At 38.8% G+C, this 72,089-nt stretch overlaps 2 protein-coding genes across 3 annotated transcripts; one reads left to right on the forward strand and one right to left on the reverse strand.

Moving 5' to 3' along the window:
- Positions 1-8,420: 8,420 nt before the first annotated feature.
- On the reverse strand, positions 8,421-36,614 carry LOC308691505 (globoside alpha-1,3-N-acetylgalactosaminyltransferase 1-like). 2 transcript variants are annotated; one of them, XM_081366813.1, is made up of 7 exons: positions 36,503-36,614; positions 19,541-19,570; positions 19,334-19,369; positions 19,055-19,099; positions 18,954-18,986; positions 9,699-9,833; positions 8,421-9,550 (listed from the first exon to the last, which is right to left on the reverse strand). In XM_081366813.1, the coding sequence occupies exons 1-7, from the start codon at positions 36,562-36,564 to the stop codon at positions 8,860-8,862; spliced, it is 1,032 nt and encodes a 343-aa protein (XP_081222939.1). In that variant the 5' UTR covers positions 36,565-36,614; the 3' UTR covers positions 8,421-8,859. The 2 variants fall into 2 exon arrangements, with proteins under 2 accessions (XP_081222939.1, XP_081222940.1); XM_081366814.1 differs by lacking the exon at positions 36,503-36,614 and adding an exon at positions 21,803-21,900.
- Positions 36,615-56,015: 19,401 nt separating this feature from the next.
- Positions 56,016-56,960, forward strand: LOC308690330 (putative inhibitor of apoptosis; the record flags this gene model as incomplete). Its single annotated transcript, XM_081364735.1, has 1 exon — positions 56,016-56,960. One exon carries the CDS (start codon positions 56,016-56,018, stop codon positions 56,958-56,960), a length of 945 nt encoding a protein of 314 aa, XP_081220861.1.
- Positions 56,961-72,089: the final 15,129 nt, after the last annotated feature.

Genomic DNA, 72,089 nt, shown 5'->3' on the forward strand with positions numbered 1-72,089 from the left:
ATTTGAGAACCACTGCCTTAAACCAAGAAAGGGGCAAACAAGCACGGCTATCTATGAAATTACACTGACAACGACTAGGCACAGAAGTGGTACCCCATGCCAGCCCTACAATATAACTGATTTAAATTCACCCTACATGGTTTGACATTACGTCTAGTTCGCACAAAAATGATATTTAACCCATGATTTACTCACCCTTAAGCCGTTCGAGATGCATATGTCAATCTTTTTTCAGACGAACACATTTTCCGTTATTTTAGAAAATGTCTTAGATCTTTCAGTGGTTATAATGTGAAGCTATGGGGTCCACCTCCTTCAAGTCCCAAAATGTGCATGCATCCTTCACAAAAGTAATCCGTAGGACGTAGCGTAGAAAGCGTCGTGACGTAGAACGAACGTGACAGCGCAGCCAGAGAGCAGAGCAAAACAAAACTCTATGTTCATTCTACGTCAAGACGCTTTCTACACTACGTCCTACGTCATACACCAGCATCCATCTCCGTGAACGTGCGTCGACCGTTGCCGGAAGCAAGATATTTTCATTTATAAAGTTTTAAATATGTATATTTTTACGACAAAACCGCACGGATTACCCTCAGAAGGCCTTCGTTTATCCCCCTGGAGCCGGATGGATTACTTTTGTGAAGGATGCATGCACATTTTGGGACTTGAAGGAGGTGGACCCCATAGCTTCACATTATAACCACTGAAAGATCGAAGACATTTTCTAAAATAACTGAAAATGTGTTTGTCCGAAAAATTATTGACATATGCATCTCAAACGGCTTGAGGGTGAGTAAATCATGGGTTAAATATAATTTTTGGGCAAACTATCCCTTTAAGGGTTAGGGTTGGCACTGGATGCAACTGTGAAAAAAAGATTACCTACAAAGAAAGATAATTTGAAATACAAAATTGTTCATCACATATTTACCAGCAATTTTTCAATGAGGCACTCAAGACTCCAGTTGAGGAGATTTGTTGAACAAAAATGTCCATTGCTGTAAAAGAAAAGAAGGAAACATCTGATTAGTAATATCTTTACAAATTTAGCATGTATTACATGTACAATGTTTTTAAAATTTATTTTTATGCTGGCTCCAGTTAATTTAAAAAAAAAATATATAAATAATTTGAATGAATCATTACTTAATAAAAAAAAAATAAAAAGACTAAATAATTTTTAACAGCTTAATTAACTATTGTTAATTCACAAGACTGTAAACAGAAGAAATGTTAATTTTGTGGATAATTAAAAAATATTTTATAAAATTACCTGTAGATATTTCATAGAATATTTTTATTCATTCCAATGTATTAGTCTATCGTTATAATAATTGTCCATTGCGCCCATTGACTTATTTGATAATAATAAATAAATGTTGTTAATGTTTATTCTTCCTGGCAGTTTTTTTTTTAAATCATTCACGATTCAATGATCATCATAGTTATTTAATGACTGTGAACCAAATTGCATGACAAACCAAAATAATAAATTGTATTAGGCTATTTAATACATAAGCTTGGTTCCTCCTAAGGTTTTTTTCCCTCTCCATTCTGTCACCTGATGGAGTGTGGGTTCCTTGCCACTGTTGTCTCTGGCTTGCTTAGTTAGGGGCACTTAATTTTCAACAATATTATTGATTTAATTGCACTGACAATATCAGATGAGAACTGAACTGAACTGAACTGAATGACTCTTTTTTTCAGAGCCGGTTTAAGACCAAATTGTACTTCAGTAACTACTTTGATTATCTTTACATAGTTTCTGAACGTAACTGAAGCAACACTGAACTGACTTTAAATGAACAATGACAGTTTTTGATAAGAATTGTACTGAGCTGGACGATGACATCACTGTTTTCTGCAGAAATGCTTAGCCAAATTGAATTAAGGCGCACGCACCCAAACACAGAGAACATACTGCAGCATAATTCAATATTTTATGTAAAGCTACCTTTCGAAAATGACTAACAAACACAGTTAAATAATAGGTAACGTTAGACTTACAGCTTCTTTAACATATCCAGCCAGTGACGTTACACTGCATCCATCCAACACCGCCGAATCAAGTAACCCGCAACATTTCTGGAGATAAAACAGACACCAACAACTGTACTTAGACATTGTAACCGTGTTTTAAGTGGAATAATTGATTACAGACCGTGTAAAAATAATGAATGTTATGTGTAACGTAACGTTAACGTTTGCATAACGGTCGCTATAGTTCGACAGACGTCGACGTCGTCAATAATTCATAGTTCATTTCAACATAACTTCTTGTTGACTTTCTGACTTCTTTGACTAACGTTACTTGTAATAAAACAGGGTTGCTCACCTTTACGCTCGCTCTTGCTTGAACCTCTCGTCCTCCTGTTGACGTAGTGATTTGAACAGTGTGGACAAAAGCGCGCGAGTCGCGAGGAGGCGCTGGGTCAAAATTTCCAAAACCCAAATGCTGGGTCATTGCCAGCTGATTACGGAGAAAATAACCCAGCAACATAGTCAAAATGCTCAACCCAGCATTTGGGTTTAAAAAATAACCCAGCATTAGTGAGGAAAATAAGTATTTGAACACCCTGCTATTTTGCAAGTTCTCCCACTTGGAAATCATGGAGGGGTCTGAAATTGTCATCGTAGGTGCATGTCCACTGTGAGAGACATAATCTAAAAAAAAAAAATCCAGAAATCACAATATATGATTTTTTAACTATTTATTTGTATGATACAGCTGCAAATAAGTATTTGAACACCTGTCTATCAGCTAGAATTCTGACCCTCAAAGACCTGTTAGTCTGCCTTTAACCCTCTGGGCTTCTTCGCCCGAAAACGGGCGAAAACTTGAACGTTTTGAATTGTTTAATTTTTTTGCTTCATCGGATGGGGGTGAAACTTGGTGACTTTTGTTTTATTACCTATATGAACACACAGAAAAATCAAGGAGATGATTCTGATATGTTAAAGGGTCGTAAAAAAAAAAGTCACACTTAGCTTCCTCCCGCCCGAAAACAGGCGACATAGGAAATGAATGGGAAATATGAAAAAATAGGAAAACTCAGAGAAACTTTTGGTGGTACAAGCTACAGATCAGCCGCTGTGCTGAAAAAAAGTGTACAGCAATGAAGGGGTGACACTCTAAAACATCAAGAGTGCAAATAAGACACCCTCCCCCCCCACACACACACTCACACACACAAACACACACACACACACACACAGAGAAATGAACTGGTAAGACTGAAACAGCAAATTTTGCCCCAAACTATATAAAAATTATATAATCATAATAACTCCAAAACTATAGCAAGGGGAGTCAAAAGGTAGGTATCGTTTGAAAGAACTCTTTTTAAATTTTTTGAAAATATAAATTACATTACATTTGGACATTGTCCTGCCAAGAAACAGCGGATAAAAGACAATATATATATATATATATATATATATATATATATATATATATATATATATATATATATATATATATATACATATACATATATATATATATATATATATATATATACATATACATATACATATACATATATATATATATATATATATAATTTTTATTATGATTTTGCATATCTTTCTTATTTGTCATGGAATAACTCAGGAAGGAAATAAGGTAGGAAGAAAATTCTTTTTTAGTGAAGTCCCCCTAAATGTTAGCTGCATCTGGATAAAATAATAATAATTTTTGGATAAAGGAATCAAAAGTTACAGCATTTGGAATAGAGACAGCCTTTTTGTACAGTCTTTGACACCCCCTCATGGGCAATTTTTTCTCCATGAAGAATATCTTGTCATAAAAGCAATAGATTATGTTAATTTTGGGCTCATTTTAATTGTAATAATACTGTATGCTGTAAAAAATGAAGTGCCATTTTCAATTATCTGAGAATGTTTCATGAGTTTCAACAACATTCTATGATGTTTTTGACACATTGCAGTACATTATTTTATAGATTATGAAAAAAAAAGAAATTCTATTTATCAGCAAATAACTCAAAGAGTTTTTCAAAGTGGATACATTCACTGTAAAGTTCAGACTCTAAGCTTTCAAATGACATCAACTTTGTGTTAATCAAGGCAAGATTTTTAAAAAATATGGTAAAGAATATTTTCGCAGCTAGGTGGCGCCTTCTGGCGGTACACTCGGTTTTAGAGGGATTACTCAGCACTCGTTAGGAGTTAATAAATGTATGTTGTTCCATTCAGTGGTTGCTTAGTAATAAAATGTTTTCTTTCCGAATGGGAATAAATCAAATAAATAAATAAAAAAGCTATAGGCCGCCTATAGGCGGTTATAGGACATGACACAAATTAATACATTTTGAAGCCACTAGATGGCGCTCTTCTCACTTGAAAAAAAAATTTTTTAGGCCTGCACTCTGTTTTGATGTGAAATGTTGCATTTATTGAAAAATAAAATAAATAAAATAAAAATATATATATTAATTCTAATGGAAAAAAATAGCTCATAAAAAATTATATAATTAATGCAAAGTATCATAAAAAATTCAAAAAATTCTAAATAATAATCAGAAAACATTATAGAACAAAAATATATTTGATTGGTTATCCTGGGAAAAAGTAAAGTAAAATTTTAAGGCTTCGCCCGTTTTCGGGCGGGAGGAAGCTAAGTATGACTATTTTACGAAGAAGCCCAGAGGGTTAAAATGTCCACCTCCACTCCATTTATTATCCTAAATTAGATGCACATGTTTGAGGTCGTTAGCTGCATAAAGACACCTGTCCACCCCATACAATCAGTAAGAATCCAACTACTAACATGGCCAAGACCAAAGAGCTGTCCAAAGACACTAGAGACAAAATTGTACACCTCCACAAGGCTGGAAAGGGCTACGGGGAAATTGCCAAGCAGCTTGGTGAAAAAAGGTCCACTGTTGGAGCAATCATTAGAAAATGGAAGAAGCTAAACATGACTGTCAATCTCCTTCGGACTGGGGCTCCATGCAAGATCTCACCTCGTGGGGTCTCAATGATCTTAAGAAAGGTGAGAAATCAGCCCAGAACTACACGGGAGGAGCTGGTCAATGACCTGAAAAGAGCTGGGACCACCGTTTCCAAGGTTACTGTTGGTAGTACACTAAGACGTCATGGTTTGAAATCATGCATGGCACGGAAGGTTCCCCTGCTTAAACCAGCACATGTCAAGGCCCATCTTAAGTTTGCCAATGACCATTTGGATGATCCTGAGGAGTCATGGGAGAAAGTCATGTGGTCAGATGAGACCAAAATAGAACTTTTTGGTCATAATTCCACTAAACGTGTTTGGAGGAAGAAGAATGATGAGTACCATCCCAAGAACACCATCCCTACTGTGAAGCATGGGGGTGGTAGCATCATGCTTTGGGGGGGGTTTTCTGCACATGGGACAGGGCAACTGCACTGTATTAAGGAGAGGATGACCGGGGCCATGTATTGTGAGATTTTGGGGAACAACCTCAGTTAGAGCATTGAAGATGGGTCGAGGCTGGGTCTTCCAACATGACAATGACCCGAAGCACACAGCCAGGATAACCAAGGAGTGGCTCTATAAGAAGCATATCAAGGTTCTGGCGTGGCCTAGCCAGTCTCCAGACCTAAACCCAAAAGAGAATCTTTGGAGGGAGCTCAAACTCTGTGTTTCTCAGCGACAGCCCAGAAACCTGACTGATCTAGAGAAGATCTGTGTGGAGGAGTGGGCCAAAATCCCTCCTGCAGTGTGTGCAAACCTGGTGAAAAACTACAGGAAATGTTTGACCTCTGTAATTGCAAACAAAGGCTACTGTACCAAATATTAACATTGATTTTCTCAGGTGTTCAAATACTTATTTGCAGCTGTATCATACAAATAAATAGTTAAAAAATCATACATTGTGATTTCTGGAATTTTTTTTTTTAGATTATGTCTCTCACAGTGGACATGCACCTACGACGACAATTTCAGACCCCTCCATGATTTCTAAGTGGGAGAACTTGCAAAATAGCAGGGTGTTCAAATACTTATTTTCCTCACTGTATTTAGCCAATTGCCCCAGCTTCTGATCTTCGGGACTGACCACTTGTGTCGGAGACCTGGGTAAGGAATTCGAAGCAATATAGTTTTCCTGATCTAAGCGGGTAAAATATAAACAGAGTTTAATAGCCTAATCGGTAACACTTTATAATAACATTCAGTTGTAAGTCATTTATAAGTGATTAGTTAATGATTAACTAATCATTTAAAAAACATGACTAATCATTCATAAATTTTTAATAAATGATGTTACATTTTTTTTGTATGTTTTGCTCACATCAGGTGCACAGTGGTTAAAGACTCCATATGTTTCAGAGAAGACAGCTGTCTATACCCTCACCAGTCAGCACCTACACTGCAGTACACACTACAGTGTTCAACACCTGTTATAGATGTGTAAACGCATGAATAAATCATTTACAACACTTTCTGCATCCCCTAATCTAAAATGTAAACTATTCATCACTTGTAAATGTCTTACACTTCAGTTGTAGATTACCACTTCAAGAATCAAAAAGGCATAAGGTCTGCGAATGTTATCTACGAATGTATATGTAACACATTTACAAGTGATGAATAGTTTACACTTTAGATTAGGGGATGCAGAAAGTGTTGTAAATCATTTACAACACTTTCTGCATCCCCTAATCTAAAGTGTAAACTATTCATCACTTGTAAATGTGTTACATATACCTACAAATGATCTGTATGTGTATTCAAGGCATTTACAACACTTCTTGCACCCTCTAATTGCTACATATATACAAAAAAACAAACATTTATTAAACATTTATGAAACGCATATTCATGTTTTGTATATGACTAGTTAATCATTAACTAATCAATTGTAAATTACTTATAACTGAATCTACAAAACATACATACAGTAATTAACATATCACTTATTAATCATTTATGAATGCATAGTCATGTTTCGTAAATAATTAGTTAATCATTAACTAATCACATGTAAATGACTTGTAACGGAATTTACAAAACATACATAAAATGTTAGTATATCACTTGCTACTCATTTATGAATGTTCTGTAAATGACTAGTTCATCATTAACTAACCACTTATAAATAACTTACAACTGAACGTTAATATAAAGTGTTACCGAAACGAGCTATTGCATGTGAGAAAATATATTGTATTTAATCTTGTTGTGTTGCGTAAAAGGAAAGACAGTAACGCGCAGAGAAACCTTCCCCGTATTATTGGAGACCCCCATTGGACCAATAGACGGGCTTACAATGGCTTAAGTCAAACGGAGATCCACCCAGTGGTTTTACACCCACACCATAAGGTGACTAAATTTCTTATAAACCACTTTGATGAACGCCTTCTCCACCCAGGACCTGACAGGGTTTTCGCTGAACTCTGTCGCCACTACTGGATCCTGAAAGGCAGATAAGCAGTAAGGCAACATCAGAGATCAGGGGACCAATTTCCGAGGAGCTGAGACCGAGAGTAGGGAAGCCTTCAAAGAAATGGAACCTAAACTGCAAGAGTTGTTGGCTAGTCATCACCTTTAAAATGAATCCTCCTGCCGCACCACACTTCATGTTGGTTCTGTTCTGTTTACCCCAAGGGGGGGTTATTGCTGCTCTCTCTGCTCTTATCCATGCTAGGCTGCAGTTCTCACCCAGAACGGAACCATACCGCCAATCCAAACTGTATGGTAATTGTCAATTGTATTTGACGATAGTGGTCCTGAAAGAAATGAGAGTTATATACAGTGATTCATGTGTATATGGTCGCAGCTGTCAATTCTATGTGATGTTGGTTTATATATAAATAACGTGTCAGTTGTGAGTTGCTGTTTATGTTTGTGTAACTCAAAGTTATTACACTGATGTATCTTTTTATTCTGTTTATTCCAGAAAGACCACATTCAATACCTTATACATATAATAGAAAACTCAGTACAGCTGGATGATGCCAATGCATGTGAGCATTCAAATCTATAAAGAGTTTAACAATTCCCTGTCTCCTGTCACGCTTCGTACCGGAGCCTCGTAGTGGATGAGCATTCACCTACCCATATTTAACCCTACAGTCCCCAACAAGCACTCTTTAATGTGGCGCGAGAGATCACTGTAGCAGTTCAAGCGAAATGAAGCGCGAGTGAAAGTGATCATCCCTTCTTTAAGGCCCAATATATTGGTCCAATCTCGGTTCGCCAATACACGGGGAAGGTTATCATGTGTTCTGTCCTCACTCATGCAAAGTATTGGTTGGTTAAATTTGTAATACATTAATCATATGTATTTACTCGTTAATTCATCTGACTCCATAAATGAAAGGTTTTAATAACATCTGTGCCTCACTAAAAGTGAGCGAATGTATGACTATTCCTTTTAACCATTAAATGAACAATGTCAAAATCAGTTAGAATAATCACATGTAACAATTTATTATTTCAGATATCAGAGATCAATTCCACAATCAATTCAAATATCTAGAACATGGTTATACATTGGTTACACCAAATAATCTTACCCAGCTTGTACCTGAGATAGAGAGAGAGAAAGGGAAAGAAAGAGAGAGAGAGAGAGAGAGAGAGAGAGAGAGAGAGAGAGAGAGAGAGAGAGAAAGACCACCTATTCCATTCGTGTCCAGCAAATAAGAGACCAGAGAGAGGGAGAACACCTTCCTTTATCCTCTTGATACCAACATTATGCTCATAATTGTCTGTGCATGTCTGTGATTTTGGTGGCAGATGTCAACTTCCCTCATGTCACTATTGCTTGTGGAAAGACTTGAGATTCTCAATGTCTTTCGGTAAGACTTTGAGAACACAGCATGTCAGCTGAATGCTGGCATCAGCTGCTACACGTTTGGGCGAACTTCTGCATTGTTTTTAGCTACATGAGAGAAGCGAATTATTTTCACTTGGCCCACACCAGCATTGATGTCCCGCCACAGATATTCAGGAGAGAGAAGTTTACTGGGTTTGGTATAAAGGAAATACTTGTTCAAGTGAGACTCCTCGTGCCATATCGCCTCAATGGAGTTTGCAGCATCAATGTTCAGCTGCTCCCAGCAGGTTTTGGTGAGATGATGTACATCAGCCAATGAGCCACCAAATGCAGCAGCAGTGTAATAATAATCACCTTCCCCAGCTGGAATGAATGCTTTAGACTCTGGTCTACGCTCATATGAGAATTGATCTCTTGGATAATCAAAGAACCAAGGATGTATCACACCGACCAGACGCCCCAAAGACTCTGCCCCCCAGCGGCCATAGAACTTTGCATCCACGTCCAGGCAGAAAATATAGTCAGCTTCATTGGCCAATTCGTTCTTTATTAGTTTTTCTAGTATTTCCATCCTGCCCATACTTATGTCCTGCCATCTGTCCAAACTCGGAACCCTCCGAACTGTCAAATGATGATTTTCACCCATCTTTACTTCAGGAACTGCTCCTGGTTGATCCGTAAACAAGTAGTAATGCACTCGAAATCCAACAAAGTAATGCTCCTCCGCTGACTCCAGAAAATCTTTGAGGAAACGTGTGTATCTAACAAACAGACACAGTGAGATATATCATGGTTAGCTTATCACTTTATCCTTAACTCATTTCTATTTTCAAAAACAAAGAAAGAAATACAGAGGAGGGGATAGGAATGAGAAATATTGAAACATGAGAGGAATCATAAGGAGCTCACTTTCCCAAAGCGAAGACAGTGGTCGCTATGGTGAGATTATGTTGTTTGTAGACATAATCAATCAGTGTTGGGTCAAAGGTTCCTTCCCAAATGATTGGGGCTAACCATGGTGTCACAGAGACAACATCTGTCCGACTGTATTAAAAACACAAAACATACACAGCACTGTTAATGGAAAGCCATTTTAACATTTAATCTGTCATTCATATATCAACTATTCCAATTGTGACTGGTACGTATTTATTAGATACTAGTAGTTATTCATTAGGTACTAGTACTTATTTTTTAGATACTAGTACCTATTAAATAGATACTAGTACTTATTAATTAGATAATAGTACCTATTAAATAGATACTAGTTCCTATTAAATAGATACTAGTACTTATTAATTAGCTACTAGTATTTATTCAATAGATACTAGTACCAATATGGCAAGCCGTTTTAACATTAAGGGCCTCATTGTAATGATCTGAAACGCAAGTATCAAACGCGAAACGCAAGTAAATTTGTGGGCGGATCTCAGGCGCTGTTGCTATTATACCAGCGGGATAAATGACTCTTGCGCCCGGCGCAAATCTAAGACGGGTTGGTCTGAAGTAGCTACATTATTCATTGGTGTGGTTTGGGCGTAACATGCAATAAACCAATCAGAGCGTCATCTCACATTCCCTTTTAAAAGCAGGTGTGCTTGTTCCATGGCAGATTATAATGGCGGAATGCCTTGCCACTATTTGTCAAACAGGTTTCATCCGTCATAACTACAATTAGCCTGAATAATCTGGGTAAATGTGTAAGCTAGATTTATGCCTATTTTTTCACATCTTCATGGACAGCACAATGATTTGTTATGCATAACATAAGATGAGTAAAATAAAAACAGTTGTGACTAGTAAGATAAGAAATGTTACTAGTTACAATTAAAAAAGATACTAGTGTCTAATAAGTACTAGTACATAACGAATAACTACTAGTATCTATTAAAAAGTTACTAGTATTGAATGAATAGTAATTGTATACAATAAATAAGTACTAGCATCTAATGAAAACTTATTAGTAATATTTAAAAAGATACTAGTCAATATTGGAATAATTACTAGTCATAAATAATTAGATGATATCAAAACAGAATAGCTACTAGTACCTATTAATTTGCAGATATCTTCAACCTCATAAGGAACTAGTAAGAACATATTAAGAGATATCTTCTTTTAACAGATCATTACATAAACATGAGTATACTCTCAACCATCCAATCTGTTATGATGAGGCAGGAATGAAGCGGAGAGAGAATCCACATGCAAGCACTACTTTAATAAAGTAAACAGTTAATCCAGGGCAAACAATGGAACACAGAACTCAGGACAGGAACATGGAACATGGAACATGGAACATGGAACATGGAAACAGCTACAAGCAACAACAACCGACAAACAACAACTGAAGCACAGAGGTTTAAATACACAGGCAAACAAGCTAAACAAGATAGCAAGGGGGCGGGGCTAATAAAAAAAAACCTGGAGAGACTAATAAACAAGAAAAACTACAAAGGACTACAAAACATGGCACAGAACAGGAAATAACAAAAGTCCACACAAGACAAGGAGAACACAAGACAGGAATCATGACAATCAGAGTTCATATGGTAATGAAGGCTAAACTAAGGCTATAGAAGATGGATTTTTTGTATGTAACTGGCTTTGTTTGGTTTATCTAGCTAATTGGTTAGCATGAACACAAGGAAATATATTTGTTCAATATGACATTTATTGTTTTGAATGTACAGTAGGCTATAATAAAGACTTAACTGCCAATAATAAAATCCAAACAACAGTTAAGTAGATCCAAAAAAACGGTTCATACCCACCAGCCAAGCAACCACAATACCCAGAGATTGGGATTTTTGAAGAGCATTCATAATCAAAAATTTGAAATATTAATATGTGTCTGAGAATGAGAGTCAAGTCAAAATAAGAGTATATATGCAATATATTACATATGCCTATTCATTATATTTATTTCACTCTAATACCATTAAAAAGGTAGAATTATTATTAAATTGTTATTATAAAACGACCTTCTGCAATTCAGTTCGTTTCCTGTGTCATCTCTCTTATGTTGTTGGTTCATTAATATTCAACATATTATTTGCACACTGATTAAAATCTATTTTTTCTTAACAAGTTAGGTATAATTAAATACTAGTTATTACTGGAATAAGTACTAGCTTCTAATAAATAAGAACTAGTATCTGATGTATAAGTACTAGTATCTTTAAAAAGGTACTACCTAAAGAATAAACACTATCTAACGAATAGACACTAGTACCTAAAAAATAAGCACTAACTAATGAATAATTACTAGTACTTAATGGAATAGATATTCATACGTACCAAAAACTTTTAAGCTGGCTATTAAACCGCTTGTTAAAAAAACACAACTTGATCCTACAGAATTAGTCAATTACAGGCCGATCTCGAATCTACCTTTTCTGTCAAAGATACTAGAAAAGACATTGGGCCCTATTTTAACGATCTGAAACGCAAGTGTCAAGCGCAAAGCGCAAGTAACTTTGTGGGCGGGTCTTGGGCGCTGTTGCTATTTTCCCGGCGGGATAAATGACTCTTGCGCCCGACGCAAATCTAAAAGGGGTTGGTCTGAAGTAGCTTTATAATTCATAGGTGTGGTTTGGGCGTAACGTGAAATAAACCAATCAGAGAGTCATCTCACATTCCCTTTAAGAGCAGACGCGCTTTTTCCATAGCGGATTGCTATTGTAACGGCGGATTTGCCAGGCACGCGCCAGGAGCGGTTCACAGCCGAGGAGAGCAACGCTCTCATCACGGCCGTAAAAGAGAGAAGTTACATTGAAATGGAGAAACCCACCCAAATTAACTTCGGTTAAACAGGCGTATGATAATTTGGGTAAATATTTATGCTAGATGTATGCTTTTATAATAAATTGTCTATCTATCTATCTATCTATCTATTGTAATAATGTATGATTTGCAAAAATTAAAACTGCTGCTTCTGTGTAGATGAGAGAATCAAAGTGCGCGTTGTGCACACGCTACATTGATTATGGCCAAGCATGCACCCTTAAAATAGCATATGAATAACATGCCACTGACTTTAAACTATTTTTTCCTGGTTAGTGGCGCAATTGTTTTCTAAACCTGCAAAATAGCATGAGGGAACGTTTGGGCCGGAACACGCCCCCTCTTTGCGCTGAACCGCCCTGGGGAGCGCAAGTGTATTTCCTAACTTACCGACGTGCGTCTCTGGAGGGAAAAGTCCGCTCTGCGCGGGTAGAAAAATAGGAATGATACATGCGTCGGTGTACAAAGCCAATTGCGCTGGGTGCAAGATAGGGCCCAGTATCTTCACAACTATGTTCCTTTATAGAAAGAAATTATATCTGCGAGGATTTTCAATCAGGATTTAGACCATACCATAGTACTGAGACAGCTCTCATTAGAGTCACAAATGATTTGCTCTTATCATCCGATCGTGGTTGTATCTCTCTGTTAGTGTTACTCGATCTTAATGCTGCATTTGACACTATCGACCACAACATTCTTTTAAATAGACTCGAAAATTATGATGGCATTAGTGGAATTGCATTAGCATGGTTTAAATCATAGTTATCTTACCGTTATCAGTTTGTAGCAGTAAATGAAGAGATGTCTTATCGATCAAAAGTTCAGTATGGAGTACCACAAGGCTCAGTACTAGGACCGTTGCTGTTCACTCTGTACATGCTATACCCTTGGGAGATATCTTTAGGAAGCATGGCATTAGTTTTCACTGTTATGCTGATGATACGCTGCTCTATATTTCTTCACACTCTGACGAAACTTTCCAATTCACAAAATTAACTGAATTCATAGCTGATATTAAAAATTGGATGACTAGCAACTTCCTACTACTTAATTCTGAAAAAAACAGAGATTCTAATTATTGGACAAAAAATGTCCTCACGTAATATTCTAGAATACTGTCTAACACTTGATGGCTGCTCTGTCAAGTCTTCGTCGTCAGTTAGGAACCTGGGTGTGCTCTATGATACCAATCTTTCATTTGAAAGTCACGTGTCTAGCATCTGTAAAAACGCATTCTATCATCTTAAAAATAGATCTAAATTACGTCATATGCTCTCAATAAAAAAATGCAGAACAATCAGTCAATGTGTTTATGACATCAAGGCTAGATTATTGTAATGCTATTATGGGTGGTTGCCCTGCACGCTTAATAAACAAACTACAGCTGGTCCAAAATGCAGCAGCTAGAGTTCTTACCAGAACCAGGAAGTATGACCATATTAGCCCTGTTCTGTCAACACTGCATTGGCTCCCTATTAAACATCGTATACATTTTTAAATATTGCTAATCACTTACAAAGCACTAAATAGTTTAGGTCCCCAGTACTTGAGCGAGCTTTTAACGCATTATAGTCCTTCACGTCTATTGCGATCTCAAAATTCCGGCCAGTTGATAATAACTAGAATATTAAAATTCACTGCTGGGGGTAGATCCTTTTCCTATTTAGCACCAAAACTTTGGAACAATCTTCCTAACATTGTCCGGGAAGCAGACACACTCTGTCAGTTCAAATCTAGACTAAAAACACATCTCTATGACCTAGCATACACATAACACATTATAGACTTCTATAATTCAATTTTAGGCTGCACACGATGACAACGCAGTCCTGAGGTGTCAACCAGTCCCTCCCTGTTTACTGAAGTCAGCTAGATCCAGGCAGTATCAGATCAGATGGTGGACCTGCACCTGGACCCATCCATGACGCATCCCTGAAGTGCCAGCCTCATCAGCCCTGTGAAGGCCTCATCGACACAACCAATTTCACTTCTGACCTGCAATTCTGCCTGGATCATAATTGTTGCGGCGATCTGCCTGGAGGCGTGTCTGCGTGCGGGTGCATGTGACAGCGGTCCTACATGCGCGTAAAAGCCTGGTTTAAGCCCAATTTATACTTCTGCGTCGAACTTACGCCATAGCTACGTCGTAGGCTGTGTGTAGCGCGCGTACCCTTCGGCGTACCCTGACGTGCACCTCTCCAAAAACGTAACAACGCGTCAACTTTGCGTGGGCGCAAGCGCTGTGATTGGTCTGCTAGGAGCGCTCCCTCGGGTTTCACATGCTCCCTCTGCGCGCTTCAACGCGGACAACGACGCAGAAGTATAAATGAAAAACAACGCGTTGCGTACAGCATAGAGGCTCCGGCGTAGGTCCGACGCAGAAGTATAAATCAGCCTTTATACTCGACACGTCCGCACGAGCGCGAAGGTGCGTGCGGCAAAAATTATGTCATTGCGGTGTGGGCGGTCGTGCGCGTTGGGTTCGCAAGACCCAATTTCGTCTGCCGGTGTGCGCGACATTTTTTGTAACAACACACGCGGTGCCGCATCCGAAGATGAACGACTTCGAGCCGAATCTGGCCGAGCTCGAACTTCTCACCACACCGGCACCCAGTTTGCACGTCTAAATGAGTTGCTTACATTTAAAAAACGAGCACACAGCATAAAAAGTATTTTTAATGAACATAAAGGGTCCATGTTTAATAAAAATGTTCACGAAACTTAATGAAATGTTTAGTGAAATTAGAAAATATGTAAGAGATCGTTAATTTAGTTATGTTGTATACACATTCTCATATCCATATATTTTGTTTTATTGTCACGAGTAATAATCTCAGGGTTTACTGAGTTTTACACGATTCTTTTTGTAGTGTGGTATTGGTGGTGGTGTACTAAAATAAACATTGTCACGTGTGTATAGCTTTCTTCTTCTCACTGCTGATTCCTGATGGTTTACTTTAGATGACAATTACTTGAGTCGCCCCCTGTCGTTTCAAAGAATAGTACAACAGCGAGCGCGTCAAGTATAAATGCCTCGTCCGTTTGGGGAGGTGCGCGCAGAACAGCAGCTGCTGTATTTATTCCTAAGTTTCAAATTAGTATCAAGAAAAGAATAACTGATCATATCTCAGTATTTGCAGCAGAATTAGTTGCCATGATGGTTGCACTTCATTGGGTAGAGGATGTAAAACCGAGATTAGTAGCTATATGTTCTGATTCGTTTGCAGCAATCACAAGCCTCGTAAGTGGAAATAAAGTATCAAGGCAAGACATTATATATGAAATACTTGCAAGTTTGTTAAGAATAAGTAGTGTAAGCTTAATAGTGTTTGTGTGGGTTCCTGCTCATGTGGGATTGGAGGCCAATGAAGTGGTAGATAGACTAGCAAAGCAAGCAGTAAAACATAATGAGATAAATGTGCAAGTGACGTTAAGCAAAAATGACGTTAAAAGTAAAATAAAAGAATTCATAAACAATAAATGGCAAGAACTATGGAATAAGGAGGTCAAGGGAAGACAGTTGTATAGTATTCAGAAGCAAGTAGGAAACGGAAGAAGTGTTTTTGGGAATAGGAAAGAGGATACGATTGTTTCTCGTATTAGAATAGGGCACACACGATTAAATCATTCCTTGTTTAAGATAGGAAAACATGATACGGGAAAATGTAATTATTGTGATCAGGCAGAAACAATAGAACATGTTTTAATAAAATGTTTAAAATATGGAAAAGAAAGGTTAGTACTTAAGAGGAAAGTAAGAAAATTGGGTGTGGTAGTATTCAGTATGGAAAGTCTATTGGGAAAGCAAGTAGAACAAGTACAAATATATAGTGAGATAATGAAGTATCTTAAAGCAATAGGAGTAGGTTGGAGAATTTGAAGTATTGAAGTTTTTTTTTTTTTTTTTTTTTTTGTTATTAGTGCTTCACACTCCAGTCCAGTTGGTGGCGGTAATGCACCGGAAGTTGGTTTGCCAACCGCCATAAAACACCAAATGAAGAAGAAGAAGAAGAAGAGGTGCGCGCAGTCAGCGGAGACTTTGACGCACCCGCAAAGCATTCCGGGAAGGCGGCGCTTCATTTGGAAAAATGCTGCGCGTCAAAAAGCTGGCCGATGCCCATCTTTATGCAAAGGAATTCCGTTAAACGCGACGCGTCTATCCAATAGAAGTAGAGCATATGGAGACGGAGGGAAGTATCTCACAGGTCCTCAGTTCTAATACGCTACATGTCCCGCTCTGTCAAACCCACGGCCATAGCGGTAAACGGCCATCAACGTACCAATGTGGGGAGGCGTCGCGACACCACGCGACAGTCGTGTCGCAAAAGTGGATCAGCGCCGTTACAGCGAGCGTGCAGCTCCGCAGAGCGCCTCAGCAGGTGAGCGAAATTAGATTAATTAGCAGCACACCTCAGAAACCTTCAGACAATAGAAGCGGCGCGAGTTTGTTCAGGTTTGCAACGCAGCTAAGAGCAGCAGAAGAATGAAGAAATCGCTAAAGAATCACGGAATTAAAACTCATGGGAAAAGGAAAAGATCAGAAGGGTTAGCAGTAAGCTCACATCTCTTTACTGGACTCTGGAGACTGTTTAAATGTGATCGCTGGCTACGTAGTAGTCTGTATGGGCAAGCGAAATGTATGGTCTGTTGATAGAGATGCATTGTTAATTGCACTATTAATAGATTGAAGCTAAAACATTTCTGTACATTGGGTAAACTTAGTAGTTGCCATTACAATTGGCTAAAGTCTTTGTTTAGTTATTATAAGCTGTTGAAACTAATAAACCTTGGTCCAAGATGTTTCCTTGATGAAGTATATAAGGATTAGTAAGAGTCTAGTGAATTTTGCTTCATTGAAATACAAGGGGAAAATGTTCAGCTTTGTACAAAGAGACTTAACCATTTCTGAACAGAAGTAATCTTATGCTAATCTACAGTAAAATCTGGAATGCTTGATTTTATTTAGGTTGAAATTATGAATGAAATATGTCATATATAAATTCTGTATAGAACGATCTAGGTTAAACAAAGAATAACAGATTCATTTAAAAGTAAATGGGTCTAAAAGTAGAGCTGGCTTTCTGGTTATTCAATGCCTGATTTACACTGTTTACCTGGGTTGATAAATAATGAAGTAATGGTTAATCTATGTGTAAAATATATTTACCCTTTGCCTGATGTAATTTGTTGTGCTTTATTGTATTTGATGGGAAATATTGAACTTTAATTTGTTTTATTTGTTGTATGTTTAAAGGTTTTTCACCTTCCTTGTTTACTGGTCAAATTACTTGAAGAACGAGTGAAATCCTGAGTCTGGTCGAGTCCTTCCCTTTTCAAGTGTGGGAAGCTATGATGTTTTAAATACACTTGACAATAATCATACACTGTTCGCTCGTTGGCCAGAGGAGAACTGGCCCCCGACTTAGCCTGGGTTCTCCCAAGGTTTTTTTCTCCATTCTGTCACCTGATGGAGTTTTGCTTCCTTGCCACTGTTGCCTTGGCTTTTGGCTTGCTTAGTTGGGGACATTTATTCAACAATATTATTGATCTGCCTTACTTAGGGTGGACGATGATGCAATTTTCTTCTAGAAACAAACTTTGTTGTATTATTTTCATGTTATCACTGTGAAGCTACTTTGATGCAATCTGTATTGTAAAAAGCACTATATAAATAAAGGTGACTTGGCTTGACTTGATTTAATGGAATAGATATCTAAAAAATAAGTACTAGTAGCATGAAAATAGATACTAGTAGGTTTTAAGGATTAAATGTTAAAGGAGAACTCGGCAACTCTAGCGAACTCTAGTCACTTCTTCGCTGATTTTCCCTTTTGTTGTCGCATGTTTTCCCCACGAGCTCCCCCTACAGCTGTGGGGGGGGCGTATATTTCACAACACGGTCGTAAAAAACGCGGGGCGGCCTCCTCCCCCTCTCTACCGCTGCTCATGTGCTTTTGTTTTGATCGGAGCAAGCCAACTGTATCGTGTGGAGCTATGTCTACCGAGGTGGGTAATCTGGTAATACATCATACATGCGTGTGTGTTTATGTTGAATTGCCGTAAAGCGATTCGTGTTTCACGCTCGTTCTCGTTCTCGTTCTCGCTTCTCACGAGACTTCCAATTTCTATTTTGCCGGGATGGTAGTCCCCAAGTTGCAAGGTTGGTTTTCCGCCTGGGAACGCTGGGGGGAGTGGGGAAAGTCACCAATATCACCAGAACAGGTTGTTTAACCATCCAAATGATTTCTAGACAGTTTTATTAAGTTAAAAAAGTTACCAAGTTCTCCTTTAAAAGGGCTTGCCATACATTGTTATCATTCCATTCATGGGTGGAAATGGGCAAACACAAGTTAATACTAAAAATATAATACTCACCCTACCAAGGTGCTGGGTTGGTTGTACAGAAACCTGTAAAAAAAAAAACCTGTAAAACCTGTATAATCAGAGCAGAGCATATGAAATAAAGTTTTACAGACCCCGGAGATGAGCGCAATCCAAAGTTCTCAAGCTTCTCTTCTGACCTGATAATAACAGAATCAATCTCTTACTCATTTGAATTATGATGGTGTGCGTTTTGGTGTATATGTTACCGGCAAAGTGTGAAATCCCGTTATTGTATAGAATGTCTGATGGTTTTTGGCAAAAATACATTACCTAATTCTATACATTACCTAGGCATTCTATAGAATGCCGGATTACACACTTTGCCGGTAACATATACATTACGTAAATGTATACATTACATCATTACTTACTTTCTGAAGACTTGTTTTATCATCTGTTGTGTGCAACTGAAAACAGTAAAAAAAATAAGAAAAAAAAAGAATTATATATAAAATGTGTATATATACAAATATATAAGATGTATATATATCGCTAGCAAAGCAATCTTCCTAAATCAAGAGTACAGCACATCTGCATCTGCTCTGTTTTTGTAGTGGATATGTTTGTACTAAACTCACCTGTTCTGGTTGGTGCTTATGTAAATGAATCTGTGAAAAAAGACATTACTTCATGAGGAGAGAAATATATTTAATTTAAAGAAGACATGATTAAAAATGTGCGCATACATGGTGCTGGTTCATGTTTAGAGCATGTTGTTACATTACATACTATTGTTGGGTCAATTACATGACGTGCATATTTTTGTGTCCAAGTGCATTATTTCCTTTTAAAATAATTTGATAAATTCATGACATATATCACTTTATTCTATAAAACCTGTTTAGTTTAAATTCATCTTTACTACATTTAAATAATAAATATTATTTCATGTTTTGTGATCTTTAACCCCCAAAATATCAGGCGGTGCAACTGTCCAAACAAATGAACAGAATAAGAAAACTATTTAAATGTTGTCTTGATAATAAAAATTATAAACTAAATACTATGCCATCATTTTAGGTTTGAAACCTTTCATATAAACAAATTTGATAAATATCAGTAGTTTTAAAGCTGTTAAGATAATTGAAAAACTGTTGTCCAGCAATTAGTATATTCTCAAATCTCAGGGTTGTACAACTGCAAACATTGCTCTTTTATTATGAATTGACAAGGTAATAACAGTAAACATGATAATGCATCATCCAGAGGACCCCAACTGATCCTTGAGAAAGAGTGAAAAGGTTTGTAGATCTCTCTCAAATACTGGTAAAAATGGCTTATTTCCAGAGTTGGTTCACTTTCTATGTCCGGTGGAACAACTAACTATTTGGTTGTACCGCCTGACATAAAAACAGTCAAAAAACTTTATTAAAAATTATTAACTTCATTAAAACGTTATTTAACAACTGAAATTTGCTCACACTTGAACACATTGTTCATGGCTCAAAAATTGCATTACATCAGTTTTGAAAAGATAAAAAAAAAAACATTATTTTTTTTTAAGCTTTATTTGTTAATGACCCTGTTACAGTCATATTTTCCCTGCATACATCTGACAGCATCGTGAAGAAAATGAAGCAACACTTTTGTGCTACTGTGCTGAGGAAACATTCACGTACAGGTATACCTTTTCAGCTGTTTTAGTATTTAAGTGTCCAAACACATGCAGGCAGAGGTGAAGGAACAGCACTGAAATGGTCTTTTGTAACGTTTGAATTATCCGCTTTAATGCGACCTCATGCGTATCACAGCGCAGTGATTGGGTCAAGAGTTAATTCTTATGAATAATGCAGAGAAATGCTGAGAAACTACTGATGTAAATTCGTAGGCTACAGCCAATCACCACTCCGAATAATGTACCTCTCTTTCGTGAAGTTGGTTTCTTTGCTTTTTAAACCAGAAGAACGAAATAGCTTATTTTTTAATTTTTTTTTACAAAAAATAACCAATTTTCCCTTAATAATAAATATAATTAATGCTGTCGTTGTTTTCAATTATGTGCAATCATTTCTGTTAACATCTCAAATGTGTTTTAGGGTTTCATGATGCGTTTTCATATTTTCCTTTTTCTTTAGTGTGTTATGTAGCTGTCTGTGAATGTATAAGATCTGCAAAGTAACAAAGCTTAAAGTCTCCCGCAAAAAGATTTAGATCCAGACCTAGCTAAATTGCCTAAATCGAATTTTCCCTCACCGACCTACTTCACTAGGTGTAAATATTTGCATAATGCCATCCAAATATGCATATGCAAAGAAAGAAGGCGTGGCTTCAGTTATCGAAGTAGTGTTGTCGCCACCATGTCGTGAGACGCTGTGTGTTTCTATGTGAAAGCAAAAGCAGCACTTTATTTGGCCTTCAGTACAAACTGTAGCCTTCAGCCAAACCTGAACTAGCAGTTAGAGAGAACTCACAAGATTTTTCAGGACAGTCTTGCACACTTAGGCTATTTCCTGTTGCGTACACGCACTCTCAAGTGGCCAAGACCGTGGCTATTTGGAAAGGCCCAAAGAGTTGAGGCCCAAAGATCTACATGACACATACTGACCATTAATACATTTATTTATTAAGCAAATATGAGCACAATTAGGCTTCAGTTTATTGCAGAAGTTTGCATTTTCGATGTGTGTGTGCAACTGTGCATGGCTGCTTGCTCGCTTCTCATAGTCATGTGACGAGCTTGTGAGTATCGACCCTTTTTGTGTGTCATCTGGATGAAAACTGACAAAGAAATGAAGCTCTAGCATAAGTTCTGCCGGGAAGACTCAATTGTTACGTCACTTATTACCTTCTCATCTATCCAATCATATTCCTACTTGTGGTATAAAAAGATTGGTGCTTACACACGTCTGAGTTTTCAGATGCTGACGCTTCAATTCACCTCCATCCTCCCCTCCACCACCAAGATGGGTATTTCCCTCCATTCCCCCCCCAACACCACCAGGATGGTCTCTTCCCTCCATCCACCCCACCACCACCAGGATGGTCCCTTCCTATACCTTGCAGGGGGTCGGCTGCGCCCCTGCCTTCATCTTCAGGCAGGATATGCAGATCCGGACCCTCGGATTGCAAGCTACGGACGGGGCCTACGCCAAAGAACTTGATTGCTTGTTGGGCTGTTAATAAATGTTAATTGTTATAGTATTTATTCTCCCGAGGCTTTCTGGTAGAACTGTCTGTACAGGTTGAACTAGCTAAGCAAGTTAAGAGGGTCACACCCTTCAGCAAAACTAAACATTTCCATTTGTGTATGTCAGACATGTTTGTTTCCTAACCTATAACACAAATTCCATTCTCCTCTGTTTATTTTTTTTAAAGCTAAAGGACAAATTACTTGTTGTTTGCTGTCTTTTGGACACATGTCAACCTGTGTCACGACAGCTATACACTAATAAAACAATGTTGTTAGACCAAAAAAAATAAAAAAAAAAAAAAAAAAATCCCTGACAGGTAAAAGAAAACCCACTCATTATTAGAGTTGTCAAAAATTGGTCACAGATCAGAACATTCAGAAGGTCTCTCAAGTACAATCAGAGCTTGCCTATCCTATCCACAATGCGTTTATATGCACGTTCTGGCTGACTTTTCCATTAGTTGACATGACATGGTTAGACTCAGATGGTAATAACATATATTAAGTTGGGTGTCCACCTTAGAGATAATACCCATAGCCTATTTATAATGAAATAATAATATTTAAAAATCTGATATTAAAATAATAAAATATTTTTTGTTACTACTGTGAATCTATATTTAATTATTATGGGATCTCCATCAATGCTTTCATAATCTTTACTTTTTAAAATTATGTCATCAAAATATTCAAAATTAATAATTTTTATATTAACATATTTTATTACAGTATATTTATTTGACAAAAAAGTACATACTGTCAGGGTTCTGCCCTGGCAGTGTTGTCTGTGTTGTCTCTGTTCAATGTATCTATGTTTATGTTGTGCTTAAACACATGGCTGTGTCTTTGTTTGGGTTGCCATGTGCTCCTTTGTCCCTTCCTCCTTGTTTCCCGTACCACGCCCCCTTGTTTAGTTGAGTCCGTGTTTGAGTGTTAGCACCTGTCTCCTCGTTAAGTCCTTGTTTGTCTGAGTGTGCTCACCTGTTCCTCATGTTCTTAGCTCCCTTTATATGTTTGCTCTTTCCCTCTTGTATTTGCCAGTTCGTTAAATGTTGTACTTCAGAGTACTACTGTGTCTCAGTATCGTTCCTCTTAAGTCGTTAGTGTTTTGTTGTAGAAGTTTGTTAGTGCTCTGGTTACTGCCATTGGCTCTGTCTTGTTTCCCTGTTCCAGTCTTGTTCCAGTCCTGTCCAAGTCCTGTCCAGCAAGCAGCCCTGTTCTGAGCCAGAGATACCCGAGCGCCAAGCTGTAAGAAGTTCCTGTCTGGCTTTAGCTGGTTACCTCTGGTCTCTCTCTGTTCTGCCATATCTACACTCCAGCCTACGGACACCTCATTACATCTGCTGCTCTGCTGTTGTCATTGTCTCATCTCTACCTATTGTTTGGATTGCTACCTTCTCCCACCTCGTCGTGTCATCTGTTTGTCAATAAAGATGTTAATTGTCATCCTGCATTTGACTCCTCCTTCACAGATCCATAACAGAACGAACTGGCCAATACAGGACTCAGCAGGATGAGCATCAAGTTCCTGCCACCCGCCAACATGCAAGAGAGAATGGCTCGTCATTGTAGTCTCACCGCTCTTCGCCAGGATGGCTTAGGAGTTGGGGTCTTTGCCCAGATGTTTTGGACCTGGTCTAGGGGGCTAGATTATAATGATGCAGCTCTCAAGGATATCTTTAACTCCTGCCTGGATGACCCCTTGCCTGCATGGGAGATGGATTCTCTCCGTGTTCTGGATTTCTGGGGTTTCGTTAGTTACCTTGGTAATCGCAGTAAGTGGGGAATGCCGCCAAGCCCACCTGCATCTGCCTTCAACTTTCCCCACCTGTCTCGTCACATTTATGATCCTCCTTTGGCTTCTACGAGAAGACTGAGATCCAGACGGAATAGGGCAGTCCAGTTCACCACATCAACCTCAGAGCCAGTCAAACCAACCCCCACCACTTCTCAGAAATCCAGGTCAGTCCCAATCACTTCAAGATCTGACTCACTATCTGTTATTCAAGACACAGCTAAGTCAACTGCTGTCATCTCTCAGTCAACTATGCCAATTACTTCAAGATCTGACTCACTATCTGTTATTCAAGCTACAGCCAAATCAACTGCTGTCGTCTCTCAGACAGGTATGCCAGTTCCAGTCACTTCAAGATTTGAGGTACCATCTGTTATTCAAGACAGTCAAATCTACTGCTATCACCTCTCAGACAATAACGCCAGCCCCAGTCACTCCAAGATCGGAGTCACGGTCCGTTATTCAAGACACTGTCAGATCCACCGTAGTCATCTCTCAGAGAATTGTCACTCCCGGTCACTTCAATATCTGAGTCTCCATCTGTTCTTCATGACACAGCCAAGTCAACCGATGTCTTCCCTCAGTCAATTACGCCTGTTCCAGTCATCTCTGAGTCTGTCGACTTAACCTCTGTTTTCCCTGTTACTAACGAGAACTATCCTGTCTCTTCAGAGCCTGCTCAATCTGTTTCAGTCAGTGCTGATTCTATGAGGGTTACCGCTTCTCCGCCTGGGTTGGCCGAGTTGGCTACAGATACTACAGAAAGAGCCCAGCAAGCAGTATCAGCTCGTCGCAAGAGAAAGAGAAGGGTACGTGCTGAACAGTCTACATTTCTCCATTCCCAAGCCCCAGATCCAGTGGTTTCTGAGGTGTCAAGCCAAGTGAGTTCTATTCCCATGCCGTTGATAAGTGATGTCATTCCCACAGAGACAACCTCTACCAGTCCTGTTATGTTTACTGATCCCAGTCCCAAGATGCCTATTGTCATTGCTGCAGAGGCTTTATCTGAACTTCTAACTAGTCTTGTCAAGATCCTAGAGATGCCTGTTAATCCTGTCTTGTCCACTAGTTCCAAGCCTGCTATTAAGAGGGCGTTAACTGAGCCCACTGCTGTTAATGAGCGGGCGTTTCCCGAGCCCGCTGCTGCTATAGAGAGGGCGTTTCCCGAGCCCCCTGCTGCTATAGAGAGGGCGTTTCCCGAGCCCGCTACTGCTATAGAGAGGGCGTTTCCCGAGGCCGCTGCTGCTACAGAGAGGGCGTTTCCCGAGCCCGCTGCAGTTACAGAGAGGGCGTTTCCCGGGCCCGCTGCTGCTACAGAGAGGGCATTTCCCGGGCCCGCTGCTGCTACAGAGAGGGCATTTCCCGAGCCCGCTGCTGCTACAGAGAGGGCGTTTCCCGAGCCCGCTGCTGCTACAGAGAGGGCGTTTCCCGAGCCCGCTGCTGCTACAGAGAGGGCATTTCCCGGGCCCGCTGCTGCTACAGAGAGGGCATTTCCCGAGCCCGCTGCTGCTACAGAGAGGGCGTTTCCCGAGCCCGCTGCTGCTACAGAGAGGGCGTTTCCCGAGCCCGCTGCTGCTACAGAGAGGGCGTTTCCCGGGCCCGCTGCTACAGAGAGGGCGTTTCCCGGGCCCGCTGCTGCTACAGAGAGGGCGTTTCCCGGGCCCGCTGCTGCTACAGAGAGAGCGTTTCCCGAGCCCGCTGCTGCTACAGAGAGGGCGTTTCCCGAGCCCCCTGCTGCTACAGAGAGGGCGTTTCCCGAGCCCGCTGCTGCTACAGAGAGGGCGTTTCCTGAGCCCGCTGATGCATCTGAAAGCGCTGTCCCAGAGTCCGCAGATGCTACTGAAAGCACTGTCCCAGAGTCCGCTGATGTGACAGAAAGCGCTGTCCCAGAGTCCGCTGATGCAACTGAAAGCGCTGTCCCATTGCCCGCTGCTGCTACAGAGAGGTGCTGTCCCAAAGCCCGCTGATGCTACAGAAGGTGCTGTCCCTGACCCTGCTGGTGCTACAAGAAGCACTGTTTCCAAGCCAGCTGCTCCAGAGTGCACAACCCGGGAGGGTGTCCCCGTGCACGTCTGCATAGCCCAGGAAGGTGTCCCCGTGCACGTCTGCACAGCCCAGGAGGGCGTCCCCGAGTCAGTCCCCGTGCATGTCTGCACAGCCCAGGAGGGCGTCCCAGAGTCAGTCCCCGTGCATGTCTGCACAGCCCAGGAGGGCGTCCCCGAGTCAGTCCCCTTACCTGTTTCCAAGACTTTCCCCGATCCTACCAGCCCTGTCTTTGCCCCCAGGTCTGTCAAGCCCCCTTGGAAGCCCAGACCAGCTAGGCCAGTTCCTGGTCCCCAAAGAGCCCCATATCAAGTTCCCATTCCACCCTCTGTGTTTCCTGGTTATAAGCCAGTATCCCCTTTTTCAGCTCCTAATCTTTTCCCCGGGTCTGTTCCCACCTGCCATTTGCCACCTTTTGTGTTCCCTGGTCAGTTTGGTCCTTCCATGTCTACGCCCTACCCTCCCCCCCAGTTGTTCTCTCCATGGTCTCTGCCTGTTTTGGACGCCTGGAGGTTTTTTTAGAGGGGGGGTACTGTCAGGGTTCTGCCCTGGCAGTGTTGTCTGTGTTGTCTCTGTTCAATGTATCTATGTTTATGTTGTGCTTAAACACATGGCTGGGTCTTTGTTTGTGTTTGCCATGTGCTCCTTTGTCCCTTCCTCCTTGTTTCCCGTACCACGCCCCCTTGTTTAGTTGAGTCCGTGTTTGAGTGTTAGCACCTGTCTCCTCGTTAAGTCCTTGTTTGTCTGAGTGTGCTCACCTGTTCCTCATGTTCTTAGCTCCCTTTATATGTTTGCTCTTTCCCTCTTGTATTTGCCAGTTCGTTAAATGTTGTACTTCAGAGTACCACTGTGTCTCAGTATCGTTCCTCTTAAGTCGTTAGTGTTTTTGTTGTAGAAGTTTGTTAGTGCTCTGGTTACTGCCATTGGCTCTGTCTTGTTTCCCTGTTCCAGTCTTGTTCCAGTCCAGCAAGCAGCCCTGTTCTGAGCCTGAGATACCCGAGCGCCAAGCTGTAAGAAGTTCCTGTCTGGCTTTAGCTGGTTACCTCTGGTCTCTCTCTGTTCTGCCATATCTACACTCCAGCCTACGGACACCTCATTACATCTGCTGCTCTGCTGTTGTCATTGTCTCATCTCTACCTATTGTTTGGATTGCTACCTTCTCCCACCTCGTCGTGTCATCTGTTTGTCAATAATGCTGTTAATTATCATCCTGCATTTGAGTCCTCCTTCACAGATCCATAACACATACCTTACTATAAAGTGACTGTTTTGAACAAGTATTAACTTAGACATTATTAAAAACTTTTTTATCTAAAGTATTTGAATCAATACTGTGTGCCTTTTGCCCCATGCTGGTGAGCCTTTTACTGCGTGTGTGGGGTAAAAGGCCCCCTTCGCCACCTATACATTTATAAGATTTTGTGATTTATTTTCACACAAAGTTTGTTGCTCCATAAATGTTCAATACAAACATATATATATTTTTCTGCAGTCATGCACTTAGGGAGGAGTGAAAGCAAAAGTTTTCCCTATTGCACCCAACGTGACAGGAACTGCCATGAATAGCCGGATGTAGCTGTAAAAGCAATTTTTATCTCACTTGGAAAAACAGCATCACAGGTGTAAGACAACACTCAAAAGGCAAAATTGTAATATAGAAGAAAAGGCTTTATTCTTTGAGGAATCTTTTCGCAACCGCAGCCACCCAGATGTGAAACAGAAAGCCTACTGACATAATAAAACTGAGACATTTTATACAGGTTTCTGACATTCTTGACTCCTCCTTTCCCAGTCTCTGTAAATTTCCTTAAAGACATCTAGTATGGACTGGTTCTACCCCCCCCCCCCTGGGCAGGTCATGCTGTTCTTTGTCCCTGAGAAGCCAAAAGGCCTTCATTTACAATCTAAATGACCTCCTGCTTTCCTCAGGAGGGGGCCTGGGACCCTACTATATGACATCCTGTATTCTTCGACTAAGATTCTTTCTCGTGCCTAGGTGTTTGTTATCTCCCCGGGCTATCTGGTTTATTACATCTGCTCTTTCCTACCCCCAATTCAGCTGTTAGAAATGCTTTTACACACACTCAAATGAAATCAACAAGTTTTAAATGAATGGACACAAGAACAATGAATTTTTCATTAACATCTCCCCCCTGTTTATCATTCTCTGATAACCAATAAAATAATAAAAATTCATTTCTGTTTTCTAATCAAACCCATTATACTATTAAATCTTTAAGAATAGAATTAATTCAAGTCTTAATTCAAGAACAGTTATACCCTTCATGTATATCAATACTAAGCCCTAATTTGATTCAATCAAATAAAATCGCAAAACTTTTCTTCAACCATTAATTGGTCAACATTTTCTCCAGATATGTTGATCATCTCGTTGCCTCATGGACGTTCCATCTTCACCAATATGACACTTTGCATGCCGTAGAGAGGATTTTTTCCAACGTTGGCAGGGGAGATTTGTTTCTAGCACATATCATTGATCCCCTACTTTATTCTTTGCGCTGGCGTGTGAGGTTGTTGATGTTGGTTGGTATAGTTTAGGTCAGATGCTTGGACCCAGGTCTAACATCCTTCAGTCATTTTCAAATCCTTACAAGATTTTCCCTTAGATCACGATCGCACCCCTACTGGAATGAGTCATTTACTGTCTACTGTCACCTGCGAATGGAGGCCTTAAGTGATTTTGTTAGTGAGCGCGTGTCGTGTCGTCCCTTTGGTGTGACCTGTGAAATTTTCAACCTGAAACATATCACCGGATAATTTCTTGCTCATTGAATAGCACTCAGGGTCCTTGTTCCCCTGAAAAAAACATTCAACCCATGTTGTTCATGTTAACAAAACAATACAGAATCAGTTCTGTTTGGTTCAATCCATCCTGACATCCTGCAAAATGAAAATTTTAAGTTAGGCATTACACAGGGTTTGGCACTGTTTCTTCACTTTGCTCATGCCATGCGCAAAAGTCTGCATCTTCTGTAAAGAAAAACAAATGTTGAGGTTATTGTCACATAGTTTTCTTTTGTCTGCTGTGCTGCCACATCTGCTCCGGCTTTTCCTGTCAAAACAATTCTTGTTATTAGCACACTTAAAATACAAACAATGCACACAATTAAACCCAATGTCCTCCCAACATTTATCTTCCCACCTGTGCGATGGCTTTCAGCAAATGTGAACCCCTTAGTAAACCAGATCTAGCTGGTTAATACAAATAAAGTTCTTCAAATAAACCCCTCCTGGACTTTTACTGTCCTCATATACCGATGAGGTCAAAGCTAGATAACCTCTCAGCCTGCTGTGAAGACAATGGGTTTAGCCCTTCCCCCCTGGATTTACTGTTTTTCCCACCTGTGAGGCCGAAATGTCTTTGTTTGTGGCCTGAATACAAATTATCCATACTAAAAAGTTCAAAGACTCATCTGACCACTTGTTTTACTGTGCGTTCTCCTGTTCCCGCCATGAGCATATTCATCCTCCTCTTGATGCACGACACCCATCTTGTGCATAAATTTAACATAATAAAATTCTCTTACTTTTATCAGACGCTTTTATCCATAGTGACTTCCATTTCAAAGTACACATTTACATTCTTATCAGTTCTTGCTTTCCCTCGGAAATTGAACCCATGACTTTGGCGTTACAAGCGCTAACGCTCTACTGTTTGAGCTATAGAAAACTGCAATATTTGTTCATATTTATTTGGTAACATTTGTTTGGATAAAGTTTGCTAACCCAAACGTTGTCCTTCAGCCAAGTTTCCCATCTTTCTCTGCCTCTGAAATAAAAATATTACTTAAGGCCACAATTTCATCTTCTTATCAAATTGTTTTTTTTAAGGCAACGGCCCCTAGTCTCACAGCGTTTCTTGATTTTTCAGGCCTATTGTTTGGTCTCTTAATCAACTGTCATCTACGAACATTCTCCCGGTCATCAATTGGTCAGGTCAGGTCGTGTACACTTTGTCAGCGTCAGTACACTTCGTCAACGTCAGTCGAATAACAATCTTCCCCTTTTTACAATACATAACTGTTAAGGGCTCTCTGGATAATCTGATATTTACTTAGCCTACTGTACGTGTTTGTTGCTGTCAAATTTATAACTTTTTCTCAACACATGACTGACGGCTATCTACGACTTCACAATTCTAATTTATCAATACTTAAACCTGTCCAGAAAGTAATTCAAATCTACTGCACATCATGAATGACCAAAATAATAATTAACAGACAGAGCTCGATGATCAATCAACTTAAAGCTCATCCTGTTCTGTGTTGCCTTCTCATCAGATTGACTCACAATCCTCAGCTTACTTTGTCATTTGCCTTAACCCATCTATAATGCTAAAACACTCTTTCCAGAGGTTAATGACACATGTATACACACTATTCAGACAGAATAGTTGTCCTAAACTAACACATACTGTACAAACATGAATTAACACTCACACTCATCCCTGACTATGAACTGCTCATATTTCTTATTCATATCTTTTCTCTAAAAAGATTTAAATTTTAAATGACATTTTAACCTTACATTTTCCTGTATCTTTTATCTAATGTTTTTATGGCCTCTTAACCAGTTTCAAAGCATGTCTGTTCATTATTCATCTGATTTTAGAAAAGTCAGCTGGATTGTTTTGGTGCATAATTATTACTTTGCTTCAGCTTTCTTTGGCTGACTGATAACAGAAGAACAGACAGAGTACCATCCTCTTCCTCCACTCAAGCAGTCTCTTTCTCTCTCATTATAAGCAAATAATCTTTTCAACAGCCTCCTAGGACTGTAACTAAAATAATCATAGTCATAGTCAATCCTTAATAGTTCACAAATGTCAAAATACAAATGTTTGACTCAAATTAGAACCGTTACAATAATCTAAAATACATTATGCTATGATCTTTTTTCTAAGGTTATTTTTAGTTTAAATACTCAATTCACCTAACCTTCGTTTTTCAGAAATTTCTCTTGACTCATCACAAGCTGTTCTCATCTTTAGCCACCACCATGTCTAATGACCTTCAGGAGTTAAAAACTAGTTCAATATCAAACATTTTTCTTTGCCCATAAGGCAACCAACATCATGTTCCTTATGTCACATCTTTGATCTTCTGTTAAAACAGAACGGTCAAATGTTTAAGGTGACAAGCTATTCGAAGTCCCCGTAATCAAGATGGTTGTTGGTTGTGCTCTGTGATTCTATTTACATATTACTGAGATTGGATGTAATTGTCTCTATATGATAATTAAGCTCTTTTAAGTGAAGGAACATTTTGATATATATATATTGGAGTGGAAGTTGTAGGGAACAGACCCCTCTTTGATGCTCTTGGCCCCAAGTAGCATCACAACCACTCCCTTCTTGTAGGTAACACCTCCCGAACCTGGTGGGCAGGTGCCCCAGTGGCGGCGATAATCCCTGCCTTAGGTTGTTCCCATCTATGGCCATCAGAGAATCTTACCCGTCTTTGGGATCTACGCCTCCTGCACACTGAGTTATGGCTCTACTTCACTTGAGCAAAATTATCATAGTTTGTGGTAATGAAATTTTTTTTTTTTTTTTTTTTTTTTTTTTTTTTTTTAATCGAGGTAATCAAGAACCATCATATCCACTTGGAACATTTAATATTGACATTCAGTGTACTGTTACTTCTGTAGCCGGAGCCATCGGCCCTGTTTTATGGTGGAGGCTAAAATCAGACAAAGAAGCGGTCAAAAATGTCACTTCTATCATTTAAGGTCTGCATTATTATTTTAAAGACTTCTTTAAAATCATTCAGTTTTACTTTTAAAACATTTACAAATTGTCCTCTAAATTTGTCAAATCTGATTTGTTTTAGCTTTTCCACATCTATGAATCTTTTCAACTGAAACACTGTGCTTTACACAGCCTCAGACAACAGCTTTCAGCTGATATTGAATGAGAGAGAGACTCTTGAGGCATTCAGGACTGGTACACTGCATTCTCATAAACTTTTAACTTCAGACTTTATCTACCATCTTTTTCAACTGTAGCCCATCTTAAGGCATCTTTTCCATGAATTACATGTATTGTAATTTAGACATAATATCCACTCCGAATGAGTCTCTGTTGCACTGAAACTGTGGCAGTTTCAGTCACAGCACGTGCCAGATTCAGATAAGCAAACCTGTTTTGGCCAAATCACAATCTTATCTTTTAAAATCAACATTAACAAGCCTTTGTTTAATCAAATGCCTTTTACACATTTTACATTTAGCAACTGTTAATCCTGTAACACTGCTTCTGTTTATTTTATCTTAAAGAAATAATACGAATTATTCTAGTTCTTAATAACAATTTCATTTCAATTTTACTTCAATGTTTTCTCTAGGAGTTTATCAATCTGCTTCTATGATTCACTTTTGAGGCTGCTCCCTGCTTGTGATACATTTTTTTTGATTATCATTATAAATCATTCATTAGATTTGTCTCTCCATATCATCTAAAACCTTATCAAAGCATTTCATTCAAAAACACAATCATCCTTTTAGTGACCGGTACTTTTAAAATATTTTGCAACTCATTTAGTCTTATCCGTAATTTTATGTCAACCGGTACTTTTTATAGTTCTTTCCTTTCAAAAGGAATTCCTTACACTTAAATCTTTCAATCTTCTTACAACTTTCAAAAGTTCCAACTATCAACTTTATTTCTCCCTCATTTACTTTTACAGTCATACAGTGCGCATACAGTCACTGAATGACCCAGCTGACTGCAATAAAACACTCTCTGTTATTCTGCCTTTTATCTTTCTAACAGCTTCACCCTATTTTGCACTTCTGAAACATTGTGTTGTATTCAGGAAATGCAAACAGAGCCACTGATAAGTTCTCTGCATTCTCCCCCACTGTCCCAGCTGCAAATTCAATTACAATAGCCGAATTATAATCTTCATCATATTAACATTGATCTACTTTCTAACCCATATTAACACAGACTTTTCTTTAAATTTGTGTCATTTTGGCACTTTCTTTCTTTGGAGCCAGTTAAGTTATTGTTTATCTTTCTAATTACAATCAAACCTTTACTAAACATCATCTGCAAATCTCTTCAGAGCGTGAGCAGAACTGCTTACAGCATTTGCTCTTTTTTATCTCACTATTTATCAGGACTGTTCAGTTACTCTTCATACAGTATTAAAACTTTAACGTGTCATTAATTTCATCAACACTGGTTTTTAAAAGCTTATTCTTCTATCAAATGGTTAGTTTGCAGATTCAACTTAAATCACAAAATTGTATTATAATTATTCAGTCCTACTTATCTCTACTGTTTCACAGAAAACACAAGATTCTCTAAATCTTCTCAGTCTCTAAATTACACAGACAGCTATCTTAGCCGCTTGCACCTTCAACTCTTGTTACAAAAATATGGCAATCTATTCTTCAATACTCTGTTCTCTTTTCATAACATTAATACAATAAAGCACATTCACATCACTATTATTGGCAGAACATTAATTTTCATAAGCGACACGGAAAATCTAAATATTCTAAATGGGTTTCACAAAGTTTCTGATTAACTTTAGTCACACATGTCTGGGGAAATTATCTCCAACCCATAATTTCCTTTATAAAACAATATATTTCCTTAAATGGCTTAATATCAACAAAATATCCAATCTCTGGACATTTTCTAATTTGATATTATCATCAACAACACTGATTACAAAACAAGTATACATTTAACATCCAGAAGCTGGTTTGAACAAGCAAGCGCTGTTGCTGTACTCCCAGCATAGCTGGACCCTTTAGGTTCAAAAGACAATCGTTTTACTTAATGAAACATTCCTTATCCTTATATCATGCCAATCCCTGTTAATCATACTCAACGCCCCATTTCCATCTAAAACTCACTTTTCGTAAAATTTCAACTTAATTTGACTTAATCAGGCGTTCATAAATAGTTCCATGAACTCTATCGTTCCCTACATATCAGTTCCTTCTGCATCGACTCTGTTCTCTTTTATCTGCTTCTTTCCCATCCAACAATTCACTGTCCGTTCACAGTTTTACACTCATGAACAAACTTCAACAACCCTTTCTGACTAGTAACGGATAAGTTAGCATTTCAGAAAACCCTGTAGGCTACCTTTGTACAATCTCATATGCTCATCATTCACAACACTGCTCAAATCATCAGTCATAACTTTGCTCAAAGTTTCATCAGCCACACATAAAGATTTCCAACCATTTTTTTTTTTTGTTTGGTTTTTTTTTTTTTTTTTTTCATTGCAGGTAGCAGAAAGTAAATCAGCGTATGCATTCGTGTGTGCGTCCTTTACACACGTTTAACACACACATAACAACCATTCTGTTTTCCCTCGTTCTTTTCTATTGATTCTTTTACGACATTGAGTCTTATCTTACTCAAGGTTCCCGCCTCGGGGAAATACATTTACATTTACCACCATCATTATTTCTCCTTTGACAGAAAATTGGTGTATAAAAATTATCTGTTTTACTGTTTGATGATCCCATTTTGGCTGAGTTCCTCTTTTCTGGATTTCACAATTCGACACGTGTCTTACAGAATCTGTCAAACGTCTTCGACAGACCCGATCTTTCCCTTACCCCAAGATCGGTCGGGTGGTTTGTAATTACGTTTCACTCAAAAACTTTCTATAAGCACTTTCCAGCGCTCGATTAATTCTGATTTGACGTGGCTCATCCGTCCACCTAAATCGATTAATAATTTTTTTTTTTTTTTTTTTTTTGTTACTAGCACTTTTGAGTGAAACTAATTAATCAATAACTGTGATTCCCCTGAATCTGTGATTCCCCTGAATCACCTGTGGGCTTTCCGTCCACCAACGAGCTAAGTGAGGTAGAAGCTGATCCGAATTCCTCAGATCAATTATTTCCCTTACCCCCAAAAAAATTGTGATTCCCCTGAATCACCTTTCGCCCGTACCAAAAAGCAAAACTCAGCCAATATGGTTCACGTTCACTCACAATTATCAAATTACACTCAACTTCAATAAAACAATTTGCCGTGTCTTACCCAGAGATGCTTTTCTGTTTTTTTTTCTCGCAATCGTCGCGGATTTTTTAATCCTGGTGGGAGTTTTCTTTCACTGGCCCTGAGTGCGGGGTTTTGCCTCTCTCTCTCGTAATCTGTTGAGTTTCTATCTCAAACCGTCGAGGTATGAGACGGCCGCCTGTTGCTGCCGAGGTCGTGCACTTTCCCGTCAAATCCGTTCTCAGGACCAGGAGAAGAAGCGTCCGCACAGGATCCCACTTCTGACACCAGCTGTAAAAGCAATTTTTATCTCACTTGGAAAAACAGCATCACAGGTGTAAGACAACACTCAAAAGGCAAAATTGTAATATAGAAGAAAAGGCTTTATTCTTTGAGGAATCTTTTCGCAACCGCAGCCACCCAGATGTGAAACAGAAAGCCTACTGACATAATAAAACTGAGACATTTTATACAGGTTTCTGACATTCTTGACTCCTCCTTTCCCAGTCTCTGTAAATTTCCTTAAAGACATCTAGTATGGACTGGTTCTACCCCCCCCCCCCCCCCTGGGCAGGTCATGCTGTTCTTTGTCCCTGAGAAGCCAAAAGGCCTTCATTTACAATCTAAATGACCTCCTGCTTTCCTCAGGAGGGGGCCTGGGACCCTACTATATGACATCCTGTATTCTTCGACTAAGATTCTTTCTCGTGCCTAGGTGTTTGTTATCTCCCCGGGCTATCTGGTTTATTACATCTGCTCTTTCCTACCCCCAATTCAGCTGTTAGAAATGCTTTTACACACACTCAAATGAAATCAACAAGTTTTAAATGAATGGACACAAGAACAATGAATTTTTCATTAACATAGCCTATTGGTAAAGGCTTGCAAATGCCATTTACCTACGTTGTCGGCTTCATTGGTTTGCATGTAAACCAGGCCAACAGGTTATTTCAATAAGCCGATTTTTGTGAGTGGTCAGCGTAATGGTGTATAAACATGCTCAGTGATGACTGGTAACACAGACTTTCACCGTACTATGGTTTTTTTCAGTTTGGTAGCTGGATTGATGTGGGCATAATCTACATGATATATGACTTGTTCTATACGGGTGTTTTTATGTAATTTGATGAGTTAAATGTAAAGCATAATAGCCCCAAAAAGGATTTCTTTAAATACTTGCAGATAAGACATTTCGTTCAGATTAGACATGCTAGTCTTACCCTGAATAGCTAGATTTTTTTCTTACGGATACTGAAGTTAAACACTTCATATCCCAATTTTACTCTATGATAAGCCATTACAAAGCAGACAATCTGAATTTGTTGCAGAAGGCATGGAGTAAGAACTTAAATGTCTGGGAAGATATCAGACTACCCTTGAATATTTAAGTCTGCAACAGATTCAAAGAAATGCAATTTAATTTTGTGCACTGAGTATTTCTCAACTTCTGAAAAATGACTCAAGCGCTTCTAGACACTTAATTAAGAGTTTGCATTAATACTGAGGTATTATCACATCAACTCACAAACCAAATAGAAAGTCAAACCAACAAATAGTGATAAAGAGTAAATACATACCCACTCAGTACAATTCCAAAGACTACAAGAGTCATGAAAACAAGATTCTTATGGTGTGGCATTATTCCTGGAGTACTTGTGTCCACAATGACATGAAGTTATAGACTAAACTGGAGGTTAAGCGAGAGGAATAAACCAAGAGAGATTTAGATCAAGGAAGGAGGAGTGTGAGAGAGAGAGAATGGAGGGTCCTTTCCATCAAACTTTTGACAGGTTTATTGCTTTATGACCCTCAAAGCCCCGCCCCTTTTGACCGTGGGAATTTCCCATGGCCCCCTTCCCTACAAACATCCCCATCCCTCCCCACTTCTGGACAGGTCATGTGACCGTGGGAAAATTCTCCCATGGCCCCTTTCCCTACAAACATCCACACCTCTCCCCACTTTCTGGACAGTTCATGTGACAGTAGGAAAATTCTCCCACGGCCCCTTTCCCTACAAACATCCACACCTCTCCCCAATTTCTGGACAGGTCATGTGACCGTAGGATAATTCTCCTACGATCCACATTTAAATTTGTACTTTTCTAACATACATTTATAGAAAAGCTGTACTTTCACAATTACATAGTGTTTAAAGGTGTATAAAACGTTGTATAATGTTAAAATACACTTCTTTAATGTTCATACATTTGTAAAATGTTAAAACATTAATGAAAAAGTAAAAATTGTATTTTTCTCTAAAAGAGTTATTAAAAAATGAGTTAGTATTAAAACAAATAAAACAACATTTTAAAAACATTAAAACATTAAAAATTATATGTTCAGTCATTTACAGAAAAGTAAAACGAGTTAAGAGAGTTTTTCATTACAAAAAGATAATCTTTTAAAAATGTTGATTTGTAAACATTTAACTTTCATACATTATCTGTAAAATGTTACATTTAACATAAAATATCTGTGTCAAACATAAAAAAGTGTCTCAAACACATCATAATATTAAAACCACAGAATGCAAAAAATCACAGTATCTAAAAAATAGCCTTACATTTTTGCAAATCCGTTTGTTGAAAGAGAGCCAAAACTCTTTATCTCCAAAGGTATATCCTAAGGTATATTCCACATGATATGTATATCCAAATGTATATCCGAAAGGTTAATTCCACATCAAAGATATATCCAAGACCAAATGTTTATCCAAAAGGTATATTCCACATCAAAGATATATCCAAGACCAAAGGTGTAGATATTTTAATTCCAAAAGTTACAAAGTCCTCGTGAGGAGTTCAACGAAAAGCGTCCACACGGTTACATCCCAAAAGTTAGAATGGGGTCTCAGAGGTCTGCCCAGTACCCACCCCTAGACCACTCCCACCCCTAGACCACTCCCACACCAAGACCCCTCCCACACCAGCTATGTATTGGGTAACAGATCAGTGAGTTGTTTTTAATTAAAGAAGAGTTTTCTTTTCCACATTCATTTAAAACTTTTTAAAAACAATGTATGTATAAAGTTAAAATGCAATGGTTTAGTATTCGTACATTTTACAACGTTATCTGAAAAAAGTTAGAATGTGGTCCTTCACATACAGATTTAAAAAAGCGTTCAAAACAACATCAACTAAAATACAATATGCTACTAAAGTTTAGTTTTAAGTTCCATATTATACATCACTCATCGACGGTAGAAACATGAATGAGTATAGATCATGTGTGAAGCCGAGTCTCCGCCCACCTAACACTAGATTTATTTATAATTACACTAAATAACATTTATAAAAAATAATAGTTGTTTAAAAAAAATAAAAACTCATGTTTTAGTTCATTTTGGACTAACAAATATTCACTAACTTACTGATTTATTCACTCTTCGATAGGATAATCCACATCAATGGAGAAATCTGATCATTGTTTGAGAATGCGTTTTGGAGTAAAAAATAATGAATCTGTTCAAAACTATGTGCTTTAAACTTTAAAACCGTGAAACGTAAGCGATAGGCAAACAGTTTTTTTCACAGACATGTAACACTTTCACATACAACTTTTTAAAATGGTACAAACCTTTAAAATACAAAGGTGTAGTATTTAAAACGTTAGGCCTATAAGAAAAAAAAAGTAAAACAAGTTAGAATGGTTTCCTTCACATACAGATTTCCTTCACATACCGCTCAAAACAACATCAACTTCAACATCAACATCAACATACAATATGCTACTAAAGTTTAGTTTTAAGTTCCGCATGTGTAAAGCCGAGTCTCCGCCCACCTAACACTAGATTTATTTATAATTACACTAAATAACATTTATAAAAATAACAGTTGTTTAAAAAAAAGAAAAACTCATGTTTTAGTTAATTTTGGACTTTTAGTGAAGTTAACAAAATATTCACTAAGTAGGCTAGTGCTTTCTGTCCCTTTAGTTTTTCACGATGGTGGAACGACATAGAAGCCTCCATGGACTTACCTGCCATGTAAATAAAGATAAGAAATGTTTCGCTTACGAGGATAAGTCAGATTATTGGCAGAGGTCATTTTACACCAGTGAGGACATATTTTATGAATACAGGCAAATTTCAGATGTTTAATTTCAGATGTTTAAATGACAAAATACCATTTTTTCAACCGACCGAATCTGCACATGAGAGGCCTTCAGAAATCATAAATTCAGTGGTCAACGGTTTAGGCCAGTTGGCGAATGTGTAAAAATCAAATACTGTATTACACTTTTCAAAGGATAATCTAGCTTTAAAGTTAGAATAAAAAGTAAAAAACCAAACATATCTTCATACCTGTTTGTTTTCTGACACAAGGCCATTAACTTGTTTTTTTTTGTTTTATAAATGTATTTTGCTTATTTCTACAAATATCAACCTGATAAATATATGGACTGAATACACGATTAAACAAGATAATCATGCTACCAAATACGTTTTTAAGAAAAACAGTGTTTTAAAATACAACTAAACCATGATCTCATCCCAACAGATGAGAGTCATACATAAATGCATGTTGATGACTAAGTTTCAGGCAACCACGCAATGTTCGAGAAATCTAACATCGGTGTAATCTTTGCGAGGTCTCACTCACAACGCACAACGTTGTGTTGGGTGATGCAGGCATACCTTTACTAAAATAAAATATTATGGAAATCATTTTTAAACTGTAATTATACCATATTTTATATATTAATATTATGGCTTCATGATGATTTAAAGTTTTTTGTCTGTTTGTTATTAACTAATACCTTTATCTTTTAATCAACACTTCAACATCCAGCACAAAATTAAAGAGATGTATGAGCTAAGGATGTTCTCTGACCCCAAATAAACAGATCTACAATATACAGTTAGATATTTTCCTACTTAGTATGTGTGTAAATAGTTGTGCTTAATTCTTTGGGCGTATTTTTACACACCCTATGGACTAGCTTTAAAACATAATGTTTATACAGGAATCACACGTGTCCTTACAATCCATGTAAGATTCAAAAGACTAAATCACTAAGAAAAGAGCCATTTATAATAAATTCACAAAAGTTTCCAAAAGATGGTTTTATTACTCCGCTAGATTTAGTCATCTTGTTCAGATAGCACAACGCTGTTTCACATGTTGTATGTTGGACTGTGTGTGTTTTAGGCAAAGACGTTTCTTTGAGAGCTGAAATAAATGACAATTAAGAATTTAAGTGATAGTCTTTCTGTCTGACTAAATTGATACTTCATTTAGTACAACTTTCCCTCTATCTACGAATTACACAAAGTGCATGCTGTTCTCTTACGAGAGGTTCTCTCGTATTGCGTAAGTTGCTTACGCATCGGGAAAGTCTTCTCTCTTCGAGATCTGAAGCCAAAAATTATCCTTAATTTTGTATTCATTGTCAACGCAGTGTGGCAGCCGGCAGACCTAGGCAGGCTATATAAGCGTGCTCATTGGCTGCTCGGCGGCAACTGCTTAAGCCTATCAGTGAGCGCTCTGATACGCGGCCTCCAATGAGGGTGCTTCGCGCCCTCCACACCCTTCTAACCGTCAGAATGGGTGTGGCCAGCGTGTATATAACCAGCGCTCACAGGCTAAATATCTGGTTTTCGCAGTCTGAAGCGCAAAAGCTCGTGGCGCGACACGGCAGGTTACGCAATACTCGTTCCCTCTTCTAGAGTGAACCGAGGTTACATTGGTAACCGAGTACGTTCTCTTACGAGAGGTTCTCTCGTATTGCGTAAGTTGCTTACGCATTGGGAACCCTTTGTCAACGCCGTGTGCGCCGAGCATCCAGCCCATGAATCCCAGGGAGACCGGGGAAAACATACTGCTGGAATATGTGGCCGGTCGGAGAGACGGGCCAGCACAGCACAAAGCACTTCACTCAGTCTATAAAATAGAGCGGCGCGGCCGGTCTATAAGCATATAGTAGTGCAAAACAGTAGGGCCGGCAGAGCGAGGCCACACAGTACATAAGCACTCATTAGGGTAAGAAAAGAGCGACATAGTCGGTCTTTCATGAAGAGAATAAACCCCAGCAGCGCGGGCCAGCACCGGTAAAACAGCGCGTAGAGGGGAATGAGAAACAGAGCGGCCCAGCCGGTCTGAGTATAAAAACACTTCACCCTAAGTATATACCAGAAGTATCGTTAGCATGTGAACGTAGTCTGCACATGAGAGACTGGGCAGAGCATACATGTCACTTATACTGACAATAATTTTGCCTGTATGGCGGGAACTTCCAGGTTATAAAACCTCACGAAAGTTGATGGGGAGGCCCAGCCCGCTGCCATACAAATATCGTGGATAGAAATTCCGCTGGACCAGGCCCACGACGAGGCCATGCCTCTAGTAGAGTGGGCTCTGATACCCAGAAGGCACTGCAGGTGTTTGGAGGCATAAGCTGCTGCAATCGCGTCCACTATCCACCTGGACAGGCTCTGTTTCGAGGCGGCGAGACCCTTGGTGCGTCCGCCGAAGGAAACAAAGAGCTGCTCTGAACGCCTGAAAGCGGCGGAGCGCGTGATGTAAACTCTCAGCGCCCGGACAGGGCATAGGAGGTTATCACTGTCCCCATTGTCGGATGCTGGCAGAGCCGAAAGGGAAATGACTTGTGCCCTAAAAGGGGTTCCAATCGCTTTGGGGATGTAACCGTGTCTCGGTCTGAGAATGACTTTCGAGTCGTTCGGTCCGAACTCAAGACATGCAGGGCTAACAGATAGCGCGTGCAAATCCCCCACACGTTTAACTGAAGACAGAGCTATCAGAAAAACGGTTTTAAGCGACAGGTACTTTAAATCCACGGATTCGAGCGGTTCAAAGGGAAAAGCCTTCAGGGCCGCCAGGACCAAGGACAGATCCCAAAAAGGAACCGAGGGGGGCCGCGGGGGGTTCATCCGCCTAGCTCCTCTGAGGAAGCGGATAATGAGCTCATTCCTTCCTATTGTCCGGCCGCGCGTCGTCTCCACGAACGCTGCAATAGCCGCCACATATACTTTGAGCGTGGAAGGGGACCTGCCCTTTTCCAACAGCTCTTGTAGGAAGGAGAGCACCCGCGGGACCCCGCATGCGCGTGGATCCAAGCTTTAGTAGTGCACCATTTGGAAAACATCGACCATTTAGACGCGTAGAGCCGTCTCATAGAGGGGGCTCTAGACTGTGTGATCGTGTTCACAACCCCTTCTGACAGGTCAACGGGTATCCGTTGATCACCCATGCATGCAGAGACGAACGCTCTGGATGGGGATGCCAGATCGATCCACCGGCTTGGGAGAGGAGATCCTTTCTCACCGGGATCGGCCATGGGGATCAGGGCCGTGCACAGACCTTTTGAGGGGCATGTGCTGAAACTGAAAAAGGGCACCCCCCTCCCTTTTTTATATCAAAATTATTTAGTAAGCCTACATAAAAGGAAGAAATGGTCACGTCTTCATGACAAATTCAATAACACAAAATAATAGTCTCAAAAGCTTTAGATTTATTCACGATTAATAACAACCATAATAATAATATAGATAATATAGATAAACAGGGTTTTAAGGGCCTCTTAACCTAAATACAACAGCAACCTTCTGTTGCTCTTGTGTACTCCCTCTTTTTTAAATTGCATTTATAGAAATATATGTCAAAAATACTTGACTCATACATAAACATGTTAACCAAATAATACAAATTAGCTTACAAAACCAAACAGAATAGCTAAAAAATTATGTTTTTTTTATTGAACTTTGCAGAGAAATATATATATATATATATATATATTTCTCTGCAAAGTTCAATAAAAAAAACCAGATTTTTTTAGCTATTCTGTTTATATATATATATATATATATATAGAGAGAGAGAGAGAGAGAGAGAGAGAGAGAGAGAGAATTTTTTTGAATTTAAATACACCTTTATTTAAAACAATAAGGTGTTCACAGTAATATTACAAACTTACAGAACAAGAATAAATATAATATTCATGTTAAAATGAGAAGCATTTTAAAAAGCAAGCATTAAATCATCATCATCATCTACTGTGCAAAGGACCTCATTTATCCCCCAAATGTACATGAACGATTCAACACAATTTACCATTTTATAATAGGCATGCTCTATTCTAAGCCGAGCCGCCACCAAGCCTTTGAAGATCATCAACACATCCACAGAAGCCTGTCCTAACAACTTATTCTTTCTGGATTTCCATATAGCAAGTTTTGCTGTACCAGACAAAAAATTAACTAAAATCAACTGACTTTTCTTTTTTTCCGTATACCTTGGACCATATATAAACATTTCATAAGAGAAAGCTTCACCAATTTCAACGAACCATTGAGATAAAAGTGAAAACAAATCTTTTAGCCGAGCACACTGTACAAATAGATGAAAAACCGTTTCAACCTCTTTACAGAAGGGACAGCCCACCCCTACCGAAGGATCAATGTGCACCACGTATCTGTGTGTGGCTATCGCCCCATGAACGATTCTCCACTGAAGGTCTCCCGTTCTTTTGTCAATGGGGCGTTTGTATAAGGACCGCCAGCAGCCTCTAGGGGAGGAAAGAACTCCAAAAAAATCTGTCCATTTATTTGAAGCAAGTCCATGCAAGCGACCAGCATTAGATGCCTTCACACAGGAGATATAGAGGGCTTTTTTCCCCACTTCCTCAAAAACTCCAAGCTGAGGAGTTTCAAAAGACAAAAGACAATTCTCATCATCTTGCCATTCTCCCACGGCAATAGTCACATTCAGAGAAGGGAAAACATAAGGAACCCCCTTTCTCCATTGATCAGTTGCTATAGAGTCATTTGTAAAAATCTTATGGTCCGCATGCAATGACTTTAAAAATGACTTTAAAATTCCAGTTGTAGCTTGTTTCAGCAGCCTCAGAGATCTCACTCCAGTCCTTTCACTCAATTCCTCTAAGCTCTTGGTCAAAATATGTCCCAGCTTTGTGCATCCCGCAACAGTGAAACATGCACGCAGACTAGGCCCAGACACAAGTCTTGATGGTAAAAAGTCATTAAGAAAAAGTGGCTCTTCAAAAAGCCATAATCCAGCATGTGTGTTCGGTGTACGTGAAATAGGGTGTATTCACACCTGCCTTGTTTGGTTCGATTGAATCGAACTCAAGTTCGTTCCCCCTTGGTGCGGACCTTTTGGGCAGGTCAGCAATCGAACTCGGGTGCGGACCAAACAATCGAACCGAGACCCAGCTGAAGAGGTGGTCTCGGTACGGTTCCAAACGAACTCTGGTACGGTTCGTTTACGGTGTGAACATGAACCGACCCAACTGCAGAAAACTGCGCCTTTTTATTTGACTGCTCTTATGAGGATACTTAACAAAACGGACATTTTGGCATAATGCTGTGCATGTGTTATTGTTCGTTCAAGCGCGAAAGAGAAAGAGAATTCTGGCGCGCTGTCTGTGCACGCGATACTGTTGCGCGTCTTTCTGCGAGCTGTGTGTGCATTCACAGACAGAGCGTTCTCTTTTGTATTACCGCGCTTAAATGGTTTAAAAGCACGTTCTCTCCGCCGGAACCGTACTTGCAGCACATCGTCGTCTTCTCAAAATCTAATTACAACATCGTATAGATGACATTTTGTCATATGCTCAATAGTTTCTTAATATTGCGTTTGTAGGGAATAACACCAAATCAGGTAAAGAACAAATACTGCATTACGAAATATCTCCATGCTGAGCCTGTTTTTGCACTTCCTGCTTTTCCCTGCTTGAGAATTCTTTTTTTATTATTTCTTTATTTAAAAGGGACAGCGCACATTAATCAACATGAGGACAAAGTCCAAAATGTAAATGTGCCAGATTTAGCCATACAGGCTCATTTTCATCTGCAGTCTCTAGGTTGATGGTTAAGAGAAAACAATAAATACACTACAACAATACAATAAATGCATATCAATAAAGCCTTAGATATAGATAAGTAAGAATAACACCACTATTCCCGATCAGGACAACTGGCAGGTTGATTGAAAAAAAAAAAAAAAATCCTGTCCAATGAATGGACGACCTTAGCACACGTGTGGTTTTGTTTACAAATTTTGGTTCACTTGCAAAAAGAGCAGTGTGAAAGCGAACCGTACCAAACAAAAAAAAATCAACATTGCATTTGGTCCGGACCAAAGCAAGTGAACTATCGGACTTTCCTGGTGTGAATACACCCATAGTAAACACCTTCCATGCCTCCAGAACTGACTTATAGAAAACAATCAAATTCACACGGTCCTCATTCTGGAGCTCCATTAAGAACAGATGTTTGTCCAATCCCATACCTCTGACCCTCCTGAGAAGAGCAGAAGCCGTCTTTAACCATGAAGCATCCGTGTGATACAACAGTCTCTGAGCTGCTTGCAACCTGAAAGCCATGATTCTGGATCTGATATCGATCAATCCTTGACCTCCCTCTTGAACTGGAAGGTATAAAGCGGCAGCACGAATCCAGTGTTGTCCAGACCAAAAAAAATTAACAAGTTGCCTTTGAATCTCCTCGATAAGTCCAACAGGTGGCTGTAGCACAGTTATTTTATGCCACAGGGTAGAAGCAACCAAATTATTGGTCACTAAAACCTTCCCCCTATAGGACAACTGCGGTAGCAACCATTTCCATTTAGACAACTTGCTGCACACTTTCTCCACTAGCCCCTCCCAATTTTTCTTTTGATACTCATTTGACCCCAAAAAAACTCCCAATAATTTAAGTCCCTCTCTTCCGGTCTCCGGGTAACTTTGGAAGACTCTCAAACTCCCCTTACCAACCCAAAAAGCTTCACTTTTTGCCCAGTTCACTTTAGCTGATGAAGCTTTCTCATACAGACTGAGTACCTCAGATAGACAGTTAATATCTTCAGCATTGTTTACAAAAACTGTGATATCATCAGCATAGGCAGAGAGATACATTCTTGAGTCTAAAGAGAGACCAGGCGCATTAAAACCTGACAGTCTTTCTCGAAGTCTAAAAAGCAGTGGCTCAATTGCTAGACTGTATAGTTGACCAGACAATGGACAGCCTTGCCTAATACCCCTTAAAATAGGAACTGTCCGACTCAAAGTGCCCCCTATCTTCACCATACATGATGCACCATTATATAACAACTGTATCAAATTTAAAAATGTTTCGCCAAAACCAAAAACCTTCAATACATTAAAAAGATATTTGTGATCCACACGATCAAAAGCCTTTTCTTGATCCAAGGCAATTAACCCAACATTCACATTGAACTCATTACAAATATCCACAATGTCTCGCACTAAAAACAAATTATCCATAATGGACCGTTTTGGAATGCAATATGACTGATCTTTGTTTATAACCAAACCCAAAAAATGTTTTAATCTATTTGCCAGACATTTTGAGAATATTTTATATTCTGTTGTAAGAAGGGCAACAGGACGCCAGTTCTTTAAAAGGGCTAAATCACCCTTTTTGGGTAACAGTGATAAGACCGCATATTGACAAGAAGTTGGTAAAACACCTTCTCTTATCGATTCACATAAAACATCAAAATAATCTTGTCCAATGCAATTCCAAAAACTTTTATAAAAATCTGCTGGCAGTCCATCTATTCCAGGGGATCGTCCTGAATTAAGTTGTCCCACAGCAGCAGTAACTTCCTCAAATGTTATATCAGCATCCAATACAGCTTTAGAACCAGAGTCCAGCTGAGGAAGACCCTCAAGAAGCTGTGTCATACAGTCACTATTTTCACAGTTCTCTGCAGCATAAAGGCTTGAATAGAAATCCACAGCATGGGTTCTCATTTCTACAGTCTTAGACGTTATCCTCCCATCAGGGAGTTTAAGACATGGCATTTGTTTTTGTTGAGCCGCCTTGTATTCCAGATTAAAGAAGAAAGAAGTTGGAGCATCCATTTCTGCTAATGACATAAAACGGGACCTTATCAAGGCTCCTTTAACTTTCTCATTTAAGACTAGACCAAGTTCTCTCTTTTTTGTTTGCAAATCATTGTACAATATAGAATTGTGTGCATCAACCAACTGCAATTCCATTAAATTAATTTGCTTTTCAAGTGTTTCAATCACATTCTTTATTCTAGTACTACAGTTAGCTGTATACTGCTGACAGAAATTTTTTATTTGAGTCTTACCCACATCCCACCACTGTTTCAAGTTTTCAAAAGAACTCTTTTCCCTTTTCCAATCATCCCAAAAGAAAACAAAATTTTCACAAAACACAGCATCCTGCAGCAATTTTACATTAAAATGCCAGTAAACAGATTTTCTAGGTGTATTTGACATGTTCATTGTCATAATAATTAAATGATGATCAGAAAAACCTACAGGACAAATGCAACACTCAATTACTCTACTGTTAAAAGACTTTGACACATAGAATCTATCTAGTCGGGCAGCACTAACTCGATTATTAAAAGCCTTAATCCATGTATACTGTCTATCATTTGGGTGTTTGATTCTCCACATATCCAAGAGCTGAAAATCTTTGATAAGTTTTGACAATGCACTTGAGGACTGTATATGAGGTTCCTCAGTATTACGATCTATAGTAAAATTAATAGTGCAATTCCAGTCTCCACCAATAACAACACATCCTTCACTTAGACACTTTTTAAGACTCTCACTAAGTATATCTAAAAAACGTAGGCGCTCTTGTCCCACAGTTGGTGCATAAATATTTATCAGAGAAACAAGCATCTCTTGAACTTGAGCTTTAACCACCAACAATCGACCCTTCACTGGTTCCTCTAAGTAGTTCTTAACCTACGGCACCTGTCAAAATGATTGATGACTTCCGGTCCCGCCCCCAGATAAGACATCTGGCCCCCGCCCTTCCGGTTGTCCGTTGACTTGTCCCGCCCTTTCTGTCGTTTATAGATATGGATATGGATTGTCGTATCGAGCGTTCGATCATGCGTTTTGACAGTTTTATCTACCGCATATGTTGTTTTTATCTACCGGTGTCTTTCCGGCATATGTTGTTATGGTTTGTCCTATTGTCCTAGCTAGTCGTAGATCATGTGGTTTTGACAGAAAGTTTTTGACCCTATTTGACCCTTTTTATCCATAGATCATGTGGTTTTGACAGAAAGTTTGAAGACTGTGTCACACACACCCATTATCTCTTGTGCACACAAGCTGGGTGTATTTTCTGTGTTTGCGATAGACATCTGTTTTGACAGAAAGTTTTTGACCCTATTTGACCCTTTTTATCCATAGATCATGTGGTTTTGACAGAAAGTTTGAAGACTGTGTCACACACCCATTATCTCTTGTGCACACGAGTTGGGTGTATTTTCTGTGTTTGTGATCTGTTTTGACAGAAAGTTTGAATTTGTTGTCCAGTTCAGTTATGTGTTTGTGTGTGTGTGTGTGTGTGTGTGTGTGTGTGTGTGTGTGTGTGTGTGTGTGTGTGTGTGTGTGTGTGTGTGTGTGTGTGTGTGTGTGTGTGTGTGTGTGTGTGTGTGTGTGTGTGTGTCTGGCTATATGGCTTCACAAGTGCTGTTAGGAAAATGTGTCAGCATCTGATATGACCCCCTCCACACTCCTAAGGTAACAGCAAAAGTGAGAAAAAAGAGAGTTGTCCCTAAACATGTTTTATATTTCACACAAATGATATACAATAATATCTTAGCAAAAATCTACTGAAACCATTTAATTCAGTTTTAGAGAAACAAAAGAATAAAATGAATAAGGATTTTACTAAAACCTATCACAAAAAGAGTTGAAAACATACCGTTCGTTTAAAGTATAAATGAAAAGATTATAAAATAATATAATATAAATGTCAGTGTTTCTCTCTCTCTCCTCCTAGGTTTATTCAGCAATCAGAATGAGACAATAGGGCTAAATTTATTTCAAAGTTTAAATGATATCTTTATAAAATGTTGTTTTTATTTTTATTTTTTTAATTTAATTTTTTTTTTATTAAATTGAATACATTTATTAAAAGTCGTAATAATGTTTTTAAATTCAATACATTATTAAAAGTTGTAAAACAAAAACACTTATTTTTTCTGAATGCCTCTCCAGCCAGAGTAGTGTGCCTGTGTGTGTGTGTGTGTGTGTGTGTGTGTGTGTGTGTGTGTGTGTGTGTGTGTGTGTGTGTGTGTGTGTGTGCGTACGTGTGTCTGTGACAGATTCCGGTAAATTAGCGTGCCGTCATCTTTCTGAATTTATTTCAAAACATAATCGTAAAAGTTTAAATATGATCTTTTAAAATTAAAAGACTGTTTAAATAAAATCTTTAAAGTTTGAATACATTCATATATTCTATTTATCTTTTAGAAGATTACTGTAATGATTTTGTTTAACGGTGACCTAAAGTATAATTGTTATTAAACAATGTCTGTCTGTTCAAAAACTTTAGATTGTAGAAAAACTGTACTTTTTAGTCGTTTTAAATCTCATTTATATGAAAAGATTCAATAAGCATTTTTTTGTCCATGCGGAGTTTCAATTTTTATGGTGGGGGCTTTCCATAGCTATAATGAATTTTGTACCGTACACCTAAACACAGAAAACTACATTTGTACATTTTCAAGATGAAATAAATAAACAAATCATTTAATATAATTTTGTGCACACACACACACGGTTCTAAAAAATGAACTTATCTCTATTTTAAATTAAATTATTATTAATAACATATGTTACTAAAATGTAAACAAAGTTTTAGCTAAATAAATATATAAACAAAAACACCTTACAGCCCCAGATCCTTCAGAGATAAACCACAGTGTGAACTGAAGCTTCAAGAAACAGGGTATCAGACCAGATGAGTCTCGGGGGACAATGTCACAGTAAATCTAGTCTGCTAACGCCTTTTACAGAGTACATCCAGAGTTTATACTAAATTCATTTAAAAGCATAACCTTAAAAGTTTAAATCAAATCTTTAAAGTTTTATTAAAATCATATCTTATATTTATCTTCTAAGAAGACTTATGTATTATTTTTACTAAACAGCGTTTAGTTGTTGATTGTTGAAAAACTGTGCTTGGGCATCTTAGATCTTTTGTCCATACAACATGTTGTCAAAGTTTTGTTGTTGTGTTGTTTTTAAGAAATCCGAGGACTCCACATTGCTCTTATTTAGACTAAGTTGTATCATTTGCAAAATCACTGACACGGCATAAGTAAAGTTGGTCTTGAGCGAATATTTAATTTTACTCGTCTTAATTCAAAGTATAAGTATACGATCGTATAAGATCATTTTTACTTCCATCTCCCGAACTATCCTTAATCAGTGTGGAAACACACAGGGTGAAACCCTTTTCTGAGAATATCGGTTATCTACTCAAAATATATGTAGAAGTGTAAATCTGGTGTTTAAAATCTGTCTGCTGGCCACATGAATAGACTTTGGGGAGAGCTGATGATACTATCTATAGCAGGAAGCATGCCCTTTGACCTCCTCGATTGTGGAGGCTTTTTTGTTTGTTTGTTTGTTTTTTGTTAAAGACCCAACTACAAGTTAGTTCTCCCAAAAGAATTTCTCCCATCTAGTGGTTCTCCCATCTACTCACTTTTTCAAATGCGTGTTGCAACTGCGGTAGCCGAAATGTGTCAAGAAGCTATGACAACATGGCTTCCAATAGCACATCATTGAGTTTAACGATACATGTTCTATGTTATGGCAGCTATATAATGATTTACACAACCAAGCAATGAAAAAAGCTTGTAATTTAGACCAAACCTTTGACTTACCTGTCGAGAAGAAATCAGGCAACTTCCCTTTCAAAGTCTTTCTCCTTCATTAGCTCTTTCCACATGGGGAAAAGCTATCCCGATATTTATTTACATACCGATAAATTAAGTTTTAGCTTTTAGGCGATGAGGATTCCTTCTCCTGCATAACTATGATCCAGCATTATAATGTACTGTGCAGCCTTTTCAAATTTGTCTGGGGCAGTATCAACGTCTCTCATATGGTCTAGCGGTTAGGATTCCTGGTTTTCATCCAGGTGGCCCGGGTTTCGACTCCCGGTATGGGAAGACAATTTTTTTTTTACATTGTCAACAAAATTCAAGTTCATCAATAATCATTTTTAGTTATCCATAGTCTTGGAGGCCTACACGAACTGCAGAAACAAGCACAAGATATGTAAAAACTCATAAATGCTGTTTCAGTACTGAATCATTTTCACAAATACAATTATATAGAATTCAGAAAATTTCACTATGGAATATTTACTTTATCATTTAGTACATCATCATTTAAACTTTTCATCTCATAATTATGACGCATAGTCATAATTTTAATTTAAACTTTTTGTCATAATTATTACTTAATTCAGAATTACAATTTTTGTCAATTACGCCTTTTTAACGTAACACTATTTGGATGGTCCTTTTGAATGTGCTGTTGACTATAGTAGTGTTGATGATGAAACGTGTTGAGTTAGGCTAGCGCTTTTTGTCCCTCTCTGTTATTATAGTGTTTCAAGACGGCGGAACGGCACGGAAGCCTCCTTGGACTTTCCCGCCCCATGTAAATAAAGATAAGAAAAGTTTCGCTTACGAGGATAAGTCAGATCATTGGCAGAGGTCATTTTACACCCATGAGGACATATTTTATGAATACAGACAATGATTTTAGCTAATAAAATACCATTTTTTTCAACGAGCGAATCTACACATGAGAGGCCTTCAGAAGTCATAACTTCAGGGGTCAACAGCTTAGGCCCGTTGGTTTAGGTATTTGTAAAAATCAAATACTGTATTACACTTTTCAAAGTTACAATAAAAAGACCTGTTGTGTTCTGACACAAGGCCATTAACTTGTTTTTATAAATGTATTTTGCTTATTTCTACAATTATCGGCCTGAAAATTGAAAAATCAGAAAAAGTAGAAAAAAACAGTGTTTTAAAATACAACTAAACCATGATAATGTTTAGTTTAGATGTTGATGACTAAGCTTCTGGCATATAGTGCAACCACGCAACAAGAAATCTAATATTGGTGTAATCTTTGCTAGGTCTCACTCACGACACACAACTTTGTAAATAAAATAAAATAAAATATCATTGTAGTAATTGTACTGTAATTTAACCATATTTTATTGATTAATATTATGGCTTCATGTTGATTTAAAGTTTTTAATTGTTATTAACTAATACCTTTATCTTTTAACATCCGGCACAAAATGAAAGAGATGTATTATTTGAAAAAAAAAAAAAAAAAAAAAAATTGGAATGTTCACAATCACTATGTGTCAAAAACAGTATGCGTGTAAATAGTTGTGCTAAGTTCCACACCCTATGGACTAACTTTAAAAAACAAAACAAAAATACACATACATATATATATATATATATATATATATATATATATATATATATATATATATATATATATATATATATATATATATAATATACACAAATCATTTCTTAACTAAGCAACTGCTTCTTAAATTATCAGACACTCACCGCACTGATGTTAACATCACCATATATTGTGTTTTCTACCATGATTGTAGTAACTATTGTCCCACCATTCTTCTGGGCAATTGTTAAGTTAAGCTGATTAGGGTTCTGAATTAATGGCTGTCCCAATGATGTAGAAATATTATGCTTTCGTCGTTGTGGAAGGTTGTTAGGCTGTTGAACGTCACCATCTGTTAAAAAATGAACAATTAAATACACAACCAAAAACCATGTAAACATTATAGTAAAGCTTATTGAAGATTGAGAAACATATTGATTACTAACAAAGTAAATTATACAACTTTTCCTACGTTTGATATTTTTTTTTTCAGATTTTTTTCACTATGGACTTGATCCTTTTTAATGCTGTTTTCTCTCCATATTTATTCTGTAGTTCCTCTACTGTGTCTTCCAACCTCCCTGTTGTTCCTCTCCAGCTGTGTTAACCAAAGACAAACAGTTAGAAGAATAAAATGTATGTACAATAGCAAAAATAAAGTTGGTCATTAGTTGTTAGGGTTAGATACACCTGTAGACACATTCATACACCCGTTCGCCTGTTTTCATTTAGCATACACCAGAGTTCAAACATTCACTTTTTCACTTTTTATTTATTACATCAAGAAAACATGAATACGACACACTGCACTTGGATGAATACATTTATTAGATTTATTTAATAATATTACCAGTTCCATATTATCTTTATTAAAAAATAAGGCAATCAATGATTTTATTTTTTAAATTTGACTGCATTCTTTACTTTTTGATTTATGAATTATAACAGACTGATGGGAAAAACATTATTTTGCAGTTACTTTTTTCAAATTTGTTTTATTATTCAACTATCTCTTTCTTTTTGTTAGATTTTATTAGTTGTAATTTTATATATAAACATTTAACTTTTAAAATAAATGTTTTACAACAACATCACCATCTTCCGCTATATTTGGGCCTCCATGCTCATCTATTTACAGTATATGATATTGGTGAAGGGGGCCAGCATGAATATATTTTTTAGGGGGCCCCCGAATTCTCTACGGCCCCGTTCACATCGCATCGTAAGCGCATAATATCACCTGCTCAAGTACGTCTTGACGAGTTTCTTCTGTATTAAACAGCGAATCTTCTCAGTCAGATCGTCGCAAGATCTCAGGAATCCTCTCACACTGCTTGTGTTCACGAGCTCCATCGCTGCACTTTTGTGCGGTTGTGTGTGTGACTCTTAAGGATTCAAACTTCCATAAAGCGCACCAAAACAGCAGCGCGGAGATGTGACGTCATGTGTCGAGCGGGCGCTCGTAAAAAGCACATCTTTACATTTCTTCTGAAACAACAATTTTTAACATCACTATCGCAACACTTATCGTATTGCCGCCTGGGATTGTAATGTTTTGTATGCCGTTTTCTTTACACTCACCCCGGATATCTGTTTCCTGCAGTTAGCTGTAATGTTAGTGAACTCTAGGTCTTCTCTTTGTTCATAAACGACAGTATTAGCATGAATTGGCTTGATTTGATAAAATTATGTTTTAAACCATCATCTTCACTTGAGACATTTACATTATACCGTCCTAGTTTTTAAATAGCGCTAAAATGTATATTTTAACCCTTTATGCGGATATGCCGCACAAGGTTCTCTGTTCTCTGGTTCTGTGTTTTTAAAAATAAAGACAAGGATACCTCTTTCTATAAGCGACCCTTAAAATCTGTGCATACAACAAAACACGTGTAGGTGTACGATGATTTATCAGCAAATTACTTTTGTTTGAAGAAAAACTTAAATCAGCTGGTGCTTGATAACTATTGAAGTTATGATGCGATATTTATCACGTTTTCATTTTAACTCAATACTCTATGAACTTTAACATCTTGTTGGTCAAATTAACTAAAGCCTGCGCAAAATGTTTGTTGCGAACAATTCACCTATGCTGAGGCGAGAGGCGGACCCCAGTCGTTGTCATGATAAATATTTCAGGACATCGCACAATCTAGCTCTACTAGCCACAGACTGCTGTGCTACTGCAACAAAAGTTGAAAGTCCTGTTTGCCTGAACCTGACGCAAACTTCCGACCCAAAAACACAAGGCTTGGATAATTGTGCCGCAAGGACTCAGGAGATTCAAGGAACAGTCGGGACTATTCTGCACGAATTAAAAGACGAACCATTCATCGCCGCTAAGCTAGAAGAAATCAGCGCGAGACTTCTGGACAAACCCTGCGAGGAAATAGTGCACGACGTCGTTGACCTCTGGGAAGGTCTCTCGATCGTGAATGGAGAGTGACCAAGACCCCACCAGTATGGGTGCTGCCTGTAGCCTAAAGAGCTGTATGGAATTCATGTTTAAAGACCATTACAGACACCAGATGACCGAACTGATGAATAAGATTATTGCGGATGCATCCCACCCTGATACACCGTGTTATGAAACTGTGCGTGAGGCAAATCTCAAGAAAAATATGATACATATAAGAGGACTGGCTAATTCATGGGACGATTTGACGGACAAATGCGCTTATGGTACCGATATGCCTGATGTAATGATAAAACAGGTTCTAGATATGATGTGTGAATCACAATCCCTACTAGGGATCACCGATGTGCTGTGTACTTGTACGTATGTGGCGGATGTCTGTACTGAGCTGGTAAAGAATTCAAAAGAATATGACTCCGATGATGAGGATGATGCTGTTCAAATTGTCGAAGTGATTAAAAACGTTGAAAAGATTATCGAAATTTATGTCGATTACATCCTAGATCATAACATGATGGCCTGCCGTGACTTTCTTTTCTGGTTAGATTACCGTTGACTTCATTATACTTAGACTATGCATGTAACATTGTTATATCCAATTGTATTATATTTTATGGTATAACCATTTTGTACTAACATCATTATATTCAATTTTACTTAGATTTTGTTGTACTAACATTATTATTATTATATCCATGTATACTATCTTGTATTATATCCATTTTACTTATATCATGTATCCTGTAACTTTTTTAATAAAAGATTGATTCAAACCACATGTACGCGTTATTCTTTTGCAGCGGTTGAAACGGCAGCATGTCGGAGCTCATGAAAAAGGCTTATTATACACCCTCCAACCCCGGCTCTTTAGGGGGTAAAAAACGATTAAAAGACGCCGTCTTAAAAGATACCGGAGTTCGTCTAAGCGATAAAAAGGTTTCAGAATGGTTGTCTGGTGAGGATGCATACACTTTACACAAAACAGCTCCTATAAAATACAAACGAAATAGAGTGGTTGTGTACGGGGTCGATACCCAGTTCCAGGCCGATCTAGTCGACATGATCGCCTATGCCAAGGATAACGACGGTAATAAATATCTACTGACGTGCATAGACGTATTTAGCAAGTACGCGTGGACTCGCGAGGTCGCTAGAGCGTTCGAGTCTATACTCGAAGAGGGTCGTGTGCCACAGAAATTGCAGACGGATCAGGGGAAAGAATTTTTTAACAAACAATTTCAAGATGTAATGAAAAAGCACAACATTGATCATTTCGCTACCGCTACCGATTTGAAAGCCAGCGTCGTGGAACGATTTAATAGAACGTTAAAGAGTCGTATGTGGAGATTTTTAACAGCTACAAATTCCCGACGATACATAGATGTTTTACTAGACATTATGCAGGGGTACAACACCAGCCATCACGAAGTATCAGAATGAGACCCGGTTACATGGATATGTCTCACCAGCGCCCTCCGGCTTGTCACAATCTTGGCATGCGTCGGGAACAGGAACGCCTTGACACCTTTAAGAAATGGACTCCTGCTGCATTATCTCCGGCCGAGCTTGCCAAAGCTGGTTTCTACTACCTTGGCCAGGGCGACAGAGTGGCTTGCTTCAGTTGTGGAGGCCAGCTTAGCAACTGGGAACCGGGAGATCGTGCAGTATCAGAGCACCAGAGACATTACCCCAACTGCCGTTTCGTTCGAGGTGACTGTGCAGATAATGTACCTTTATCTAGCCCTTTCAATGTATCGGCAATGCAACGGTGTGAAGAAAGGTTGCTCACATTTGTCTACTGGCCCTCAAGAATAACTGTTCGACCAGAACAATTGGCTAAGGCTGGTTTTTACTATGTTGGTCGTAATGTTGACGTGAAGTGCTTTTGTTGCGATGGTGTACTCGGATGTTGGGAGTCTGGTGATGATCCATGGGTAGAACATGCCAAGTGGTTTCCAAGATGTGAATACCTCTTGCAAGAAAAGGGCCAAGAGTTTGTTCATCAGATTCAAGCAAGATTGCCAAGACTATTTGAGCAGCTATTGACTAATGGAGACAGCGACTCAAGAGAATTTGTGAGAGAACAAGAGAACAATCCTGTGGTGAAGTCTGCTTTAGAGATGGAATTTGAGTGTGCCCCGACGCCCCAGACAAATGAAGCTGCATCCCCTAGTCAAGATCTTTCAGACTTGCCTATGGAGGAACAGTTAAGAAGACTTCAAGAGGAGCGCACATGCAAAGTTTGCATGGATAAGGAAGTGAACATTGTCTTCATCCCCTGTGGTCACCTAGTTGTGTGCAAAGAATGTGCACCTTCTCTGTGCAAGTGCCCCATATGTAGAGGATTGGTCAAAGGCGCTGTCCGTACTTTCCTATCCTAAAGTTTTCCTATCATTTGCATTTAACTTAATAAATAATAAAAACACAGGAGAAGTTTATTATTTTCACTCAGTCCAGTAACAAAATTTGTTTAAACATTACACGTTTAAAACATATGGCTAAATTGTTCACCATAAGTTCTGTTACACACATTTAGAAAGTAGCTAGGATGCGCAGGCTTTAGTTAATTTGACCAACAAGATGTTAAAGTTCATAGAGTATTGAGTTAAAATGAAAACGTGATAAATATCGCATCATAACTTCAATAGTTATCAAGCACCAGCTGATTTAAGTTTTTCTTCAAACAAAAGTAATTTGCTGATAAATCATCGTACACCTACACGTGTTTTGTTGTATGCACAGATTTTAAGGGTCGCTTATAGAAAGAGGTATCCTTGTCTTTATTTTTAAAAACACAGAACCAGAGAACAGAGAACCTTGTGCGGCATATCCGCATAAAGGGTTAAAATATACATTTTAGCGCTATTTAAAAACTAGGACGGTATAATGTAAATGTCTCAAGTGAAGATGATGGTTTAAAACATAATTTTATCAAATCAAGCCAATTCATGCTAATACTGTCGTTTATGAACAAAGAGAAGACCTAGAGTTCACTAACATTACAGCTAACTGCAGGAAACAGATATCCGGGGTGAGTGTAAAGAAAACGGCATACAAAACATTACAATCCCAGGCGGCAATACGATAAGTGTTGCGATAGTGATGTTAAAAATTGTTGTTTCAGAAGAAATGTAAAGATGTGCTTTTTACGAGCGCCCGCTCGACACATGACGTCACATCTCCGCGCTGCTGTTTTGGTGCGCTTTATGGAAGTTTGAATCCTTAAGAGTCACACACACAACCGCACAAAAGTGCAGCGATGGAGCTCGTGAACACAAGCAGTGTGAGAGGATTCCTGAGATCTTGCGACGATCTGACTGAGAAGATTCGCTGTTTAATACAGAAGAAACTCGTCAAGACGTACTTGAGCAGGTGATATTATGCGCTTACGATGCGATGTGAACGGGGCCGTAGAGAATTCGGGGGCCCCCTAAAAAATATATTCATGCTGGCCCCCTTCACCAATATCATATACTGTAAATAGATGAGCATGGAGGCCCAAATATAGCGGAAGATGGTGATGTTGTTGTAAAACATTTATTTTAAAAGTTAAATGTTTATATATAAAATTACAACTAATAAAATCTAACAAAAAGAAAGAGATAGTTGAATAATAAAACAAATTTGAAAAAAGTAACTGCAAAATAATGTTTTTCCCATCAGTCTGTTATAATTCATAAATCAAAAAGTAAAGAATGCAGTCAAATTTAAAAAATAAAATCATTGATTGCCTTATTTTTTAATAAAGATAATATGGAACTGGTAATATTATTAAATAAATCTAATAAATGTATTCATCCAAGTGCAGTGTGTCGTATTCATGTTTTCTTGATGTAATAAATAAAAAGTGAAAAAGTGAATGTTTGAACTCTGGTGTATGCTAAATGAAAACAGGCGAACGGGTGTATGAATGTGTCTACAGGTGTATCTAACCCTAACAACTAATGACCAACTTTATTTTTGCTATTGTACATACATTTTATTCTTCTAACTGTTTGTCTTTGGTTAACACAGCTGGAGAGGAACAACAGGGAGGTTGGAAGACACAGTAGAGGAACTACAGAATAAATATGGAGAGAAAACAGCATTAAAAAGGATCAAGTCCATAGTGAAAAAAATCTGAAAAAAAAAATATCAAACGTAGGAAAAGTTGTATAATTTACTTTGTTAGTAATCAATATGTTTCTCAATCTTCAATAAGCTTTACTATAATGTTTACATGGTTTTTGGTTGTGTATTTAATTGTTCATTTTTTAACAGATGGTGACGTTCAACAGCCTAACAACCTTCCACAACGACGAAAGCATAATATTTCTACATCATTGGGACAGCCATTAATTCAGAACCCTAATCAGCTTAACTTAACAATTGCCCAGAAGAATGGTGGGACAATAGTTACTACAATCATGGTAGAAAACACAATATATGGTGATGTTAACATCAGTGCGGTGAGTGTCTGATAATTTAAGAAGCAGTTGCTTAGTTAAGAAATGATTTGTGTATATTATATATATATATATATATATATATATATATATATATATATATATATATATATATATATATGTATGTGTATTTTTGTTTTGTTTTTTAAAGTTAGTCCATAGGGTGTGGAACTTAGCACAACTATTTACACGCATACTGTTTTTGACACATAGTGATTGTGAACATTCCAATTTTTTTTTTTTTTTTTTTTTTTCAAATAATACATCTCTTTCATTTTGTGCCGGATGTTAAAAGATAAAGGTATTAGTTAATAACAATTAAAAACTTTAAATCAACATGAAGCCATAATATTAATCAATAAAATATGGTTAAATTACAGTACAATTACTACAATGATATTTTATTTTATTTTATTTACAAAGTTGTGTGTCGTGAGTGAGACCTAGCAAAGATTACACCAATATTAGATTTCTTGTTGCGTGGTTGCACTATATGCCAGAAGCTTAGTCATCAACATCTAAACTAAACATTATCATGGTTTAGTTGTATTTTAAAACACTGTTTTTTTCTACTTTTTCTGATTTTTCAATTTTCAGGCCGATAATTGTAGAAATAAGCAAAATACATTTATAAAAACAAGTTAATGGCCTTGTGTCAGAACACAACAGGTCTTTTTATTGTAACTTTGAAAAGTGTAATACAGTATTTGATTTTTACAAATACCTAAACCAACGGGCCTAAGCTGTTGACCCCTGAAGTTATGACTTCTGAAGGCCTCTCATGTGTAGATTCGCTCGTTGAAAAAAATGGTATTTTATTAGCTAAAATCATTGTCTGTATTCATAAAATATGTCCTCATGGGTGTAAAATGACCTCTGCCAATGATCTGACTTATCCTCGTAAGCGAAACTTTTCTTATCTTTATTTACATGGGGCGGGAAAGTCCAAGGAGGCTTCCGTGCCGTTCCGCCGTCTTGAAACACTATAATAACAGAGAGGGACAAAAAGCGCTAGCCTAACTCAACACGTTTCATCATCAACACTACTATAGTCAACAGCACATTCAAAAGGACCATCCAAATAGTGTTACGTTAAAAAGGCGTAATTGACAAAAATTGTAATTCTGAATTAAGTAATAATTATGACAAAAAGTTTAAATTAAAATTATGACTATGCGTCATAATTATGAGATGAAAAGTTTAAATGATGATGTACTAAATGATAAAGTAAATATTCCATAGTGAAATTTTCTGAATTCTATATAATTGTATTTGTGAAAATGATTCAGTACTGAAACAGCATTTATGAGTTTTTACATATCTTGTGCTTGTTTCTGCAGTTCGTGTAGGCCTCCAAGACTATGGATAACTAAAAATGATTATTGATGAACTTGAATTTTGTTGACAATGTAAAAAAAAAATTGTCTTCCCATACCGGGAGTCGAAACCCGGGCCACCTGGATGAAAACCAGGAATCCTAACCGCTAGACCATATGAGAGACGTTGATACTGCCCCAGACAAATTTGAAAAGGCTGCACAGTACATTATAATGCTGGATCATAGTTATGCAGGAGAAGGAATCCTCATCGCCTAAAAGCTAAAACTTAATTTATCGGTATGTAAATAAATATCGGGATAGCTTTTCCCCATGTGGAAAGAGCTAATGAAGGAGAAAGACTTTGAAAGGGAAGTTGCCTGATTTCTTCTCGACAGGTAAGTCAAAGGTTTGGTCTAAATTACAAGCTTTTTTCATTGCTTGGTTGTGTAAATCATTATATAGCTGCCATAACATAGAACATGTATCGTTAAACTCAATGATGTGCTATTGGAAGCCATGTTGTCATAGCTTCTTGACACATTTCGGCTACCGCAGTTGCAACACGCATTTGAAAAAGTGAGTAGATGGGAGAACCACTAGATGGGAGAAATTCTTTTGGGAGAACTAACTTGTAGTTGGGTCTTTAACAAAAAACAAACAAACAAACAAAAAAGCCTCCACAATCGAGGAGGTCAAAGGGCATGCTTCCTGCTATAGATAGTATCATCAGCTCTCCCCAAAGTCTATTCATGTGGCCAGCAGACAGATTTTAAACACCAGATTTACACTTCTACATATATTTTGAGTAGATAACCGATATTCTCAGAAAAGGGTTTCACCCTGTGTGTTTCCACACTGATTAAGGATAGTTCGGGAGATGGAAGTAAAAATGATCTTATACGATCGTATACTTATACTTTGAATTAAGACGAGTAAAATTAAATATTCGCTCAAGACCAACTTTACTTATGCCGTGTCAGTGATTTTGCAAATGATACAACTTAGTCTAAATAAGAGCAATGTGGAGTCCTCGGATTTCTTAAAAACAACACAACAACAAAACTTTGACAACATGTTGTATGGACAAAAGATCTAAGATGCCCAAGCACAGTTTTTCAACAATCAACAACTAAACGCTGTTTAGTAAAAATAATACATAAGTCTTCTTAGAAGATAAATATAAGATATGATTTTAATAAAACTTTAAAGATTTGATTTAAACTTTTAAGGTTATGCTTTTAAATGAATTTAGTATAAACTCTGGATGTACTCTGTAAAAGGCGTTAGCAGACTAGATTTACTGTGACATTGTCCCCCGAGACTCATCTGGTCTGATACCCTGTTTCTTGAAGCTTCAGTTCACACTGTGGTTTATCTCTGAAGGATCTGGGGCTGTAAGGTGTTTTTGTTTATATATTTATTTAGCTAAAACTTTGTTTACATTTTAGTAACATATGTTATTAATAATAATTTAATTTAAAATAGAGATTAGTTCATTTTTTAGAACCGTGTGTGTGTGTGCACAAAATTATATTAAATGATTTCGAGCTCTCGAGCCCGCGATCAGCGGCGATCAGAGCCCGGAGGCTATTCTGCCCCTGGCCGCACAAAGCGTAAGGGAAGCTTTAAAGTATAGGTATATTTAAAGTAACACTAGCTCTGGGTACCAAGTTTGGTTCTCCCAGCGCAGGGCTATCAGAAGCACTGAGTGGTGCGTTTCTCTGATCCTCGAAATGACCTGTGGCAACAGGGAGATCGGAGGAAAAGCATACAGCGGGAGGCTGGGCCATGTCTGGGACAGCGCGTCCTCGCTCTTCGAATAAAACTTCGGGCATTGAGCATTGTCTTTCGACGCAAAGAGGTCGATCTCCGCTCTGCCGAATAGGTGCCAGAGAAACTGGACTGTCTGGGGGTGCAGGGACCATTCTCCTGGGGGAATGTTGTCCCTGGACAGTCTGTCTGGACCGACATTCAGGTGGCCCGGCATGTGCGCGGCTCTCAGCGAGCGCAGCGAGCGGTAAGCCCACACGAGAAGGCGTTCTGTCAGCTTGCACAGATTCCTGGATCTGACACCGCCCTGTCGGTTCACATAGGATACCACGGACATGTTGTCCGAGCGGACTAGCACATGGTGATCCTGTATGAATGGGAGGAAGCGCTTGAGCGCATTCTTGACCGCTATCATCTCCAAACAGTTTATGTGGAGGCATTTTTCCCGGTCTGACCACAGGCCAAAAACCGGTTTGCCCTCGAAAAGAGCGCCCCAACCTGAGGTGGAAGCGTCCGTCTAGATAACTTTGCGGTGTGAGATAGCTCCCATTGTCACTCCCCGCTGGTACCAGTCGGCCGCTAACCAGGGCTTCAGTGCTGAAACGCAGCTCTGAGTCACTCTGATTCGGATGCCGCCGGAAGCCCATGCTCTGTGAGGCACTCGGGCATTCAGCCAGCGTTGTAGCGGGCGCATTCGTAAGAGACCCAGCTGAAGCACTGCTGCAGCTGAGGCCATACAACCCAGCAACCTCTGAAATGTTTTGAGAGGTGCGGTGCTGCCCGGCCGGAAGGATGCGGCCAGGCGTCGAATGCAACGCGCGCGCTGTGTCGACAGGCGGGCCGTCATTGCCACAGTGTCCAGATCCAAACCCAGAAAAGAGGTTGATTGACTGGGCACTAGCGAGCTCTTCGTCCAGTTGACCGTAAGCCCCAGGCTTTCTAGGTGGCTGAGAAGCACTGTTCTGTGGCGGATGAGTTCGGCCTCTGACTGTGCTAAAATCAGCCAATCGTCCAGATAGTTTAGAATTCGCACTCCCTGCCCTCTCAGGCGAGCGAGAGCCGTGTCCATGCACTTCGTGAAAGTGGTGCTAAAGACAGGCCAAACGGCAGGACGGTGTATTGATATACCTGACCGTCGAAGGCGAATCTCAAGAATGGCCTGTGACGGGGTATTATCTGGATCTGAATGTACGCGTCTTTCAGATCGAGAGAGATGAACCAGTCCCTCGGGCGAATCTGCGCGAGGATCTGCCTGGTTGTGAGCATTTTGAACGGTCTTCTCATAAGAGCTTTGTTCAAATATCTCAGATCCAAAAACGGTCTGAGAGCTCCGTCCTTCTTGGAAACGAGGAAAAAACGGCTGTAAAAAGCCTGACTCGCTCATAGAAGGGTGAACCGGTTCTATAGCCCCTTTGCACAGAAGTGTAGCTATTTCTGCTCGAAGTAGATGTGCTACTTCTCCATTCACTCTCGTCTCAGTACGCGCCTGAAAGCGCGGAGGGCGGTGAGCGAACTGCAGAGTATAGCCCATTTTTACTGTGCTTAGCACCCATTCTGATGCGCCTGGAATAGCTTCCCACGCTTCCCACGCTTTCCCACGATGGCAGCTTCGGGGGCGAAAATGTTCGTTAGTATGTGTGAGCGCTCGAGGGCGGGCACAGGACTTACATTCAAAACATGACCGGTCGTGCGAGGCCGTGTGACAGAGCGGGCAGTGAGTAGGTGTGGGCACGTAGAAGTGGACACGTGACCTACTTTTAACACTAAAGCGGCTTTTGCTGCTTTATGAGAGTGGGCTCTGTGAGAGGCACAGGATGTATAGTGCTTGTGTACAGGGGTGAGCACAGAAACGTGGGCACATTCACTGCACTTGAAACACATAGCCGTGCAACCAGACATTATGCTCTTTTGAAATTTCTCTGGGTTGCCGTGAGAGCGGCGGTTGCGCGCAGGCGAGCGGGTAGATATACCGGCTAGTTGACTGCGAGGTAAACAGCTGCAGTAGCCGTGGCAACGGGGACTGACAGAGCGTGAAGCTTCGACGGTGGTCCAGCCGCAGCGCTGCGGGACTTAACCGTCGTTTCTTCTCTCGTGTTTAGACGCTCATAAATACTCGAGCACCATGAGTAGGTGTGGTGCGAGAGGCGGGTTCGCTTTCTGTAAGTAAGAAAAACTGGCCGCAAGCTCAGAGAAGCAAGCAGCATAAATTTTTATCTGCCCCGAGAGCTGGGATCGAACACAGAACACAGATGTCATCCCTTGTGGACGGCGCAATCTGCGCAGACCAACAAGGGAGAGAGCTGGCTTGCTTTCTGTATGTAAGAAAAACTGGCCGCGAGCTCGGAGAAGCGAACAGCATAAATTTTATCTGCCGCAAGAGCCGGGATCGAACCCGGGTCTCTAGCATGAAAGTCTACCACTGCCACTGAGCCACAGGTGCGTGTATTTATAACAGGCTCGTATACTGCAATAGTAACAATTACAGTCGCCTGAACTTAAGAGGGGACTGGGAAATGTATGAGAAATGGAGGTTATAGTCCGGCCACGGCAGGACGAAAACACTCTGTTCCCCTTTCACCGGTGAGTGACGCGCGAGGCCGGAGTAGCTTTCTTGTAACGTAAAGAGAGCTCCGAGACCGTCGGCTTCTGCCATCCCTTGAGAGCGGCGCAGTTGCACGGCTCGAACAGAGGGAGAATACGGGTATCTATCACATTCGCCTCATCCCCTGACGCGGCGGCGGCGCGGGCGAGAGCCGGCGGTTGAGCGGCCGGGAGGGAGAGGGCGAGAGAGAGCTCGAGGGAGAGGTTCCGGCGAGCTCCTCAGTCACATTAGTCTCCGGTGGTCTCTGCGAGAGCGGCGCTTCTTCTTGCGCGGCCCGGCAGGGACAGGCGGAGCGACAGCTTGGTCGAAAGCTTCAAGTTGAGCCCGCAGGGTCGACATTAAAAGCTCTTCGCACTCGGGGCAGTCACCCGTAGAGAGTGCGGTGGCGGCGTGCCCGCGGCCCAGGCAGAGAGCACAGATGAGGTGGCGGCCCGGCAGGGACAGGCGGAGCGACAGCTTGGTCGAAAGCTTCAAGTTGAGCCCGCAGGGTCGACATTAAAAGCTCTTCGCACTCGGGGCAGTCGCCCGTAGAGAGTGCGGTGGCCCGCGGCCCAGGCAGAGAGCACAGATGAGGTGGCGGATCTGTTTATTTGGGGTCAGAGAACATCCTTAGCTCATACATCTCTTTAATTTTGTGCTGGATGTTGAAGTGTTGGTTAAAAGATAGAGGTATTAGTTAATAACAAACAGACAAAAAACTTTAAATCATCATGAAGCCATAATATTAATATATAAAATATGGTATAATTACAGTTTAAAAATGATTTCCATAATATTTTATTTTAGTAAAGGTATGCCTGGATCACCCAACACAACGTTGTGCGTTGTGAGTGAGACCTCGCAAAGATTACACCGATGTTAGATTTCTCGAACATTGCGTGGTTGCCTGAAACTTAGTCATCAACATGCATTTATGTAAGACTGTCATCTGTTATCATGGTTTAGTTGTATTTTAAAACACTGTTTTTCTTAAAAACGTATTTGGTAGCATGATTATCTTGTTTAATCGTGTATTCAGTCCATATATTTATCAGGTTGATATTTGTAGAAATAAGCAAAATTTATTTATAAAACAAAAAGACTAATGGCCTTGTGTCAGAACACAACAGGTATGAAGATATGTTTGTTTTTTTTACTTTTTATTCTAACTTTAAAGCTAGATTATCCTTTGAAAAGTGTAATACAGTATTTGATTTTTACACATGACCACTGAAGTTATGATTTCTGAAGGCCTCTCATGTGCAGATTCGCTTGGTTGAAAAAATGGTATTTTGTCATTTAAACATCTGAAATTAAACATCTGAAATTTGCCTGTATTCATAAAATATGTCCTCACTGGTGTAAAATGACCTCTGCCAATAATCTGACTTATCCTCGTAAGCGAAACATTTCTTATCTTTATTTACATGGCGGGTAAAGTCCATGGAGGCTTCTATGTCGTTCCACCATCTTGAAAAACTAAAGGGACAGAAAGCACTAGCCTACTTAGTGAATATTTGTTAACTTCACTAAAAGTCCAAAATTAACTAAAACATGAGTTTTTATTTTTTTTAAACAACTGTTATTTTTATAAATGTTATTTAGTGTAATTATAAATAAATCTAGTGTTAGGTGGGCGGAGACTCGGCTTCATATTGTATGTTGATGTTGAAGTTGATGTTGTTTTGAGCGGTATGTGAAGGAAATCTGTATGTGAAGGAAACCATTCTATCTTGTTTTACTTTTTTTTTCTTATAGGCCTAACGTTTTAAATACTACACCTTTGTATTTTAAAGGTTTGTACCATTTTAAAAAGTTGTATGTGAAAGTGTTACATGTCTGTGAAAAAAAACTGTTTGCCTATCGCTTACGTTTCACGGTTTTAAAGTTTAAAGCACATAGTTTTGAACAGATTCATTATTTTTTACTCCAAAACGCATTCTCAAACAATGATCAGATTTCTCCATTGATGTGGATTATCCTATCGAAGAGTGAATAAATCAGTAAGTTAGTGAATATTTGTTAGTCCAAAATGAACTAAAACATGAGTTTTTATTTTTTTTAAACAACTATTATTTTTTATAAATGTTATTTAGTGTAATTATAAATAAATCTAGTGTTAGGTGGGCGGAGACTCGGCTTCACACATGATCTATACTCATTCATGTTTCTACCGTCGATGAGTGATGTATAATATGGAACTTAAAACTAAACTTTAGTAGCATATTGTATTTTAGTTGATGTTGTTTTGAACGCTTTTTTAAATCTGTATGTGAAGGACCACATTCTAACTTTTTTCAGATAACGTTGTAAAATGTACGAATACTAAACCATTGCATTTTAACTTTATACATACATTGTTTTTAAAAAGTTTTAAATGAATGTGGAAAAGAAAACTCTTCTTTAATTAAAAACACCTCACTGATCTGTTACCCAATACATAGCTGGTGTGGGAGGGGTCTTGGTGTGGGAGTGGTCTAGGGGTGGGAGTGGTCTAGGGGTGGGTACTGGGCAGACCTCTGAGACCCCATTCTAACTTTTGGGATGTAACCGTGTGGACGCTTTTCGTTGAACTCCTCACGAGGACTTTGTAACTTTTGGAATTAAAATATCTACACCTTTGGTCTTGGATATATCTTTGATGTGGGATATACCTTTTGGATAAACATTTGGTCTTGGATATATCTTTGATGTTCATGCTGATGACACACAGCTCTTCCTCTCGTTTCAACCAGATGATCCCACAGTAGCTGCACGGATCTCAAGCTGCCTGGCGGACATCTCGACGTGGATGAAGGAACATCACCTGCAGCTCAACTTGGCAAAGACTGAGCTTCTCGTCCTCCCTGCCAATCCGTCTCTACAGCACAACTTCACTATCCAGCTAGAGTCATCATCAATCACCCCATCAAAGTCGGTGAGAAATCTTGGAGTAACGTTTGATGACCAGCTGACCTTCACAGATCACATTTCAAAGACAGCTCAATCATGCAGGTTTGCTCTGCACAACATCAGGAAGATCAGGCCTTTCCTAACTGAGCATGCAACACAACTTCTCGTCCAGGCCCTGGTCATTTCTAGGCTTGACTACTGTAATGCTCTTCTGGCCGGACTTCCAGCATGTGCAACTAAACCCCTACAGATGATCCAGAACGCCGCAGCCCGTCTTGTCTTCAACGAGCCAAAGAGAACCCACGTCACTCCTCTGTTCAGCTCACTGCACTGGCTACCTCTCGCTGCTCGCATCAAGTTCAAGGCATTGACGCTTGCTTACAGATCTATCACAGGCTCAGCTCCCTCCTACTTTCACTCACTCCTACGAGTCTACATCCCTACCAGAAACCTACGATCGGCCAACGAGCGACGTCTCGTGGTTCCATCCCAGAAAGCCACAAAATCACTTTCCAGAACATTCTCATTCACAGTTCCATGCTGGTGGAACGCTCTCCCCACCCTCATCCGGAATGCAGAATCCCTGACAACATTCAGAAGACAGCTGAAAACCCATCTCTTCCGGGAGCACTTAACCTCATAAAAAAAAAAAAAAAAAACTCCCCTTCCCCTCTAAACCTCGCTTATCGGGCTTATGCTACTCTGAATAATGCCTGAACTTTGTATCTGGAGCACTTCTTGCGCTGCTTTTTGTTTTTGCCTCTTCATGATGACTCGCTTAATCTAGTCCTACTTTGTAAGTCGCTTTGGATAAAAGCGTCTGCTAAATGACTAAATGTAAATGTAAATGTGATGTGGAATTTACCTTTCGGATATACATTTTGGATATACATGTGGAATATACCTTAGGATATACCTTTGGAGATAAAGAGTTTTGGCTCTCTTTCAACAAACGGATTTGCAAAAATGTAAGGCTATTTTTTAGATACTGTGATTTTTTGCATTCTGTGGTTTTAATATTATGATGTGTTTGAGACACTTTTTTATGTTTGAGACAGATATTTTATGTTAAATGTAACATTTTACAGATAATGTGTGAAAGTTAAATGTTTACAAATCAACATTTTTAAAAGATTATCTTTTTGTAATGAAAAACTCTCTTAACTCGTTTTACTTTTCTGTAAATGACTGAACATATAATTTTTAATGTTTTAATGTTTTTAAAATGTTGTTTTATTTGTTTTAATACTAACTCATTTTTTAATAACTCTTTTAGAGAAAAATACAATTTTAACTTTTTCATTAATGTTTTAACATTTTACAAATGTATGAACATTAAAGACGTGTATTTTAACTTTATACAGCGTTTTATACACCTTTAAACACTATGTAATTGTGAAAGTACAGCTTTTCTATAAATGTATGTTAGAAAAGTACAAATTTAAATGTGGATCGTAGGAGAATTATCCTACGGTCACATGACCTGTCCAGAAAGTGGGGAGAGGTGTGGATGTTTGTAGGGAAAGGGGCCGTGGGAGAATTTTCCTACTGTCCCATGACCTGTCCAGAAAGTGGAGAGAGGTGTGGATGTTTGTAGGGAAGGGGGCCGTGGGAGAATTTTCCCACGGTCACATGACCTGTCCAGAAAGTGGGGAGAGGTGTGGATGTTTGTAGGGAAAGGGGCCGTGGGAGAATTTTCCTACTGTCCCATGACCTGTCCAGAAAGTGGAGAGAGGTGTGGATGTTTGTAGGGAAAGGGGCCGTGGGAAAATTTTCCCACGGTCACATGACCTGTCCAGAAAGTGGGAAGGGGTGTGGATGCGTGGTGGGAAGAAGGCTATTTTATTTTTTGATACTGTGATTTTTAACAATGTTTGTGTTTTATGTAAAAAGTTTTACAAAATACTATGTGAAAGTTAAATGCTTACAAGTCAACATTTTAAAAAATGATCTTTTTGTAAATGAAAAAAGTTGTTTTAATGTTTTAACATCTTGAAATAACATTAACTCATTTTTTAATAATTCTTTTAGAGAAAAATTATCTTTTTGTAAATAAAAAAAAGTTGTTTTAATGTTTTAACATCTTGAAATAACACTAACTCATTTTTAAATAACTGTTTTAGAGAAAAATGATCTTTTTGTAAATAAAAAAAGTTGTTTTAATGTTTTAACATCTTGAAATAACACTAACTAATTTTTGAATAACTATTTTAGAGAAAAACATAATTTTAACTGATTCCACTGCTGTTTTAATGTTTTAAAAGTGATTAATGTACATCTGTCTTCTTTAATAAAAACACTGATCTCATCTCTGACTATGTTCTTATTGTACATTTCTTAAAAAAGTTTTAATATACACTGTTTAGAAGTACTGAGAGTAGGAAATTTTCCCACGCTTCAGATGTTCAACCCATAAGGAGGTGTGGCGTAAGTCCGATTTTCCCACGGTGTGTACGTACAGCCCATAAGTGGGAGGAGCTAGCGTGGGAAAATTCCCACGGTCAAAAGGGGCGGGGCTTTTAGGGTCATAAAGCAATAAACCTGTCAAAAGTTTGATGGAAAGGACCCTCCATTCTCTCTCTAGTGTGTTGCCATGGTGATTTCACAGTCAAATAGACACCTTGGTGGGGCCCTGGATAAGAGCACAGGTATGCTCAAAGCAAACACTCTCTGACATTCTCAAAGCCATTAGTCGATGATAACATTTTAATAAGCCCCAAAGTCTTCACAGGGACAGGACTATTAAAACTCTATTTTACTATTTGAGCTTATATACTGTGAAACTCATGAATATTCATTATTATTATATTATTGGATTTGAACTCATTGGATGTAGTAAACAAAATAAAAATGTGTGAATTCTCTTGAAAATGAAATATTTGTTGTAGAACTAAGGTGAAACCAACCTCAGGAGCCAACTCAAAGGAGTCAAGAAATAGCCTAATAGATAGAAAAAACATGCCTGACAGGAAGAAGAGAACAAAGATCCAAACCAGTTGTATGTGAAATTTAAAACCAGGTGTTATGAGAAGCAACACCCTGATGAATTCACATCGTTTATTAGCAAATATGAGGAAGAATCTTTGAGGAAGAATCTCTAGTTTCCTTTGATGATTTAGTCATAAAATATAACTTGCCTAGGCAACATTTTTTTAAAAGATTTGTACAATTCAGAGACTCAATTCAATTCACATTTATTTGTATAGCGCTTTTCAAAACACATATATCATTTCAAAGCATCTTTACAGAAAATATGGATCACCTAATTTTTTTAAAAAATAATGTGCATTTAAAGGTTAAAATAATCAAATTTAAAGGTGCTGTATGTAAGTTTTTGACTACTAAAGCATAGAAATAATAAACGCAGCATATGTGAAAGCATTTATAGCGCGTGCTGCTCCTGCACCGCATCCGCACCGCAACACGCACCGCATACGCACTGCAAACGGATTATTTGTGAAACGAGCGTGAAAGCTCTAACCTGTTAACATGGGTATGGAAAAAATACGCACCGCATACGCACCGCAAACGGAGTGTTTGACGCGGACGCCCGTTTCAGACATACTCCGTTTGCAGTGCGTATGCGGTGCGTATCTTTTTCCATACCCATGTTAACAGGTCACCCGTGTGCAGCGCGTGTGCGGTGCATGTTGCAGTGCATGTTGCAGTGCATATGCGGTGCAGGAGTATGGAGTCAAATCAATCTCATTAATAATTCACGCAAGAAACATGATTCATACATGCGTAGACAATTTCACATGCATGAAACCTAATTCACGTACCCCCCCCCCCCCCCCCCCCAAAAAAAAATCACGTGCGTGAAAAAAAGATATAGGGGAGCGTGGGGCACAACCTAACGCGGGGTTAGTTGTAACACGTTTGTTTTAAATACTTCCGCACATGCTTGGATGACGAAACTTTGTGTATTTACTAGTTGCCATATCAACATATCTCCAAGATGTTATTTAACAGTTGACATAGCTCTTTAATGCTTCGCCTACGAGCAGAAGACACTAGCAGGGTTTAAATCCCAGTTGTGCAGGTGGGGGCATGTTGTAACACTGCGTTACAATGTGCCCCTATTAGAAATATGCTATTATATTCTATACTTTTATTAATTTTATTGAGAAACCCTGAGAAAAAGGTGAATAAAGACTGAGAGTCAATGTTCTGAAATTACTAATTATTTATTTGTTTTGAACTATGTTGTATAGCTGTGTTTTCCTGTGTTCGTAGTCAAAACTCAAAAATGAGTTTATATTTAATTATTAAGAATTGCCATTATTTTATTTGAAAAAGTTTTTTAATTGTATTTATTTAGAAAATATTTTAGTTTGTTTTGCATATTTTTTTTATTCGATCAGATAGCATTTTAATCTGTCATGTTACAATGTGCCCCTCACATGTTACAATGTACCCCACCTATGGGGCATGTTGTCACATTTCACTTCCATTTTTTCGGGGTATATCAAGACAAAAGTATGTACTGTATTAATAAAACAA

This window comes from Scardinius erythrophthalmus, assembly GCF_964197995.2.
Source record: "Scardinius erythrophthalmus genome assembly, chromosome: 5".
Taxonomy (NCBI): Eukaryota; Metazoa; Chordata; class Actinopteri; order Cypriniformes; family Leuciscidae; genus Scardinius; species Scardinius erythrophthalmus.

Bases quoted from the DNA above. Each gene is read 5' to 3' on its own strand.
- LOC308691505 (XM_081366813.1), bottom strand. From the start codon at position 36,564: ATGCCACACCATAAGAATCTTGTTTTCATGACTCTTGTAGTCTTTGGA. The intron at 19,571-36,502 runs GTATGTATTTAC...CTTTTTTCACAG, and splicing joins TTTGGAATTGTACTGAGTGG to ATTCATTTACATAAGCACCA. The intron at 19,100-19,333 runs GTAAGTAATGAT...TGTTATTATCAG, and splicing joins ATAAAACAAGTCTTCAGAAA to GTCAGAAGAGAAGCTTGAGA.